The sequence below is a fragment of the Henckelia pumila genome, chromosome 2 (assembly GCF_033568475.1).
Source record: "Henckelia pumila isolate YLH828 chromosome 2, ASM3356847v2, whole genome shotgun sequence".
In the NCBI taxonomy this organism is placed as follows: Eukaryota; Viridiplantae; Streptophyta; class Magnoliopsida; order Lamiales; family Gesneriaceae; genus Henckelia; species Henckelia pumila.
Genome location: NC_133121.1, coordinates 178,163,498 through 178,232,189, shown reverse-complemented (window position 1 = coordinate 178,232,189; position 68,692 = coordinate 178,163,498). Strand labels below are relative to the sequence as shown.

The 68,692-nt window shown below is 35.2% G+C and overlaps 3 protein-coding genes and 1 long non-coding RNA gene across 6 annotated transcripts; 2 read left to right on the top strand and 2 right to left on the bottom strand.

Annotated features, from left to right (window-relative positions):
• Positions 1 to 10,074: 10,074 nt before the first annotated feature.
• On the bottom strand, positions 10,075 to 14,258 carry LOC140883492 (uncharacterized). Of its 3 annotated transcripts, none has more exons than XM_073289986.1 (15): positions 14,119 to 14,258; positions 13,020 to 13,112; positions 12,818 to 12,926; positions 12,563 to 12,715; positions 12,357 to 12,461; positions 12,127 to 12,210; positions 11,936 to 12,051; positions 11,735 to 11,836; positions 11,532 to 11,645; positions 11,377 to 11,433; positions 11,172 to 11,238; positions 10,887 to 10,940; positions 10,707 to 10,781; positions 10,550 to 10,585; positions 10,075 to 10,263 (listed from the first exon to the last, which is right to left on the bottom strand). In XM_073289986.1, exons 2-15 carry the CDS (start codon positions 13,070 to 13,072, stop codon positions 10,147 to 10,149), a joined length of 1,242 nt encoding a protein of 413 aa, XP_073146087.1. In that variant the 5' UTR covers positions 13,073 to 13,112; positions 14,119 to 14,258; the 3' UTR covers positions 10,075 to 10,146. The 3 variants fall into 3 exon arrangements, with proteins under 3 accessions (XP_073146087.1, XP_073146088.1, XP_073146086.1); XM_073289987.1 differs by lacking the exon at positions 14,119 to 14,258 and adding an exon at positions 13,976 to 14,094; XM_073289985.1 differs by lacking the exon at positions 14,119 to 14,258 and adding an exon at positions 13,402 to 13,550.
• Positions 14,259 to 19,499: 5,241 nt separating this feature from the next.
• Positions 19,500 to 22,369, top strand: LOC140882942 (probable protein phosphatase 2C 14). Its single transcript, XM_073289205.1, has 5 exons — positions 19,500 to 20,057; positions 20,245 to 20,415; positions 21,205 to 21,375; positions 21,470 to 21,649; positions 21,734 to 22,369. The coding sequence occupies exons 1-5, from the start codon at positions 19,692 to 19,694 to the stop codon at positions 22,181 to 22,183; spliced, it is 1,338 nt and encodes a 445-aa protein (XP_073145306.1). The 5' UTR covers positions 19,500 to 19,691; the 3' UTR covers positions 22,184 to 22,369.
• Positions 22,370 to 22,542: 173 nt separating this feature from the next.
• Positions 22,543 to 25,889, bottom strand: LOC140880783 (eukaryotic translation initiation factor 4B2-like). Its single transcript, XM_073285548.1, has 3 exons — positions 24,718 to 25,889; positions 23,404 to 24,117; positions 22,543 to 22,876 (listed from the first exon to the last, which is right to left on the bottom strand). Exons 1-3 carry the CDS (start codon positions 25,851 to 25,853, stop codon positions 22,858 to 22,860), a joined length of 1,869 nt encoding a protein of 622 aa, XP_073141649.1. The 5' UTR covers positions 25,854 to 25,889; the 3' UTR covers positions 22,543 to 22,857.
• A 26,231-nt stretch (positions 25,890 to 52,120) lies between these two features.
• LOC140879678 (uncharacterized) lies at positions 52,121 to 52,669 on the top strand. Its single transcript, XR_012149485.1, has 3 exons — positions 52,121 to 52,219; positions 52,299 to 52,386; positions 52,475 to 52,669. It is a non-coding gene; the product is annotated as an uncharacterized lncRNA (long non-coding RNA).
• The last annotated feature ends 16,023 nt before the right edge of the window (positions 52,670 to 68,692 follow it).

Below are 68,692 nucleotides of genomic sequence, written 5' to 3'. Positions count from 1 at the left end.
AAATATTTAATAATGAAGCAAGTCAAATGTAAACTACAAGTCCGAGGAAACAAATGCATTGTAAGGAGTGATTGATTCCATGTCATTAATTATTAATAATTTTATATTTATATGATGTTAATAGACATTAATGAGGATACTGGTATATATAGTTGGTCGCTTGACTTTGTGGAATAGAATATTTATTGTGTAAGTAAATTCATGAAGTTCCGAAAAAATTATTCACTCCGTCTAGTTATATAAGGGCAACTTGTAGATAACTCCCTAAATCAAACATAACTTTCAATTTACTCCCTATATTTGTCTTTTCGAAAATGCCCTTGTCGTTTTTTTAATCATTATTATTTCTTGAATTATCAAATGTGGAATCGGATTCAAAATCTGATTCACTTGATTCATCAAGATAATAAATATTTTCATCGTCGGATGAAAATTCAATTGTTTCTACGGGATAGAATCCAATAGTATATATTTCTTCAAGAAGTTTAATTTTATTTTTCTTTTCGTTTCGTTTTGGACATTCATTCGCATAATGTCCTTCTTCGTTGCACAACCAACATGTGCAATTCTTTCTTTTACCCTTTGGGTAAGGTGGTTTTTTGTTATCAAACTTTTTATAAAATTTTCTTTTATAAGGTTTTCTGAAGAAATTCTTTTTAAATTTCTTCTTCTTATAGGGAATAAATTTTTTATTAAAAGATTTATAAGGTTTATTAAATTTATTCTGTTTCTGTCGTTTTAAATATTTGTGTGACATGTTTGTTTTGCAACCGTATTCTTTTACTGTGAATTCCATTTTGTCACAACAAAGTTTATTGTTTTGTTTGTAGGATTTAGAGATTCTTTTATTTAGTGTTACTTCATGACATTTCTTTGTTATTATGTCTTTGATGAATTTAATAGCTCCTCCTAAAGTTTTAGCATAAAGACTAGTTAAGAATTCATCTTTACTGTGTATAGGTATATTAGGTATCTTATTAAAGATACTTAGTTTATAATGTTTTTTTTTATCAGCATCTATTAATTGATAATAGTTTGTTTCATAATCACAAATAAATTCTTCTAAGTAACATAAATTGCATAATTTAATATTATCTAATATAAAAATTGCTCTATTTTGTTCTATATTCTTAGCTACCAAATTAGCATCATTATTAGAAACTCTTAAAAATTCTTGGTACAAGGCATCAACAAATAATTCGAAATATCGATGTCCTGTCATTCCTTGTGGTAGATTAGTAATTACTAGGTTTTCAGCCCAAGTTCTTACTGCTCCTACCAGTGTCATTTTTATCATCCCATGAGTTAAAACTTGAATATTCTCACTTTTGTCTAATAATGGTGTTAATTGAATTTGTACTGATAGTTCATTTGCCCAATGATCTATCTTTGATTTTCTTTCTTTGGCTGTTGAACAACCTAAATCTAAGATATTCTGTTTCACAAATCCTGATGTTTTTTATTCTCTAAGAATATCTCTAACATCTTTATAAGATCCAGAGTATTGGTCTCTGTTATATTTAAATTCTTCATCATCTCTTCCACCACTACCTTCTACATTCGTTCGTAGATTTAATCGTGGTCTAGAATCATCTTCAGATTCTGATTCTGAAATATCCATATCTCTGTATTGTTCTGAGTCCTGATGTGAATGATATAATTCTTCTGTATTTACTCCTATTTGTTCAAAATCAGATGAGTCGGTTTTACTAAACATCTCCATACTTATGTTTGCCATAACTAAGGGGATTTCTATACCATGATTCAATTTTGAATGGTGGTTCTTCCTCCATTTTTCTTTTTCCTTTATCTATTGGAAGAACTTCCTTAAGATAGTTTAATATTTCATTACTATGTCTTTCTTGTTCAATTATTAATCTAGTCGTTGCTAAATCAATATATTCTTTGAAATTCTTCTCTAATTCTTGTATTGATAGATTGATCTTATTAATATTATTTTCTAAATCTCCTAGATCTTTTTCTAATTTTATTAAGGACGTCATTGCGATGAGGTTGACTCATTAACAATAGCTTGTTTAATTTTAAGAATATTTTGATTCATGGTTCCAATCTTATCAAGAATATCTTCATCATTTCTAGCAAATGATAATGATCTTCTTGGTACAGACTGTTTTGTGATTTGGAGGTCATCTGAACTCCATCTTTTATAGGGATTTATTTCTTCAATAAATTCTTTTCGAGGGTGTTCAATTCTTGTAATATTTTCAAACATTCTTTCAACAGAAATAGTTCGTTTTGTTGAAATTATTCCTGTTTGAGAATTATTACTTATTGCTAAACCGACAACATAGTTTATATTGATCGGATGGTTTTCTGTTAACATAAGATTATTTCTATAAAAGTAATAATCTAATGTTAAAACGTCATTTATGTTTTTATCAAAAAGAGATATATTGTATTGTGGATAAATACAAAATTTCATCTTTTTGTAACATAAATTTCCTTCAATTTTTTCAATGATAGAATCCTCGAAATTACGTATTCTTTTGTCACGAACTGTTATTTCAATTGGTGTATCTATTCCTTCTCGGTAGTGAGCTGATATTATTATTTCAATTCCTCCGATATGAACATATTTCAGTTCAGATCGTTCTTTTTCACTTGCTTTTGCCATGATGATATTAATATCTTGAGTTGTTAATAACTTCAGAGTATTAGACCTTGATTTGTTATTTATTTTACAAAATCGTTCTTTTGTACGAATCGAATAATAAATTAAATTTTTTCTGAGATTAATAAAATTTGAAATCTTACTTAGTATTCCCGGTTGGTCTATTAGATTTGTTTTTAAATTAGAAAACCCTGTTTTTTGTATTTCAGCAAACTTACTTTGATTGAATATAATATTCAAATTATACTCTTGGTTTTCTTCAGATTCTTCTGATTCATCGACCAGGTTGTTTTGATTTGAAATTGTTACTTCTGTCATTTTAACAGATGATAGAACTTCTTAATTTTCTTAAGGCTATTAAAAGCCTTTTTGTTGAATCTATCTGTTCTAATAAATTCTGAAAATCTTCGAAACTATCAATTGAAGATTGACAATTTTTAAGATGTTTCAAATTGTTTTCACAATTTTCTATATCAAAATTTATATTTTGAGAATATAAATTAAAGATATTCATTTTTGTATTTTCATACATTTTCCATTTATTAAAAATTGTTACTTTATTATTTTGTTTTTGTTGATCGGATTTCGATAACAAAGTTTGTTCTTATTCATAACATATTGTTATGTCTTCAATTTCATCGTTTTCAGAAATTTGAATTATCATTTTTCAGTTGCTTGAAAAATGTTTTTTTTTTATGATTTTTGAAATAAAAGGTTTGGAGATTTTTTATTTTATTCCATAATTAATCTATTTGACGTAAATCTTTTAGTAAGATTATTTTATCAAATAAATTTTTAATCTCAATATCTAAAGTTAATCTAGGCATTAATAATCTGCTTAATTTAAGCTCTGATACCAGGTTGCGGAATTCTTCAAATTCTTATGAATTTTTTTATTCATGGATTTACAGATCTGATTCATGGATTTACAGATCTGATTCATTTATAACAGATAAATGTTTTCATATTAGTTTGGTTCCATTCATGGATTATTAATACAAATTTTAGTTGATAAATTGATTCAAATATGGTTAAATCAGAAGTATTTAAATGATATTCACGAAATGTATCATATTCATGATCATCTTCTATTTCGAACCAGTTTTTTATTATTAATCTTCCATTTCTTATAAAGGATGATGACATGATTAATGTATTTTGACTATTTCTTTTAATTAAGGGCTGCAGGAGGTTTAGGAAGGTTACCTTGTTTGAATGAATCTTGGTTTTGAGCCAAATCCTTGCTTTCCCTTAACGATCACTTGATCAACTGGTACTTGCTCTATGGATCTCCAGGTTTACTCTTAACCATGAATATTCAATGATTGGTTTCCAACCTTATCCTCCTTACGCCCTGCTTGTTTAGTTATTAGCCATAAGGCTTATTTTGTTTCTGATTTTATGTTTCTTAGTTTTTGATAGTTTTCATACGTCTTGTATGAACCAGATTGTAAGAAACTTTAAGAAGAGAGAGATACTCAAACTTCACTTCTTCTTTTACAGCACAAAACATCTCCTTTTATAGGCATGGAGAAACGCATACATAATTAAAAATAAAAGAAAAGAGGGGGACCACCCGACACTACATAATGAAAACAGCTTATTTTACATCTGAGTGGATGCCTTTAACATGTGGTGTGGTCCACGATTTTATTTGTTTTTACATTGTGTCACTCTCTGAATCACTGGTGCATTCAGACCATTTCTTTATTGGTTTGTCTTCTTTGACAGCTGGTTTGTCCTCTTTGACATCTGCTTTTTCTGTCTGAATGGGTTGGCAATGTCCACATTTGTGAGTGGAAATCATTGTTCTTAGTCTTTGACATAACATTTGTTGGGTTTCTCGGGTCATGTCAACTCTTGCTTCATAGATTGGAGCTTCGAATTGAGCTAACATGGCTTGTTCTTTCTTTTGGATTGTCTCCTTGTGTCCAGTGATTAATAAAATTTTACTGGTTGTAAAATTTATTTTAACCTTTGAGTTTCCATCAATCTTTCCTGTCTTTGAGATCATATCAATCAATGTCTTTATTCTTATCTCAGGAAGTGTTGAGATATCCATTACTGGTTTCTCTTCATTTGATCCTTCGAATAAGAACTTGTCTTTTTGTTTTCGACATTAAATATATACCATTGGTTGATAGAATTTGTTATCATCCCAATCTGGAAGGGTTGAGTGAATACTCAATGTTAATACTGGATCGTCCTTAAAGACTGCTTTCTTGAACTGGATGATACTATTTCTCAACTGATATGAAAATAGTTCTATTTCTTGATTGTTGGGACTGGCTTCCAATCCACTTAATAATCCATTTGAAAAGAATCTTGCGACTTCATGCGCTGGAGCACCTTGCAGTGTTCTTGCTCTTGATATGCTCTGTGTGTCACAAGTTTGTAGCCAAGATTCTGCAGATGGTTTGGCTATTCTCAAATAGTTTAGTGTTTCAAAGAATTCAGTCTTGAGTTTTTCTGAAAAATTTGTTTTTTCAAAAATTGGTTTTTGTGGTCGCAGATTGACCATTTTTTTTTCTTTCTTTCTTTTCAAGGGCACTTTTAAACGTCCTTTTTTCTTTTTTATTTTTCTCGGTGCAGGTTGTGTCCACCGGTTCTTTTTTATTTTCTTTTTCTTTGTCAGTGTTGGCTGTGACCACTGACTGTTTCTCTTTTATCTCCATTATTTTGTCAAATGGAGTTGCCATTTTGATTGGTGTTCTTGGTGAGGATGATGATGATGAAGTTATCATCTTTTATTCTGTCCTTTGAATTTTTCTACTCAAATTCCTTTCTTTTAGTTGAAGAATTTGAATTTCTTCCTGCAATTCAATCAATTGTTCTTTTAATTGACTTAGTTGTTCCATCTTGATTATACTCTGCACAATAAAACATATTTATATATATAATGGTTAGTAAAATAACTCTTTTCGTGAGTAATTCGGATAGTTTTATTATGCGTATCATTGCATTTATAAATTCTTTTGCAAGAATTGAATCAATCTTAAATTGATTATTTTACTCAAAGAGTAATTTATGTTTCTGAATATAAATCTCATTTCATTAATTTATATTTCCCATGCTTTCTGAGGCATGTTCGGATGACTGAAAGTCATAAAATAATTCATGTTTCTGAATATAAATCTCATTTCATCAATTTATATTTCCCATGCTTTCTGAGGCATGTTCGGATGACTCACAGTCATTTTCTGGATCACTTAGGATCTCCTTTGTTATTTCGTTACTACGGATAGTATAGTTTGGATGAAGTTCTCTGGTTAATGCGTCGGGTAATGAATTATCCGTTCCTTTGACATGTTGGATCTCGAACTGATAATGGTTCAATTTCAATTGCCATCTAATTAGCCTTGCTGCATTTCTCCCTGCATTTCTTGATATTTTCCTTGTCTTGAAATATGTTAAATTCATATTATCTGTTTTTACTAAAAATGGTTTAGAAATAAGATAAATTTCATAAGTTCTAATTGTGAATATTAAAGCTAATAATTCTTTTTCATTCGAATGATAATTTAATTGTGCACCTTGAAAAGTTCCTGATGTATAGTTGCATAATTCTTCATTATTTCTAGTAGCTGTTTTAGTAAGTTCTTCTAAATTTCTTTCTCCAGTATAAGCTTTTAAACATGCTCCCCAGTATTCATCTGAAGCGTCTGTTTCAATTATTATTATATCTTTATTTGAAGAAAAATATAATTCAGGAAGATTACTAATTATTTTTTTTAATAGTGTCTATGTAATTAGTATCTTCTTTCGACCATTTCCACTTATAGTCCTGTTTAAGTTTTACCTGAAGAGGTTTTCTGATTTCTGCAAGTTTCTTAATGTAATTTCCAGAATAAGTTAATAATCCTAAAAATATTCTTAATTGATCTTTATCCTTGATTTCACTAAAAAAATCATGAATTTTCTTAAGTATATGCGGTTGTAAACAATGTTTTCCATCTTCTATTTGTAATCCTAAATAATTTATTTTTGTTTTGAATAATTGTGCTTTCTTTTCAGAAAGTATAATTCCATCTTTATGACAAATATCTAAAACTGTCATGAGATCTTTATAATGTTGATCTAGTGTTTTTGAATAAATTAATATGTCATCTATATAAACACAAAAAAAATCTATATATGATTTAAAAGATTCATCCATATATCTTTGAAAGATATCTGGTGCTTGTTTAAGTCCGAAAGATAATACAGTCCATTGATACTGTCCTTTTGGACAACTGAATGCTGTAAGTAATTGTGTTTGTGGTTCTAGTTGAATTTGCCAGAATCCTGATTTACAATCTAAACTGGAAAAATATTTCATTTCTCCTATATAAGATAGTAAATCATTCTTATTTGGGATATAATATCCATCCATAATTGTTGCTTTATTCATCTTTCGATAATCAATTACCATTTTTTTCTTATCAGTATCTTTCTTACTGGCATAAAAGGCTGGTGAAGAGTGTGGACTTTTACTAGGGATGATTATCTTAAGTTTTAATAATTCTTGAACTTCTTTTTCAAATATTTTTACATCATCCATGTTACATCTTCTTGGTGCTTCACGGATTGTGATATTAGGGTCTTTGAGTTTTATTGAAGCAATGAATTGTTTTCTTTTCTTAATTTTGTCCTGAGGATTTTTAGAACATATATCATGAAATTTTCTCATGATTTCTTTTTCAGGATTAATCGTTAAAATATTTTCTATTTTTAGTTCTATTGGATTTGTATTTCGTTTATGAAAATTCTTTGTAAATCCTTCATTTCCTACGCGAAATGCTGTTCGTATTTTGGGAATGTAAATCATTGATGATCCTTTGTTTAAAGTTATGTGATCTTCAAATTGTGTAAAGGGAAGATATTCTCTTAAAAAGTTATTTCCTATTATAATGTCCATTCCTGATTCTATTTGATATATAATGGGTATTACAAATTTTGTTTCTTCTATTTCTATTTTTAATTTTTCTGCTACTGTATTAAGCATGATTATTGATCCATCTCCTATTCGAACTTTTAATCATTTATCATATTTCTTCCAATAATGATTTGGAAGTATATGCTTGCTTCCTAAACACATACTTGCTCCTGTATCAACATAAGCATGTATATGATATGGTTTATGTTCTTTGATTTTAATTTGAATTTATATATATATATACTATTTGGATTAGTTTTGTTTTTATTATCCATTCTCTCATTTTTTTTTAAGAGATAAGGGTAAAATTGGTATTTAGAAACAAAAGTTTCTCTCTCCAGGGAGTTGAAAATAAGTTTTATTTATGTAGGGATTTATAAATAAGTTATAAAGTGTTTTAGGGAGTGATTGGCAATTAACCCATTATATAATTCGCCTTTTTTTTTCCAAATATATAGTTATATATCATATTTAGTAATATTATTTTACACTTCTTTACTAACATACCCTTATTAACTACACCTTGAAAATTGTGCAATTATTTTTTAATATATTAAATAGAGATAAAATAGAAAGTTTGTATAAAATTTGTTTTCCCAATAATATTTTCTTAATTTGTTTGAAAAAAAAATAGAACTATATAATCGGGACGGCGAGAGTTGAAATGGTTGGTCTTATATTGGTTTTCTCATAAATTTAAATCAAATTGTCATGCACAGTTCGATCAGGAAGTTGTTTTTTTAAAAAAAAAAATTTGTTTTTTTAAAGTAAAATTGATATGTGGTTCCTCAATTTACATATCTAGTCTATAAAATTAATCATTGATTTCTATGGATAAAGATATTATATAGAAATATATTATAGATAATGGGACCCAATTTATTCTTTAAATATTTTTATATTATAATTATTATAAACCAAAGAAATTTTTTAAAAAAATTAAAAGATAAAGGAACAACACACATTCCGCCGCGAGAATTGAAATTCAAATTCAATTATAATTAAGATAAACCAAATAAAGAAATAAATATTATATTTTATAATTTACATTGAAAATAGATGTTTTCCTATGGTCGTGGTTGCGTATCAAATTTTATTGATTATTCATGTGATTGTAGAGTTGGAAGAGACAAGCTTTTTCCTAATTAAAATTATAGAAATTTTATTTGAAAACCATAAAAGTCCAGAAATAATATTATCGGAGAACCCTCAAGGCCTCATTTCTCTTAAGACCGTCTTTGTATCCAAAACACGTAAATGTATAGAAAAAAATTCTTTCGACCATACCATGTCTAGAGGGGCAAAATTTAGAAGGTCACATAGTGTAAGATTTAAAATATGTGCAATTGTATCTAGAGGTGTCAAAATAGGTTAAACCCGTCGGTTTGGCCACCCCGCCCCGCTCCGTCTAATGGTGGGTTGGGGTGGGTTCAATGGCGGAGCTAGGATTTCAACTTCGAATTTTTTAGCGAGAAATCTAAAAATCATGTAAGCTAAGAATACCGATTTTTGTAGAAAAAACAGTAAAATTTTTTATTAAACAAATAAGAAAAAATCGCCTCAAAATTAATTCCAAAATATTAAATATTTCTCAGTGTATATACAAATTTCCTCATTCTTTGGTCGATATATACTTTATAAATTGGGAGCATAATAATGTCAGAGAACTTTAGAAGATTGAGAGCGAAGAATATGACACTAAGACAATTATAGAAATGAAGAAAAACCCATTTTTTGTTTTGTTTTATTTTTCTGGACCAATTTTGAGAACTAAAAGGTGGGCTACTTTATTTTTTTAATTGGGCTATGTGGGCTAGTATAACATTAACCCAAAAAATAACACTTAAAATTCATTTTGAAAAACTTGGGCCATATAAAAAAATTTTAAAAATTTTGGGCCACCCGGGATGAAGCCCGGGTGGCCTTGTACCTGCCTCCACCCTTGGGTGGGTTGTGGGTTGGCCCGCCAAAACCCGTCAAATTATACGTAGATCCGTTGGGTTGACCCGTCCCATCACCTAAATAGGTGGGTTGGGTTAGTGTTTTCTCAACCCGCCTAAAAAATATGTCGGCTCGTCTCAACTAATGGTGGGTTACAACAAGTTATGGGTCTCACTCCAAAATGATCTCGGCAAATCTGTTTCTGAAAGCAAACATCTCACCCTTACAACTATCGTTTTGTACTTTTGTTCATCTTTGACAATACACAATTACAACAAAGCTAGAAAGATCATATATATATATATATATATGGTTAGAAATGATATGGTGAGCAACCACCGTGAGCACTCATGTAAGCACCTGCTGACGTGTCACTTACCTATTGGATGTACATGATGTCACGTCAGCAGGTGCTCACGATTGTTGTTCACCATATCATTTCTATATATATGATCGGATAAATATTTATGGTAAAGGTTAAAATAACAAAATATGACAAAATAAACATATTTTGTGATAAATAAAAAAAAAAGAAAAGAAAAAAGGTTGCAATTAAAATTTCAATGATAATGTAATCTATTTGCAGGTCACAAAAAAAAATGGTTTTGAATTGTGTACAATAATCCCAATATCTCATACATTATACATATGCTATTTTCTATGTTTGAGTTGTGAAGTTGGAAGAGCCCATTTTGATGGAGTTGTAATAAGCTTTCTCTGCATTCTCCATCCTTGATCTGAACATCGCCCACTCACTTCTACATCTCTCCCTCACCTAAATCAAAACAAACAAAGAAATTAAGCTCAATTATTCATAAAAAAAATTTTAAAAATTTCATTGATAAACCAAGATAGAAGATGGTTCATTATATCTGTATCATTTATTTATCATAACGTTTTTTGTTACCCCAGCCTGTAGTTTTCTATGCATTCAATGAAATATTTCACGATCGAACGTTGATAATCATGTGCATTCATACATAAATATATAGAAAGAAGGCAAATATTATCAAATAAATTAAGATAGATTAACTATTAAGATGTGGGATAGCCGTACATACCCCTTGCCATGGAGGCTTTCCATTCTCTGATTGCCCCTATTGTATGAACACAAAAGGAGACTCATTAGTATATGATACAAGAACGATAAATCAAGCCCGAAAACACGATTTTACGAGATATATGGCAAAGATTGCCATGGTTGGCGTTTTCGCTTACCTGGTTTCCCAGACTAGGAACACCTTGATGAACAATCCATTGAGCATCAACTACCCCAATTTTTTCATTAGCAGGCTACAATAAAGGAATTGAATATTATTTTTGAATATTTTTTTGATATTATTTGACCAACCAAATTAAATAAGATCCCAAGACTAAGATGAAAACTTCACAACTAACCTCAACACATTTTTGGAGAGCCAGGTCCAGACCCCAACCATGGACCAAATCATTCTACAAAAGTTGCATATAAATTATGAAAGGCATTTACAACAAAACGAGGGGCTAAATAGGAAATAGAGTCGACGAGCGATTGCGCTATTCGAACCCTTTAGACCGGGGCGGATCCAGAAAGTCGAAGATCGGATTGCGAGGAAGTAATAAAACATGAATTTTTTTTTAAAAAAAAGTTATTTTTCGCTGGATTCGCTCCTGACTGTAATCTCATTCGGCATAGCACGATACCTGGATCATATGCCACACGCAACGCCAGGCATCTCGAGAGAAGACAGGCGCCATGATCTCGACAAACCTGTGTTGAAACAATGTGTGCTGTTTCTTTTAGAAAAAAGATTGATTCTTGAACCAATTCAAATACAGATTTACTAGAAGAGTAAGAAGAAAGGAAGAAAAAATTGATGAAAATGTGAAGAAAATTCGAAGTTCATACGCTGCACATGGAGGCAAATGAGGATCAGAACACCAGCCAGGTCTCTCCTCTGTTTCTCTACATGTATCAAAGGGAAAGTTATAGTAAAGAAAAAAAAATAAATCGCTTAATCGATCAAGAAGGATGGATTACTGAAGAAAATTGATATTCCTTACAAGTGAGCCTCAACACCTGGTCTTCTTTTCGTCATCTGCCACGTTATTCCCCTTGAAGGATCCAAACCAGGCTGTGAAATTTCTAAGCCATGCTTCTTTGCAATTTTAATGTACCTGAATTAGTCAAATGCAGTAATGAAATCTAACATTATGTTAATTTGTCAAAATAGTAATCGAATTTTTATTTCATTTACTAAACTTACTCTTCAGCATCAAAATTGTCGACTCCAAGATCTTCATCCCATATGAATATGTAATCATATGGGGCAACAATGTCTGGATGCAGAAACCGTTTCGCATACCACCTTATAAAAAATATCCTATGTTTAGTATTACAGCGCGAGTAATATAACGCGAATGAAAAAGGGATCAGACATGTTCTGAGGGATATGTGAAGTCTTTACCATTTTGTCTGTTTTTTAACACTAACGTGAACAGCTCGTTTGGACCACTCAAACTCGTCCCATTCGTTTGTTCGGCCATCATAATGAAACAAAACGATTGTAAAATTATCTGAAAACTGTAATAACAACAATATCTCAGCATATAAGAAAGGGAGGTCTGAAAAGCGAGGGAAGCATTCATTTTCGCTTACCTTTTTTACTGCTGCATCGATGTTAGTCCTTTGATTGTAGCCAACAGTAAATGTCACTAGATATTTTGGTTTGCTGGTCAAGTCCTGAGCAGTTTCAAAATCGATAATAACGGCAGGATTCACGTTAACGTTATTGTCCAAAACATAGAACAAAACAGCATAAGGCAGTTCAATTTTTACAAGATTTTGTCTTATGGATGGGCGAAAATTGTATTACACAAAATGCTAACCTCACTTGGTTTTCCCCACAATCTTCGAGGATAAAAATCTGATTCAGATGCAACAATGTCCGGAGGCAACCTTTCTGCACCCTTCGGGTTTGTTGGCATCCAAATCTAAACCAGAAACATTGAAGGATAAAATCCAACATATAATAATGAACTGAAGCGAGTTAAAGCAGAATAATCGTTTAGTCAACATCTGAATAAGAATGTACCTTCGGTAAGCCATCAGAAGTCTGGTTTCCATTAGAGCTGTTATTGCTATTCACAGGTAAAGAATGACTAGCATTCATTTTCTGTTCATTGTCGACGAAAGTTTCATTTCTGAGAATAGGGATATCACACCCTAAATTGGGCAGTACATTTAACTGTCCAAGAAAAAACACAAGAATCAGTTCACGATTGGACACGAAAGGCATCTCTCGAATGGCACCACATTCCAATGTAGGGCATACATAATGTTTCTGTACCTTTGTTGGAAGTGATGGAAATGATACTCCTATGAAGAAACCTAAAATTATTCCAACACTAATAGTAACAACTATCCTCATACTTTCATTTGCCTTTTTGACAAAAGAGCTGAAAAAAATTAGAAACACAAAAGATAAGTAGTTGTTTTCTAATGTTCAATTCTACACTCCAAAATCATGTGTATAACCAAAACGCACGAACCTGCGCACGGCCATATTCGCCTTTTTAAACACCTGTTCTGCTTCTGTTTTCATGTGTTTAGCCACTTTCAAATTTATAACATGAAAGCAAGAGCTGAAACTTCAAAGAGATCACGTTAACCAAAGCCTTCTATAACAGCCGAAAAACGACGGAAACAATTAAGGAAACATGAGAACAGGGAGGCAGGAATACACTACAATCTGCACAATACTACTCGCGAGACTTTCTACTACTAGGTTCTACTTCAAAACCATTACAAAATCACTACCCTTTTATTAATTTCCAAAGAAACAAATGGCATAAATGAAAAGAGTACTGTCAAATACTCAGCAATCTGTTCTAAAAGAGAAAACCACTCAACTGTTCATCTATAATCACTAACCAGGAGACAGGGAAATACCCAACAGAGCACGTCCCCTCTAGACCAAATCCCCGATCCGCTCCATAACGAAACATGCTTATTCTACGTCTACTACTATTTAGTTGCACTGGGAGGAGCTGACAGGAGAATCCTCCTCCACTCTCCTAATATTATCCCATCAAATTATGTATTCTTATACATTACACAAAAACAAATATATGTAGTTTTAAAGTGTCACTTCTTTTGCCCTACAAAAAAACTTTTGCCTCGGCCGCTGCTACTATACAAAGAATGTATCTTTTTTCACCACCCGATAAGGTGCCTATGAATACAAAGCACCGGATTAAAAAAAAAGTTCTCTTTTTTCACCGGCCACCCCACATTCCAGAATTTCAAGCCAAACACAAACTAACAAACAACTAAAATTCAGTCCATAAAAACTTTCAAACCACATCAATCTTTTCGTAGAGGAAACCTAAAAAACAAACAAAAAAGTTTCTGACGTCAATTTTTCCCATGATTTGCCTAGAGAAACCAAGTTTTGATCAGTCTTACAACCCACGAACACATTAAAAATCCCATTAAAAACACATACCAGGATTTTAATGAAAAATCCCAGAATCATACAGTACCGTTATCCGGTAAAAATCCAAGAATCACGAAAAATCAACAACAAAAAACTGATGTTCTGAATTGAATTCTACAGAGTAAAGAAACGTGGGGGTGGCAGCTTCTTACTTCTCAGTCCTTCAATAAATGCATGAAGAACTAACGAAAATCGAAACGGAAGCGCACGAAGAATCGTTTTTGTAGTGAATGAAAATCGTGAAGTTTGAGCAAAAAAATTGTGACTCTTTAATAAGAGATTGAGAAGGAGAGGGAAAAGAATGAGACGAAGTTGAGATGTTTGAGTTTCACTTTTCTCGGAATTCTTTTATTTCTTGAAATTATTATTATTTTTTTTTTGCTAATAATAAGGTATTTATATTTATATGACTAATTCCTTATTCCAAATTGTTTCCATTTATTATCGGATTTTAATTGCTGGAATCTTATGAGATTTTCATAATGCAGACCTAAAACGAGGAAGGAACGATTTGAGTAAAGCAAATTATATCAAAATCGTTGTAAAAAATTGTATTAACATCGAGCTGCGTTTGAAAAACCGTTTTTATCGTTATTATCGTTCCCTCGTTGTTGTTATTTTTATTATTAAGAACTATATTTTTGGTGTTATAATTAGTCTCTTTGCAATCTTGGTTCTTTATGTTGTTAAATTAAATTTTAGTGTGTTATCTTTTTTATTTTTTATTTTATTTTTTAGTGATTTTAGTCAATTTTCAACGTGACGTTGAAAGTTGAAAATTGAAAATTATAAATAAAAAAAATTTAAAAATACTGATTAAAATTGAAATTTGATAAAATATATTATAAAAACATAAAGAAGTCAATGTACCTTACCCAAAATACGTATATACAATCAGAAATAGGTGATATGAATTTAAATAAATTATGTGAACTGATTATCATGTGATTGACTTTTTAGATAATGGAACAATCTGCTGTATAAAAATTTTATAGTTTTTTTTACATAAAAAGTTATACTTTTTAATAGGTCGGATCGAAAAAGAGATATGTCTTGTAAAATTGATCGTGAAATCGCTTCATAGATGTTTTGGTTAAAAATGAAAGTTTAGTTATTAATATATTTATTAAGCAGAAATTTTTGAGCTTTTGCTCTAATTTATCTTTAAATAATAAAAATATATTCTTCTTCTTTACATTATATCCAACGCGAAACTTATTCTTCTTTTCAAAAATGTTTTTTTCTTAAAAAAATAATAAGCTAAATACTTTAATAAATTCTGCTTAATATACTATTTTAGACAATTTGGATATTTTCGTCAATTTTATCTATTCACACACCAAATGGCAACCGGAGCTACTTTTTAATGAAGATGCTTTGAAATTTAATGTGTGGTGGATTGTTGTAATACGTTCGGTAAATTATTCTCATAATCTTGAAACTAAATTACAGTAATACGTTCGGTAAATTATTCTCATAAAATTATACAGCTAATATACATCTAGAATTTTCAATCCCTCGAAATTTAAAAAATTATATTTCAGACTTGAGTTTAGGGCCTTAGGCTGATAACTTTCTGAACTCGAATTCGATCGCCTCATCAAGTAATTTTTTTCCTCAATGTAATTGAAGATCAAGTATAAACTAGCTTCCCTTGCATGCGATGCGTGCATACATATAAATTTTTTATATTAATTAATTTTTATGTTATTTCTAGAGTTCACATGATGAATTAGATATTCAAAAGTTTTTGGAAAGATAAATATATAATCTAAAAATTTTAAAATACAAACAAAGATAGCGATTATTATTTTGATAAATAAAATAAAATCTAATGGCTTAAAAAAGGGAGATGTCAATGCTACCCACGGGGTAGCGTTGCGGGTTTTGATTGGTTCAAATCAATGGGCTCCACGTGGGACCCATTGATTTGGACCAATTTTGTTGAGAATTAAGTTGGGATATAATCGTAATTTCATCTCAAGCTTCACCGAATAATTGAAAGTTGGTTAATTAAATATTCTCTACTATAATAAGATAGTAAGTATAATAAGATATGTATATGATAAAGAGTAGTTGAGACAGTCTCACGGATTTAATGAGATTCAATATTACACGGCTGAGGTGACATTTATCTATTGAATGTGATGATTCAAAATTGTACCTCCAATATATGGATGTCATCTCAGCGATACTTACATAAGTGTCCATAGTGGACATTCAACACACCAAAACTCTATAATAACTAGTGTATGGACTCATGTATTGCGTGTTTGTATAATTATTCTCTAATTAATTGATTTATATTCAAATAGTAGCAATATCATAGTTGTAAAGATTATCGAGGACTAAACTGCAATTTGAAATATCGAAAAAACGAAAAACAAAACAAAAACAAAAATAAAGAAAGAAAGAACAAAAGTGTAATATATATCATATAATGGTAATTTTGTCAAAAAAAAATGTTGTTCTCTTTACTCTAATATATATATTCTTTATACATAGTATAGATATATTGTTATCATATACAAACAAATTTGGGGTCATGATATAATTTTGGGTAATGCTACGTGTAAAACCAAATTTAGTACGAAAAAATCAATACAAAAATTTTATTTATCAAAATCTAATGATACATTGAATACCAAATCTCACGATATAATAACAAAATCTCGTGATATAATAGTTGTATATATATCGCTATACACGGTATTTATACATTTGGAATTACCAAAATGACATTCGTCTTCCAAAATTGAAAAAAAAATGTTACATATAGATTGAATATAAACATTGGTTTACACATTGCATTTGAAATTATAAAATTATCTTAAATGCATTTTTTTTTTAAAAAAAAAAGTTCAAACAAAGTACAAGAATAATCTTGTAATTTCAAATTCAGTGTTTAAATCAATAATGTACGCGTGACATTTTCCAATTAAAATGGTTTTAATATGTTATATTTTACTGAAAAATCTCTTTCTATTATCTTCCGACTTCTATTTCAATTTCAAAAATTGATGTTATCATTTCAACTTAAAAATTGATAAATTTCAATAAAATTTAAAGACATCTCTTTTTTACATATCACACGCATTACGTGTGCCACGACTCGCTATTATGTGTATCTATATGGAGCTGAAATAACAATTGAAATCGGAAATCAACGCCAAGTACCCCTCAAACTTATCTCGAACAATATCTTATCAGTTAAATAAAATTTATTTGTAAATCTTAAATTTCGTTGATATTTTAAAATTCAATATTTATTTATATTTTAAAATGTTTATATATTTGCACACATCTTTGTTGATAATATGTCCCAAACATATCCCCAATCTTAAGTTTGTTTTACATTCAAAATATAATGTTACCAAAACCATTAAAATTTCAGCACAGAAAACTCTACTTCTTTTGGCGCATTTTCAACAATTTGGAGACGAATCTAGCGACAAATGACTCATAATATGAACACACATTTATTTATTATAGTTCTATTTAAGAGTTATTTTTTTCCTTCGTAATTTCTATTTCAAGTGTTATGTGTATACACGAGGCAAATACGTTTATCAAATGTTTTATGGTTTTTAAAAATATTTTCCCCTTGATCCGTGCTACGATTGACTTGATATCAATTATATATAAGATCAAACGAGTCTCGGTTTTACCAAAATTTATATATAGTTTGTGGTAGTGATATAATTCAAATCTATTAAATCATAACAATTCAAACGTCACATGTCGATCACTCATATAATAGATACATGCAATTGTTTTATACCCACAAATAAAAAGTAAGTTTTATAGAATTTAATATTTCTAAACAAATAAAAAATAATCTTTATACAAGTGTTAATATTTCTGAAACAGATTTTGCTTCCATGTACCAATAAAAGGTAAAATAGGAGTGAACCCAACATATTTGGTTGCAGAATAAAAGTTGGTTCAGTCAAATTTCAAAGTCCCATCCGTGTAAATTAAAATTACCTTTATATTATTCTAAAAAAATGCCTTTATATTGTCCTATTCTATTCTAAAATATAAAATAAAATATTTTACATAAAATTATTTTATAATAATTACATTTTAAAAGTTAACCTTAGGAAATATTATATTTGTGGTCACAACTTATTCATGAAGGGGTGGATGAGATAACTGAGGGAACTAAAGGTATTTTGGTCATGACATAAAATATATATTAATCAATCCCACTAATATATCACACACCAAACATAATATTAACTATCAAATACAAATATAATTTTATTTTATCAACCACATATCAATCAATTAGTTATCTCATCATCATACCAAACGAAACCTTATTATTTAGTTATAGTATTTTTATATATATCCGTCTCGTATTTCAAGTGGAGCTTTGATTTAAGCACATAGTAGTGTTTAAAAGAGCTTCTAGGAATCATTTTTTAGTTTTTCTTTAACAAAATTTCACAAAATTTCAAAATTTTGTTAAGAAAAAGTTTAAATGGTTGAACTAACATGAGTTAATAATTTGATTTATTTATTTCTCGTAAATTGGTTTTTAATTTAAAATTATTGTAAATTTAGTTTTGACTATCTAATTTTTTTTATATATAAAACCTGAAGAATCTAAATGAATCAAATTTTTACGAAAATTTTTTTTCTATAATTTTTAGTTTTACTTATTTCGATAACCTGAATTTAGCTTCTTTGCATTAACCAATCAGTTCTGCAAATTTAAGAATAATTCGATTATATACACATATTGAAGATGAGAGATACAATATTTGATATCCTAAATTTATAGTTTTAACTGTATCATTTAAGGTTTCAAAAAAAAAAAGAAAAACTGTATCATTTAATAAGTATTAGCAAAAATTTTGAATTTATTATTCTTTATTAAATTGATTTTTTTGTTTACCTTTGATACTTTCAAATATATTTTTATAATTATATTATGGTAATAATTGAAAGATTAACATTTTTTTCGGTGAAAGTTAAAAGTGTTTCAATTGTAATCTATATCTAAAATACTATTTATCTTAAAAAAAACTTACAACAAAGTATAATAAGGTCATTGCGATGAATCAGTTGGAAATACACGTAATGTTGTTAGAATAGGTCTATTTTAAAACGAGTCGATCAAATTTATAATTGAATTGAAAAGTAATATTTTTTTGCTAGAAAAAGTAATATGTTTTTATTGATTCGCCATCTTACAAAAATTGACCTATAAAATCGTCTCATAAAAAAATTTATATGCTGCTAATGTTATTTGAAATGCGAATGCGAAAATTCCTTTCAAAAGATTAACTAAATATGTCGACGATTATAACTCATTTAATACAATAGTCTGAAATTTAGAACGAAGTTTCGGGTAAATTTGATCTTCTGAAAAGCAAGTTTTTCTTTGTTTGGCTACAAAATCAAGAATTAAATGAGTATGATTTTGACTAAAGTCAATAATTTTTTTGATTCGTTCCAAATATGTCTAGATTTTCTTTTTTCCCCGTTCAAACGGAACATAAAAGCTGCAGCCCCTAATATTTTCCATAAACCCTAACGGCTCTGAACAAAGTATTCAAAGTTTGAAACTTTAATCTTTGACCCCATTAAAACAAACCTTAACTACCATGAATTCGGGACATTGACCCACTCCCACTTTTGCCGTTAAAGGGGCCATCTTTGGCTCAAAACTCCAAGTTCTCTTCTGTTTCCTTCCATTTTCTTGATTTCATCTTTAATGGCAAATGATGATCCGATCTTAATGGCGAACGTTTCACATTCAAGGTGGGTTGAAATGCCCACCAGTGCTTTGAATCCTTCATCTTCTTGTATGTTGTCTATTTCTGATGATGGAGGGATTTTTGGGTTGCCAAAAGGGGGTGGCGGTTCTTGTTCTTTGAAGAGAAAGAGACCCCCCAAGATTGAGATCCCTAACGTTTCTCGGGAGATTTCTGCAGATATTTCCGAGTGTAGCGGTGCTCGAGGGGGAGGAGATGGTGCTGTGTGCTTTAGTGATTCCGGGGTTGCTGTTTTCTCAGTTAAGGGCAAGAAAAAGTTCATGGAAGATGCCCACAAGATTGTTTCTTCGTTAAATGATAAGAAGGTAGTGAAAAGTTTCGATCTTGTTTGATATATTTGTATTCTTGAATTAATTATGTGATATTAGATTGATATAAATGTGAAATAGTAGGAAAAGGGGGTTGAAAGGATGAATCTTGCTTGTGTTTCTTGTTTTCTTGAATTGTTTGATGGATTTGGAGTGTAAACAAATTTCTCGGGTTGAATTGCAGGGCTTTTTCGGTGTGTATGATGGGCATGGCGGAAGCAGAGCTGCTGAATTTGTTGCTGAAAATTTGCATTTGAAGATTTTTGAAATGTTGGAAAATTCTTCTGGCAAAAATGCAAAGTTTGAAGCTATTAAGGCAGGCTATTTGAGCACAGATGAAGAATTCTTGAAACAGGTCCATTGCTAATCTTAAGTTGGTTTTTGTTATCTGGATTCATGGTTTCTTTAATCTTGATTTTGATTGTATATTGTCCGGGAAATAGTGTTTGTTTTTAATATATGGGACTAAGCTCGTCTTCGATGTGCATGTTTTTGAACTAGAGTCTTCATCAATGTTCTTGAATGGTTTGTTGGTAGTAGGTATTTGGTATGACCAAGAATTATAAAAAATATTGTTATTCTTGAGTAATTAATTCTGTTAGGTGCATGATTCGTGTTGGCTAAACTAAATGCAGTCTTTTGAATAAGAAAAACTTGGACTGTGTAAACAAGAAATTTTATATGGATTGTTGGCCGACTAACAAGACCCTTTCAATCATTCTAAGGGAATAACATTGAAACGTTGCGGTGTGAACTTCTATCATCAATATTTTAAAAAACGTTGGTAAAAAATTCCTCATAAAAGAGTTCTGTCGACACAAAATAGTGGTACAAAATTCTCAGATTTGAATCAGTAAAACTTCATGCGGTGGTTTGGAATTTCGAGTAGCAAGTAAGATGTACACGTTTTGGTTAGATCACACTTCTATTTATGCAGCTAAGTTGTTTTCATGAAAGTTGAGAGTTGAGAGGATATTTTTCGTTCGTGGTTGTTGACTTTATGTCATCCGTTGCTTCGAGGCAGAAAAAAGATGAAAAAAATATGAACTATGAGAGACCAAAATGTTTCTACTTTGCTAAATTTCTTCATGGACCACAAATATATTTTTTCCATAATTTTTTGCTGATTAAGTGAGAATAGCAGGACTTGAGCAGTGGTGCCTGTTGTGTCACTGCGCTGATTGATGGAGAGGAGATGGTAATCTCAAACTTGGGTGACTGCAGAGCGGTTCTTTGTAGGGGCGGAATAGCAGAAGTTCTTACAACAGATCATACACCAGCACGAGAGGATGAACGTCGAAGAATAGAGGACAAGGTACCACTGACTTAAGCAATCTCCAAGCTTTTTCTCTGTGCAGAACGATTGAAGCTGATATTGACTTGAGCTTCGGTGCTTATTTGTTATTCAGGGTGGATATGTGACATTCCATCGGGGGAGTTGGAGAGTCCATGGAATGCTTGCTGTTTCGAGAAGTATTGGGGACGCGCATTTGAAAAATTGGGTGGTGGCGGAGCCCGACACAAAGGTTGCATCTTTGAGTCCAGACATGGAATATCTTATTTTAGCATCTGATGGACTATGGGAAGAGGTAAAATAATCAGACATGAAACAAGATTTTGTCCCTCAATGTTTCGACATCTTTCAAAGTTAACAGATTTCGATTTCATAACAGGTTGGTAGCCAAGAAGCAGTGGATGTAGTGCTGCAGGCTTGTTCTGTAAATAAACAAGTAACGAAATCTCCTAAAGAAACAGTACATTGCTGCTGCGTAAATGACATCTCCATCTCAAGATCGCCTCGAGTTTCGTTTGTCAAATCGAGGAGGAGATGTCATCAGGCAAGCCATGAAAACATGTCTGCCTACCTGAAACTAGGAGAAGACGATTTCGGTTGTGAGAACACGTGTCTTCAATCCAAGTGCCCACAAGTTTCGACAGCGAAACAAATGAAGGCGAAGACGAGCCCGTTGTCGAGCAATGGGGAAGATGGCTTGACGGAGAAGCCAGTCTCTGGGGAGCTTGTGAGGGCCTGTAAGGAGCTTGTTCATCTGGCTGTGACTAGGGGCAGTTTGGATGATATTACAGTGATGATAGTTGATTTAAGACATTATTTTAAAGTTTGACTTTTTTTAGCATTAGTGTATATGTTAAATTGTTAATCATCCAGATTTAGTTATAAAACAAAAAATTAATTAGAAATGCTGATTCATGTACTACAACAAGAATCATACGAGTAGTGTCGCATATGAAACATCGACCCCACCCAGTTCTACGGGCTGAGACGTACCGCCGGCAACTCAACATAAAGTGTTCCGGCTTGTAATTTGGATGGGTTGGAAAATTTCCAATCAAATTCAACCCATTTATTTTATACGGCGTTCATTTTGATACCCTTTACGATAACCGCATGGCATCGTTGATCTTTTATCTAACATAATACTCGAAATAGCAATATAAGGTGTTAAATAATCAACGCAAAACATAACCAACATTGTATATATAATAAATATAACCAAAACAAAGAAATGGGTCAACCGGGCATTTCAAATTTTCAACAGTAGCCAACAACATAAAAACAAGGAGATAAAAAAGTACTTTCCTGCATCATCGGAAGTTCGCGATGCAACAATTGAAGATAATAACATTTTTAAAGCTAGCATCCAATAATTCTAGCTCCATTTTTTCACAACAAAATTCGGAGAACAAAATAGAAGGCGCCAAAATGCATATATCAGAGTTCCAACAGGTCAGATGTTAAAGCAGAAGACAACTTGGAAGAATTCACAGCAAAAGAAAATCACCACCTTGATCCCGACCTGCCAGAAAACAAAATGGCCAGCATCAATCACATATGTATAATGTATAGGCCGATTATATGAAGCGAGAGATCATGAAGAATACATGAAGAATACCACCAGCCACTGACCAAGAAAAATACATATCAAGAGCAAATATAACATATACGATTGATTATATGTATAATGTATGCAAGTAATTCACCCCAACCTCCAAAACTAAGCACATACATAGATAGCTCATTCACAACTTCTCATGGATCATACCACACAATCATCTACAAAATGATCAAGGATTCTATTGCCCAACAATTCAATTTGACCTCTAAAACTCTTGTGTCATCACTTAACAGACTATTAACAGAGTTTAATAATTTAAATTCAACAGCAGATAACCTTTCAGAATATTGATGGCATCATTCCCTGATCTAAGTCGGAGAGAGCTTAGAAGGGAAAAAAATTCAACTTATGCTATATACAATCTGATCCTTATCTATCATGAAAACTAAAAAACAGTCTGAAAGATAAAAGATGGTATATTCAAGTACCTCTCCACATCTCTGTTGCCCAAAAATCCTCTTCCACCACCACCTTGTGTAGCCCTTCTGTCATCCCTCGGCCTACCCCATGAATTCGTCGTGCCACGTGAACGAGGCCTCTCGCCATAGTCAACACCTCTTTGCTCTTGATACGGTCCAGAAGTGAAAGAAGATCTCTCGGGAATGCCAGCTCTAGGTTCTTCATAGACTCCAGGCCTGGAATGGGGTCTTTCAGAATAGCCAGAATGAGGATCTTCATATGCTCCAGGTCGGGAAGGAGGTCTCTCAGAAAATCCAACTCTGGGGTCTTCATATGCTCCTGCCGGCGGCGGAGCTCTATCCATATAGCTAGCTCTAGGATCCTCGTACAAGCCAGACCGAGAATGAGGTCTCTGAGGGTAGCCAGTTCTATGTTCCTCGTATGTTTCACGCATTGTAGGAGGCCGATCATGGAAACCAGCTCCTGCATCAGGCGCTCCTGGCCGAGAAGGAGGCCGATCATGAAATCCAGCACCTCTACCAGCTCCAGAACCATGCCTCTCAAATGCTTTCTGACTATAACGAACTTTGTCATCCAATTGACGAACCAGAAGGTCCAATTCCTGCTGCTTTTGAAGTATGATTTCGTTCACACTGGTTTGATCTTTCTCAGACTTCCGTTGCAACTCATTAGTCAACTGCTCAATTTCTTCCTTCAAATTCTTTTCTTCTTCAGTTTCAGGCCTGAAATTTATCATACCTCCAACTATCAATAACGTTTCCTTTCACTCATACCTTTAATCCTTGTGAAATCAGCACAACATAACTATAACAATAAAGGATGACAACTATCTTTTTGCCCAACGCACTTCAAATGTACAAATTATAACAGGAAAAAAATAATCTTTGTACTGTTTTTCATACTAATATCCACTACACAACCAAACAAACAAAACTCTATGTGGTAGAGTGGTGCATTCAAACAAAACATGCAACCAAATTTAAAAGAACGGCAAAGCCCTCTGGGGTAGCTCTATAGCTCAAACAAAATTCTTAGGAATAAACAATTATGGCAACTTTAAAATAACTTTAGCATGGATTGCAAAGAAACTAAAGGCATGCTGACAGGCATAACGCTACGAGCCATCACAGCCAAGTACAATTTGGGCCAAACTAAACTTATTATTAGCAGGGCCTTTCCTTGATAGCAAACTAGCAAGTGAATTATAGTCCATAATCTGGGAAAATGGTAAGACATTAATTGCAAAAATCGTGTGCAAAGCATGAAAGGAACATACTACACCAGTAACAAAATTCACAATGGAAGAAGCATTGGGCAATAACCTATCAACTCGTCGATGCTCCAAGTCAAGGTCAATCTTCTTCCAATCCAAGCCCTTCTCCTCAAGCAAAACTTCTCTGGGCTTCGCATCCCCAAATGGGTTCACCTTTGGCTTCTGCTTCACCGCCCCTTCAGCCACTCCCGGCATCTGCGACGCCGGCACTTCAGACCTGCTTGAATGCGAGCTTTGAGGCCTACTCGAATGAGAACTAGTTGGCCTGCTTCCACCAGCGGATTGCGGCTGCTTCTTCACTTCCAAACCCATGTCCACTTTCTTCCAGTCCAATCCTTTCTCCGCCAATACCTCTTCCCTAGGTCTCGCCGTGCCAAACGGGTTTGGTTTATTCGCTTTGGACACCACCTCAGCCTCATCTTTTGGAGATTCCAAGACCAACCTTTGCGTTTCATTCCTCGTCCAACGTTCGGTCTCAGGCCTCGAGAAGCCTGATCCGAAAGTCGAAGATCTAGATGGATGTTGTTGAGATACTGAAATGGGCTTCTTCATAGACGCCCAGCTGTCCACCTCATCGGCGCGTGATCCGCCAGCACCGGTATTTCCGCCCAGAGAACTATACTTACCTCCGGAATGAGTCGCACCCGAATTGTAATCTGGAAGGGATTTTTTCGTCGAAGCCCAATTGTCAACTCCATCAGCTCGCGACGGCTGTTGCAGTGGATTGAAATCCGAAACCCTAGCTTGATTCCGTCCCCTCGGATTGTCGTCCTCAAATCCATAAGATCTCCTACCGCCCTCATATTCCCGTCCACGATCTGCTCCCGGCCCAGATCCCACAGACCCAGACCGGTTCCCGTAGTTTGAAAACCCACCGCCCAATCTTCCGTATTGCATTTCCTCCGCGGACCGCTCCTTCGGCCCCGTCGGAAGCCGTAGCATTTCCTCATGAGTCAATCCACGGCTAGGACCGGAGCCGGCGCCGTAGCTAGACTGCATCGTGAACTCCTGCAAGGTCATCTTCGTCTTCTTCTTCTGCTTGGTGCTGACAGCATCCTTCAGGCTCGGGAAGCTGGCCCCGCCCGGCTGCGCGGCCGCCTTCGCCGCGGCCTCGCGCTCCTCCGCCTCCTCCCGCTCCGCCTCCGCGGCCCAGGCTCCGATGTTCCCCCATGGCGATTTCGACATCCTCGAAAAAAGATCTGCGTATAAATGGAAATTTTGTTTCCTTTTTTCAAACCGGAGATTTTAAATATGGAAAAAACAAAAAAAAAATTAAATAAATATTAATACTATTAATTAATTAATTAAATAACAATTTTGTTGGTGAAACGGGGCTCCGATAATGCATCCGGAGCCCCGACAGTAAGAAAGAACGTGAATGGGCAGAAAAAATGGGTCCCACGATAGTTGGATATTTTGCGGACACCACGTGGAATGATTTGATTGGGTGGAAAGTGGGGTTGGGGCTAGGTGGGGTAACGTGGAAATATAATACCATTGCTTTTGTTGCCGACCACGATTTTAATTAATATATATTTTTATTATGAAATTATGTTTATATTTATCAATGGTTGCTTATTTAAAGAACATGTTGTGCACATGTCTTTTAAATTATTTTTTTATTGCATTCAATTTTTATATTTATAGTTTTATCTTTTTTAGAACATGTTTTATAATTGGTAATATCAGATATATGTTGATTCGAAATATGTGATTTCTGATGATATATTGTTTCCATGCTTTGTAGGTTCTTATTTTTGGAAACATATTGAAGATCTATTTATAGGAGTGCTTGGACCGATCTAAAAAAACGACAATCAAGAGAGAAGAGAGTGAAACATAGAGAGCAAAATACATAGAGAAAGTACTGCAGAAATTCTAGAGTGTTGAAGATCGATCATTGAAGAATTTCTGAAGAGATACTACTACTACGTTGTGTTGCCGAGTAGTGTTGGAAACACTGAAGAACACACGAGTGAAGTGTTGTTCAGAAAGTGTTTCTTTGGTTTTCGTCTTTCGATTTAGAACTTTTTATTGATGTTTTATTCTAGTTTTTACTAGTTTTTAGGAAGTTTTTTATTTTCTCAATCTGTTGAGAAAAATAGTTTTTCATAAAACAATCGTTAGTTGTTTTTTGTAAACTGATTTAATTTTCTAGTGATTATTTCGCCATGAGGCATAGTACAAGTACTTAGTACTTGTGCATAAATATCTGTGTGTTATTTACTTTTACTGTTAGTTAATTATTCTGCTGCATAGTGTTATCGTGAAGTGTTGACAACACTGAAAGATAACACACACTCGAAAAGTTTTCTGGTATTTCTGTGATTTCATACTGTCCAAACCTTTCAATTGGCGTCAGAGACATTCACTTGACGATACTAAGTGTGATTCTGTTTTTGTGTTTGACAGGACATCACAATGGAGATACCTTATTCAGGAACTGCTCAACGCCCTCCAATCTTGGATGGATCCAACTATTCTATCTGGAAAGTTAGGATGCGTGTCTACATCAAATCGATTGATGAAAAGGCATGGCAGCGTGTGCTACAAGGATGGAATCCACCAAGGAGAACTGATGGAGAAGGAGATTTTCTCCTCAAACCAGAAACGAAATGGAATGCCGATGAAACTGCTGCTTCGAATATGAACAACAAAGCTCTTAATGCTATATTTACTTCTCTTGATTCTAATATGTTTTCACTGGTCACTAACTGTGTATGTGCTAAATAGACTTGGGAAAAACTTCAAATGCACTGTGAAGGATCAGATAGTGTGCGTCGAACCAAAAGAAGGATTCTCACTACTCAGTTTGAAAATCTGAGAATGGAAGAGAGTGAGACAATTGATGATTATGAACGCCGCTTGAGGAAGATCGAGAATGAGGCAATTGATCTTGGTGATGCTATTTCAAATGAACGCTTGGTGAGCAAAGTGTTGAGATCACTGCCGGAAAGATTTCAAATGAAGATTTGTGCCATTGATGAATCAAAAGACACATCAATTTTGGGATTGGATGAATTGATGAGTTCACTTCGAACATATGAGTTAGAGATGAATTTTGGAAAAAAAGGACAAAGGTAAGTCTATTGCACTTCAAGTTTCTAATGACTCGTACAATGATTTTGTTGATCTGACACAGGGAGTCAACGAGTCTGACTTAGGAGATGATTCAATCGCCTTTCTTACCAAACAATTTGGTAACTACTTAAAGAGAATGAGAGATTTTAAGAAACCTGGTCAGAAACCTAAAGTTTTGAATGCTCCTGCTGTTGGAAAACCATTGAGGATATGCGGACCAGAACAGAATATCATCCCTTCAAAGAGTCAAAATCACTTTCAAAAAAAAGGAAAAACACTGAATATATCGAAGAAGTTTGAATCTGTGAAGTGTCATGAGTGCACAGGCTTCGGTCACTATACTAATGAGTGCCCAACCAGACTTCGCAAAGGAATGTGTGCTTCCCTAAGTGATGATGAAGATGAGGAAGAAACAAAACAAGGAGAAGAAGAGACTCAAAATGCCCTTTCAGTTTTGGTGCTGCAGAAGAAACACAATGTTATCATAGGTGTCACAACACTTGGTCACAACACTGACCAAAAGGTACTGTGTCTAAATGCATCTGTTTCTAGAGACTCAAATCAGGAAGCTGGTGAAGTAGAACTTTCTTGGGATAATACTCAGAAGATGTATGAAGAATTGTATAATGACTGGATATTAAGGAACAAGACAAATTCTGCTTTAACAAAGGAGAACAGTGAACTGAAATCTTTAGTGGCTAGACTTGAAGTTGTTCTGAGCAAGAAGGATTTAGAACTAGGCAAGGTCAAAGAAGAGCTTGGAAGAGCCAATGCAACTCTTGCAAAGTATAATTCAAGCAAGACCAAGTTGGATTCAATTTTGATGATGGGAAAAGATGATAGAGCTGGTCTAGGGTTTCATAATAGCAAGTTTGAAGTTGGGGAGTCGTCACAAACTGTTTTTGTCAAAGAGAACAGTAACTCTGCTAGTGTTCCAATTGTAATTCCAAAGGAAAAACCAAATCCATTGAAGACACAAGCTCCTGTTTAGAGGACAAAACAAAGGAAGCGTAGGTTTGTTTGTCATTACTGTCATAAGCAAGGTCGCATTAAGTCTTATTGTTATAAGCTTAGGTATGACTATATGTACTAGAATTTCAGGCAAAAACTGTCATCAGTGTTGCCAACATTGAACCAGAACACTGCCAGGAGGAAAAATACTGAGAAAAAGGTTTGGGTACCAAAATCTAAATCCAGTTGTAATGTTGTTTATACTTCCTTAAAAACTAATGTTGCAGGTCATTGGTACTTTGACAGTGGCAGTTCACGCCACATGACAGGATTGAAGAAGTATCTTTCTGACTATGTTGAACAGGATAAAGGAAAAGTGACATATGGAGGAGGAGCCAATGAAAAGATTGTTGGAAAAGGAACTTTGAATGTAGAAGGACTGCCTAAGCTTCACAATGTTCTACATGTTGAAGGATTAAATGCAAATCTTATTAGCATTAGTCAACTTTGTGATGATGATCTTTATGTTAAATTTGATAACAATTTATGTCAAGTATTTGATAAAAGTAATTCGTGTGTTTTGACAGGGTCTAGATCATCGGACAACTGTTATCAACTTGGAGAGGAACTTGCTTGCAAATTTACCAAGGTTGATGATTTGAATTATGGCATCAAAAGTTGGGTCATGCCAACTTCAAAGCATTGAAAAAACTGAGCCAGTATGATGCTGTACGTGGGATGCCAAATTTAACTTATGGAGTTCCATATGTGTGTTGAGACTGTCAAAAAGGTAAGCAAACTCGTGTGTCACATCAAGTGTTACAACACTGTGGGACAACACGATGTCTTGAACTCCTACACATGGACTTAATGGGACCTATGGAGGTTGAAAGCTATGGAGGTAAGAGGTATTCATTTGTGTGTGTTGATGATTTTTCAAGGTACTCATGGGTAAGTTTTTTAAAAGAAAAGTCTAAAAATTTCGATGTTTTCAAAAAATTGATAAAGCAGATCACTAATCTGTTTGCTTTGAAGGTTATCAGGATTCGAACTGACCATGGTAAGGAATTTGAAAACTCATTGTTTGATCAATTCTGTGAAAAGGAAGGTATATCACATGAATATTCAGCACCTAAGACACCTCAGCAGAATGGCATTGCCGAAAGAAAAAACAGAACCCTCCAAGAGATGGCAAGGGTTATGTTAAGCTCCAAAAATATTGCAAAAAGATTTTGGGCTGAGGCTTTAAATACTGCATGTCACATATCCAATAGGGTATATTTAAGGAAAGGTTCTACTATGACATCCTATGAAATTCTCATGGGAAAGAGGCCTAACCTTAAATATTTTCATATTTTTGGATGCATATGTTATGTTTTGAATGACATGATGCAGTTGGCTAAGTTTGATTCAAAAAGTGATAAGTTTCTATTTCTTGGATATGCTTTGAATAGTCGAGCTTATTGTGTGTTTAACTTGAGAACTAGAACTATCATTGAATCTATTAATGTGGTATTTGATGATTATGCTGATCTGAAGGGGAAAACAATTGAAGACAATATTGATGATCTGCTAGATACTGTCTATTCACAGACTGATTCCAGTATTGTCAATAGTATTGTCCCTCCTGAAAAATCACCCAGCACAACACTGAGTCCAACACTGAATAGGAATGAACAGAGTACAGAAGAACATGATGATTTTGAAGATGAAAGACGAGATGCTGGACATGATGTACCTAGCAAAATTCAAAAAAACCATCCTACTTCACAAATCATTGGAGATGCACAAGGAAGGATGCAGACCCGAAGAAAGGAAAAAGTTGATTATCGAAAGATGAGTGGGTTAGTGTGTATGACTTTCGCATACTCTCAGGTAAGACATTCTTGCTTTGTGTCTAGTATTGAACCAAAAAATGTTGGTGAGGCTTTAAAAGACGAGTTTTGGGTCAATGCTATGCATGATGAACTTGAACAATTTGTTAGGAATGATGTGTGGATCTTAGTTCCTCCACCTGATCATAGTAATATCATTGGAACAAAGTGGATTTTTAAAAACAAAACTGATGAATCAAGAAATATTGTGAGGAATAAGGTGAGGTTGGTAGCTCAAGGGTATATACAAGTTGAGGGGATGGACTTTGATGAAACTTTCGCTCCTGTAGCTCGAATAGATTCTGTTAGATTATTGTTGGCTATTGCATGCCACGTGAAAATGAAACTTTTTCAAATGGATGTAAAAAGAGCATTTTTTTAATGGAATTTTGAGTGAAGAAGTTTATGTAAGACAGCCTAAGGGATTCAAAGATCCACATCATCTTGATCATGTTTATAAGTTGAAAAAAGCCTTATATGGATTGAAACAAGCACGGTGTGGAAGGCTCATGGAGTATTTGCTTGACATTGGATTCAAAAGAGGTAAGGTAGATAAAACACTTTTTGTTCAAAAAGTACAAGGTAACATTCTTATCTGTCAAATCTATGTTGATGACATAATTTTCTGTGCTTCATCTCAAAAACTTGTAAATAATTTTGTTGAAAGCATGACTGCTACCTTTGAAATGAGCATGGTAGGTGAGTTAAATTACTTTCTAGGATTACAAGTGAAACAAATGAGTGATGGAATCTTTTTGTGTCAAAGCAAATATGCTAAGAATTTGGTAAAAAGGTTTTGTACTGATCATGTTAGACATATGAAAACACCAATGGGAACTAATAAAAAACTGTGCAAAGACAGTGTTGCTGACAGTGTTGACAACACTTTGTACAGAAGCATAATTGGAAGTTTGCTATATTTGAGTGCAAGTCGACCTGATATTATGTTCAGTGTGTGTTTGTGTTCCCGATATCAATCTGATCCTAAAATCACACATATGAAAGCTGTAAAACGAATTTTGAAGTATGTTGCAGGCACTTTAGACTTAGGGTTATGGTACACTAAAGAAACCAATACTAATTTGGTAGGCTATAGTGATGCTGATTGGTCAGGAGATGTTGATGAGAGGAAAAGCACCACGGGTGATTTTTTTTATTTGGGTAACAACTTGGTTTCATGGTATAGTAGGAAGCAGAACTGTGTGTCACTTTCCACTGCTGAATTCGAATATGTGGCAGCGGCAAGTTGTTGTTCTCAATTAATTTGGATGAATCAAATGCTACAAGACTATGGTCTTAAAAGTGAAACACCAATTGTGTACTGTGATAACTCAAGTGCTATAGATATATCAAAAAACCCAGTACAACACTCTCGAACTAAACACATTGACATAAGACATGACTTCATTCGAGATTTAGTTGAGAAGGACATGATCCATATGGAGTTTGTTGGGACCAATAACCAACTGGCCGATATTTTTACAAAAGCATTAAATTTCGAGGGATTCTCTAGTCTTAGAAAATCTCTCAACATGTGTTCTTTATAAGCACTCACGGTTGCTGTCCTTAAGTGTTTCCAACACTGACGGACAACACCAAACATACATGTGCATTTTTAGGACTTTAGGCATACTGCATATTCATATTGTTCTATGTTTTGCACTGGTTGATAATACTGACTGACACTTTGTAGTACTTCTGTCAAAGGTATTTTTAGAACACACTTGCCATAAAAATATGCTTTAAACCACGAAGTAGTTGAGGGATGTTCGTGTATTCCATGATCTTGTCCCATGTGAAAAGTGGTTGTAAAAATTAAAAAGCATGATTTGATAAAATTTCAGTGACCAATGTCTTGAAAATCAAACTAAAATCGGAAGAAAATTGGAAAAAGCTACCTAAGAGAGTCCAAGGAAGACCGTTCTTTTAGTGTGCAGGCTACCACTTCTGAATCAAAATAAAAAGAACAAACACATGGCTCTGGAAGTGTGACAAATTCAAAAGTATTTTGAAGACTATAGTGTTGTTGGGAAGTGTTGCCAATACTGGTGCTTAACACATTCTGCACACACTTTGCATGCATCATTTTTGATCTAATCTCATTACATTCTGTTTTAGACATAAATTAGGTCATGCATTTTGCATTTATTGTGATCATATCGTGCTCAGGGTTAACAGTTCAAAGACGAACAAAAATTGGAAAAATTGTCCAACTTGCTGAAAATTGAATAGATTGAGATTGAATATGTTTCAGTGGAGTTAAAACTCGATGTGGAGTTATTTATTTTTGGGGAATATTGATATATTCTTAAGTAAGAGTTTCAGGATATCCTTAATTAATCAAATTTAATTTCCTTAATTAGAGAGATTTTTTTTATCCGTTGGAGAATTGTTACCGTTAGGGGGAGATTCTTAGTTTGATATGAGAGATAGGGGCTTTTGATTTTTTTTACCGTTTGAACCCCTTATCCCTATATATTTCTAAGCACTGTAAAAATTGATCTTATCATCTTCCACCTTTTCTAACTCTCTCTGCAAAAATTCTCTAAAATCCTTACTTCCTAAATTGTTTATAATGGCAGGCAAAGTTTTCGATTCGAATGATATACGATCGGAGATGGGTTATCAAGAGGAAGACATGCCTTCGGAGCTATCTTCTGATCTTATTCTCTCGATTGTACCTGTTGCCATTCAACCTACACCGTTGGCAGAAATTGCTCCAGGAAAACCCGGGAACGAAATCGACCTTGAGAATCCTCCTGATTTCTCAGTGTTGAATCGTGTGTTCCCAACACAGCCAATAGCGAGAAGGTCAAAGCGCCAAGAGGGATTCAACCCCGATTTTACTACCAATAAGAGATTTCATGGTAAGGGGGAGACTTCACGTCCTATTTTGGATGATCCAGATTTCTCATCTGGAGATGATTCTGCGGATCAAAATTTTGAGGTGGTTGCTAGGAAAAAACCTCTGTTGCTGAAAAGGCCCAATCAAAGAAAGGAGTTTCGTCTAGTGGTGATGATTCTTCAGATGAAATTTCTACTGATGTGGCTTCTACTGAGAAAGAGTCATCTAGTGCTGCTGTTGCTGATAATACCATAAAGACAACCACAGAGGCTCCAGTGTCTACTGATGAGGAAATTTCACTGGCCACTTTCATGAAGAATATTCGGAAAACCAAGGCTAAATCAGTTCCACCTTCACAAGTTCCATCTGATGGTGATGAACCAGATGCTGAAATGTTGCAAGAGTTTGAGAATAACCGGCCCCAGGAGTCTGATAGTTCATCTTCTCGAGTTCTGAGGAAGAAGACTATGAGGATGCTGCTTCTGATGGTTCTGGAAGTTCTGAGGAACAAGCTGCTGATGACATTGTTTCCAACACTGATGACAACACTGCTGCTGAATATGACTCTGATATTGATCCTGCAAAGGCATACAATCTTCAGTTCTATTCAAAGGAATCTGCTGATGAATGGGAAGCTCTGTCTGGTAAAGATTGTTGGGAAGAAAGAAATGTAGATGAAGTGTCCTTCGAAAAGCAGAACTTGGTGACTTTCTTAAAATAGCAGAATTTATTTTCTACTGTCACCACTGCCAGACCATTTTCAAGAAGAGCTGTGTTAGAATTTTACTGCAATATGAACATGAAGACTGGAGATGAAGAATCATTTAAGTTTGGAAGTGTGAGACCTCGTTTCTAAATAACTAATCTCCGACAAAACAACCGATAAGTAAACGAGAAACCAAGATTAGAAGCAACCAATTATTTATTTTTATTTTTTTGGAAGGCTCGCGCGCCCGCGCCGATGCTTCGCTAAAATTAGAGTGCCCGCGCTCTAAGGCAGCGCGCCCGCGCCCTTACCTCGCAAAGAGGCCGCGCGCCCACGCCGTCCTCTCGCCCAGAAATGTTAAGGAACCAAAATTAACTCAACAAAACCTAAACACTTGCATTAAAAGTATTTGACAAGCCAATATCAATACAAGAAAAGTTTAGGGAAGAGAAACATTCAATTCGATAGTACCTACATCGATTCTTGCTTACAAAACAAATACGAGAAGTTCGAATGACTAAACATGTTCGCAAAACATAACTAGATTGACATGCTGATTCGAATTCTAAACGAGTCTCACTCCTATCTCTTGCTCTTGACTCTAACCAGGTCTACGCTGACTTGATCATGCCCCTCCTGTTGCCAAGTACACATATAAAACAAAGCAACAGCCGGATAAACCGGTGAGAATGATAATCCCAGTAAAAGCAACATATCAAGTAATACAACAATAAACATGCTTTCAAGACAACAACAAAATCAATAAAAACGTAATGAAACGCATGTCTTTAAACCGGGATATCAAATCTGATAAACGAGGGATTGCTGCTGTGCTTTTGGGATCCCGAGGATGAGATCACGTAACGACTCACCGACTCTCCCAATCGAGGTGGTGCCACGTATCCCACTTCTCTAGACTTTGAGCAACTACAATGAGTATGCTAGCACTAGGCGAAACGACTACGGCCTAGGCCACTCAATCATAGTTCCCAAAGTCTAAACAAAAAGGGCTATTCTGCCCGCTGAAATCAAAGTTGGCTCAAGATGAATGCATAACAGAAACATAAAACATAAGTCCTATAACAAAAGCTTCAAGAAATCAACAAGACACAAGTTCCTCATGCTAGAACAAGTGTAGATGCAATATGTGATTTGAAAAGGGAAACTCGAGAACCAACTGTCCCGAGTATGCTATCCCGCTACGATGACTGCTTTTACCTTTCAATGTCGTAGATCCAACTCCGGACAAGCTACAACAAAAGATTGTATCAACAACTATACAACCTAAACAACAAACAACGGTTCAAGGAAATCTCTTTACCGTTCTTCGTCCAAAACTCGACGATCAAATGTTGCTAACACAAGACTCGACAACTCCAACGAATCTGTACGAAGATAAGAGATGATCAACTACAACGATCACTCACAAGCCAATGCTTCAACAATTCAAAAAAAACGATTCGAAAACCCAAAACTCAAACCAACGGCATAACGGCTATAAAATGAACAAACCGGAAACGCAGACAGCAGTTCAATACCGATATAACCTCATATCAATGCCCAAAACAACAATAACAAAGCAAACCCATCAATCTCAAAATCAAGTTTTCGAAAATGGCTTCCAAAAATCATAACAAATCCGAACTTCGCTCTAATTCAAAACCGACAGATAATAAACGATCAGAACTCTGTCAAGAACAACATACTCGAATCTCAAAAGATTCTAACAACATCCAAAAACTAGAATGTATCTGATCGTATAAAAACTTACGATAGAACAAAGCTCTCGCTGCAGTGATCAATAATCTGCCTTCAGAAATAAATTCCAACAGCCGGATCGAGCTCGAACTGAAATCCCAAAGCTTGAAACCCAAAAGGGGCGCTTCAATGGAGTCTTCTCGGTTGGGAGGAAGATGAGGGATGCTTGTAAAGTCAATACAAGTGTAGATAATATATAAAATCCAATATTTGTGTTTTAGTCCCTGAAATTTTCAAAATTTGCAAAATGGACCCTGATCAAAATCAAGTCGGCTCATGAACTCTGTAATCTCTGATTAAATCAAATAAACTCAATTAAGATAAAAACAGGGCGTTACAATTCTCCCCCACTAAGAAGAGATTTCGTCCTCGAAATCAACGAGAACCACAACTCAAAAGATAGAATAAAAAACTAAAGACAGTAAGAAGAACTCACGTCATCCGAATAACTCCGAAAATCGTTGTCTCATGTCAGATTCTGTCTCCCAAGTCGCTTCCTCGATGCCGTGACGGCTCCACTGCACTTTCACCAACGGAATCAACTTGGTTCTGAGTTGTTTCTCCTTCCGATCAAGGATCTGAATCGGTCGCTCAAAGTAGCTTAGAGTCTCGTCTAACTCGGCTTCGTCAGGCTGAAGGATATGAGAAGGATCTGGATGATACTTTTGCAGCATAGAGACGTGAAAAACGTCGTGTATACCAGATAAAGACGGAGGAAGTGCAAGTCTGTAGGCAAGATCGTCTATCTTCTCGAGAATCTCATACGGCCCGATGAATCTCGGAGATAAATTTCCTCTCTTCCCAAATCTAACAGTGCCTCTGAAAGGTGAAATCTTCAGAAAGACTCGGTCTCCCTGATCAAAACTCAGAGGTCTACGCCTGACATTCGCATACTTCGCCTATCTATCTTGAGCTGACTTCATCTGGTCTGAATGATCTTAACTTGCTCTGCCATATCTCTAAGCATATCCGGTCCCAAATCAGGTGACTCGGACAAATCATCCCAAAACAACGGAGATCGGCATTTCTTACCGTACAATGCCTCAAAAGGCGCCATACCGATACTCGCTTGGAAGCTTTTGTTGTAAGAAAACTCAACAAGAGGCAAAGAATCCTGCCAACTAGTGCCAAAGTCTAGCACTACCGCTCGCAGCATATCCTCTAAAGTCTGGATAGTCCGCTCTGACTGTCCATCTGTCTGAGGATGATAAGCTGTACTCAGATGCAATCGAGTACCCAGTGCCTCCTGAAGACTATGCCAAAAGTGAGAAGTGAATCTAGGATCTCTGTATGAAACGATCGAATTCGGCACACCATGCAATCTCACAACATTGCTAACATACAACTCAGCCATCTGATCATGACGATACGTCATCCTGTACGGAATGAAACAAGAAGACTTCGTCAATCGATCGATCACTACCCAAATAGCATCGCATCCTCTAACGGATCGTGGTAGCTTCGTGACAAAATCCATAGAAATGTGATCCCATTTCCATTCAGGAACAGATAGACTGTGCAATAGACCACCTGGTCGCTTCCGTTCTGCTTTCACTTGCTGACAATTCAAACACCGAGATACAAAACTCGCTACGTCGCTCTTCATTCTCTTCCACCAGAACTGGTTCTTCAGATCGTTGTACATCTTACGACCTCCAGGATGAATACTAAACCAACTGAAATGAGCCTCTCGGAGAATACGCTGTCTCAAATCCAAAATATCAGGCACAACAATACGGTTATTCACAAACAAAACATCATATCTAACCTGGAATTCAGACTGATGTCCCGATCTGACTTTTTCTACTGAAATCTGAATGCTCGGCTCAGACTTCTGTGCTTCTCTGATCGCAACAAACAACTTAGGCTCGGCTTGAATAGCAAACACTCTGATAGTCTCCCTATCTGTTTCAAAATCTAAACCAGAAGTGCAACAATCATCGATCAACTGAGAAACACCAATAGTATAAAGAGATAAAGAACAAAGCTTTCGGCTCAAGGCATCTGCAACTGCATTCGACTTTCCCGGATAATACTTGATTTCACAGTCGAAATCCTTCAACAGATCTAACCATCTTCTCTGTCTCATATTCAGCTCTGCCTGTGAAAACAAGTACTTAAGGCTCTTATGGTCAGAAAAGATCTCGAAAGACTCACCATATAGATAGTGACGCCAGATCTTCAGAACAAAGACGATCGCAGCTAGTTCAAGATCATGAACCGGATAACGAGTCTCGTGTGGTTTTAGCTACCTCGAAGCATATGCCACCACATGCTTATGCTGCATAAGAACACAACCCAAGCCTCGGTTAGAAGCATCACAATAGACTGTGAAAGCTCCAGTACCTTTCGGAATAGAAAGAATCATATCACTGGTCAGTCTCCTCTTCAAATCAACAAAACTAGCCTCACAATCTGAGGTCCAAACAAAAGGCACATTCTTCTGAGTCAGCTGGGTAATAGGCTTGGAAATAGACGAGAAACCCTCGATGAATCGGCGATAATAACCATCTAAACCCATGAAGCTTCGGATCTCAGGTACTGATATCGGTCTAGGCCAATTCATAACCACGCCAATCTTGCTGGGATCGACAGAAATCCCATCTCCTGAAATAATGTGACCGAGGAAGACAACTCGATCCAACCAGAATTCACACTTAGACAACTTGGCAAAAAACTGCTCAACTCGCAAAATCTGCAGTACGGTCCTCAAGTGCTCTGCATGGTCAGTACGGTTCTTCGAGTAGATAAGAATATCATCGATAAAGATAATGACGAACTCATCTAAATAACGCTGAAGGATACGGTTCATCAAACCCATTAAAACCTCGGGAGCATTAGTCAACCGAACGGCATGACTATAAACTCAAAATGGCCATACCTTGTTCTGAATGCGGTCTTAGGAACATCTTTCTCTCGCACTCTCAGCTGGTGATAACCTGACCTCAGATCAATTTTAGAATAGACAGAAGAACCCTGCAGCTGATCAAAAAGGTCATCTATTCTGGGTAAAGGATACCTGTTCTTAACTGTAGCCTGATTCAGTTGACGGTAGTCAATACAGAGCCGCATAGAACCATCCTTATTCCGCACAAATAAAACAGGAGCACCCCAAGGCGATACACTAGGTCTGATGTATCCCTTGGCAACCACATCCTCAAGCTGATCCTTCAACTCTCTCAGTTCAATAAGTGTCATACGATAAGGAGCTTTTGAAATAGGTTGAGTTCCTGGCACTAAGTCAATACTGAATTCGACTTCTTGAATAGGTGGAAATCCAGGAACATCTTCCGGGAACACATCAGCAAAATCTCTAACCACTGGTAAATCTACCAAATCTGGGCTAGATTTCAGTACATCAATTGCATAGACCAAAAATCCTTCTGCACCTCTCTGTAACAAATGAGTCATAGATAACACTGAAATCAAAAAAATTCTAGATCGAGAACCCTTACCAAAGAATTTTCACTCGTCTGCCATTTCAGGTCTGAACCTGACAACTTTCAGAAAACAATCGACTGTTGCCCTGTACTTGGTTAAAACATCGATACCGACAATACAATCAAAATTTGACAGCCCAAGTACAATACAGTCGAACTCTAAAATATTACCCTCAAAACACAGTTCACAGTTCCTGACTAATCTGACATAAACAATTCCTCCACCCAAAGGTGAAGTAACAGCTACTACAGTAGGCAATAACTCAGTAGGCAAAGCATGCAATAACACAAATTTCTCAGAGATAAAGAAATGGAAAGCACCTGTATCTATCAAGACATGAGCAGAATAACCGAAAATCAAATAGTTACCTGCTATAACATCGTCAGGTGCTGCTTGAGCCTGATCCTCTGTCAGAGCAAAGACTCGTGCCTGCTGTCTCGGAGGCTGGTTCGCACTAGAGTTACCTCCCTGTCTGTTCTGCTGCTGAGGCTGGAAAGAGTGCACTGCAGAAGACTGCTTCTCAGGCTGAGCTGCAGGTCGAGATGAACTCCGACTCTGAGCTCGATCTCTGTTACGCTGAGGGCATACCTTAGAGAAATGTCCCGGTTGCTGACAGGTGTTACAGTTCCCAAAGACTCCAACACACTGATCTGGTGAGTGTCTACCTCCACACTTGCTGCAATACAAGGAAGATGATCCGAAACTCTGTCCAGAACCAAACTGCTTGGAACCACTGGAACTAGAAGAACTGTTCCCCTGCCTCTTGAACTGTTTCCCTATTGCTTTATACTGATCCTTTCTGTTTCCCCCACTGCTTCCACCTTCATATCTCTGCTGCTGGTTCTGATGCTGAGGTGGCGGATTCTGATACTGAGATGGTTGATTCTGATACTGCCTCTGCTGCTGAGGTGCTACCTGATTACCTCTTTTCCTCCACAAGCCTGCTTCTGCTCCCTTTGCGCGATTCATGGCATCCGCAAAGTTGTTAGGCCTGTTGGTGTTTACCAACGTAAAGACATCGGGGTTCAAACCATTGATGAACTGATCGGCCTTTTCTTCCTCATCTCCGGCAATTAGCGGTGCAAAACGCAACAGACTATCAAACTTAGCCACGTATTCTTCAATGTTCATATTCCCTTGCCTCAGATTGGCAAACTCTGCTCCCTTATCTTTGCGATACGAGATAGGAAAAAATCGCTTATAAAATTCAGATTTAAAAAGAGACCAAGTAACTTCCGTACCTCTACTCTCCATTGCTTTCTTCGTCATGATCCACCAGCTTTTAGCAACCCCACGGAGCTGATGAATGACTAACCTGATTCGGCGGTCATCGGTGTAGTCAATGGAATCGAACAACTGATCGATATCATCCAACCAACTCTCGCAGTCAACTGGATTTTCTGTACCCATCAGCAACGGCGGATTAAACGACTGAAACCTCTTCAGCAAGGTTTCCATAGGCGTCGCTGTAGCATCCATCTCAACCGTTTCAGTACTAGCTTGCTCAGTTGTAGGAATAACTGGCGGTGTGTTTCTGTTTATCACTCGACGAGGACCCATCTGATAATCAAAGGTTAGGACACAAGATATCTCAATCGCTACAATCGGTGCTCTTTACAACCGCTCAGAAAACCGAATACCAGTCGGTAACAGAAGCAGTTATATCTCAAGTAGATCATGCTTTATAAATGTAAATCACATAACCATGTAATTCAAATAATTCTCAAACAATAAAGCATGCTCGCATGGAATTAATTATATATCTAAAATAATTCAAACACATGCGAGGAGCCAATACACACAGACTCGATCTACCCCGCTCACTCTAGTTCAACCAAGAATCTTAAAGCTCTGATACCACTTAATGTGAGACCTCGTTTCTAAACAACTAATATCGAACAAAACAACCGATAAGTAAACGAGAAACCAAGATTAGAAGCAACCAATTATTTATTTTTATTTTTTTGGAAGGCTCGTGCGCCCGCGCCGATGCTTCGCTAAAACCAGAGCGCCCGCGCTCTAAGGCAGCGCGCCCGTGCCGTCCTCTCGCCCAAAAATTTTAAGGCACCGAAATTAACTCAACAAAACCTAAACACTTGCATTAAAAGTATTTGACAAGCCAATATCAATACAAGAAAAGTTTAGGGAAGAGAAACATTCAATTCGGTAGTACCTACATCGATTCTTGCTTACAAAACAAATACGAGAAGTTCAAATGACTAAACATGTTCGCAAAACATAACTAGATTGACATGCTGATTCGACTTCTAAACGAGTCTCACTCCTATCTCTTGTTCTTGACGCTAACCAGGTCTACGCTGACTTGATCCTGCCCCTCCTGTTGCCAAGTACACATACAAAACAAAGAAACAGCCGGATAAACCGGTGAGAATGATAATCCCAATAAAAGCAACATATCAAGTAATACAACAATAATCATGCTTTCTAGACAACAAAAAAATCAATAACAACGTAATGAAATGCATGTCTTTAAACCAGGATATCAAATCTGATAAACGAGGGATTGCTGCTGTGCTTTTGGGATCCCGAGGATGAGATCACGTAACGACTCACCGACTCTCTCAATCGAGGTGGTGCCACGTATTCCACTCCTCTATACTTTGAGCAACTACAATGAGTATGTTAGCACTAGGCGAAACGACTACGACCTAGGCCACTCAATCATAGTCTCCAAACGTCTAAACAAAAAGGGTTATTCTGCCCGCTGAAATCAAAGTTGGCTCAAGATGAATGCATAACAAAAACATAAAATATAAGTCATATAACAAAAGCTTCAAGAAATCAACAAGACACAAGTTCCTCATGCTAGAACAAGTGTAGATGCAATATGTGATTTGAAAAGGGAAACTCGAGAACCAACTGTCCCGAGTATGCTATCCCGCTACGATGACTGCTTTTACCTTTCAATGTCGTAGATCCAACTCCGGACAAGTTACAACAAAAGATTGTATCAACAACTATACAACCTAAACAACAAACAACGGTTCAAGGAAATCTCTTTATTGTTTTTCGTCCAAAACTCGACGATCAAATGTTGCTAACACAAGACTCGACAACTCCAACGAATCTGTACGAAGATAAAAGATGATCAACTACAATGATCACTCACAAGCCAATGCTTCAACAATTAAAAAAAAAACAATTCAAAAACCCAAAACTCAAACCGACGGCATAACGGCTATAAACTGAACAAACCGGAAACGCAGACAACAGTTCAATACCGATATAACATCATATCAATGCCCAAAACAACAATAACAAAGCAAAACCATCAATCTCAAAATCAAGTTTTCGAAAATGGCTTCCAAAAATCATAACAAATCCGAACGTCGCTCTAATTCAAAATCGACATATAATAAATGATCAGAATTCTGTCAAGAACAACATACTCGAATCTCAAACGATTCTAACAACATCCAAAAACTAGAATGTATCTGATCGTAGAAAAACTTACGATAGAACGAAGCTCGCGCTGCAGTGATCGATAATCTTTCTTCAGAAATAAATTCCAACGGCCGGGTCGAGCTCGGACTGAAATCCCAAAGCTTGAAACCCAAAAAGGGCGCTTCAATGGAGTCTTCTCGGTTGGGAGGAAGATGAGGGATGCTTGTAAAGTCAATACAAGTGTAGATAATATATAAAATCTAATATTTGCGTTTTAGTCCCTGAAATTTCCAAAATTTTCAAAATGGACCCTGATCAAAATCAAGTCGGCTCGTGAACTTTGTAATCTCTGATTAACTCAAATAAACTCAATTAAGATAAAAATGGTGCGTTACAAGAAGAGTGTACATCCGAGGAAAGGTGTATGATTTTACTCCTGTTTTGATCAATGAGCACTACAATACTCCTGATATCGATGATGATGCAGTTACTGAGGATATTGATCAAGTCACTAAAGTGATCACTGGAGGGATGGTTCAAAAATTTCCACTGCACCCAGACAGGTTGTCAGCTGCAAAGCTTACTTCTTTCTTTTCTGTTCTTCACAAAATTGCGATCAGGAATTGGACGCCATCTACCAATACAACAGTGGTAACTAAGCCACAAGCCCTTGCGCTGTTTTCCATTGGTACTCAAGCTCCTTTGGACTTTGGTAATTTGGTGTTTGAAAATATTATGACCTTTCGAGAAGGTGGTTGGAAAGCAACTAAGTTTCCGTTTCCTTCATTGATCTATGGTATGCTGGAATCTTAAGGCTTCACGGAAGAGGATGATGAAGAATTGATTGGAGGAGATGAGCTTATCAAGATCGCACCTAGTTTGCTGAAAGGAAATAGGATGATTGATCTATCATGGACTGGTGCTGTACCCAGTCTCGCCAACACTGAGTCTGTTCCACCTATGTCTATTCATAACACTGCTGTGATTATGTTGAATTCTACTGCAATTCGTGCTCAAATGGCTCATGCTGAACTAAAAATTGCACTAGCCAAAGCTGATATCGAGTACTATGAAGCCTTAATGGCTGAGTACAGGACTAAACTTGGACTACCAGGGCCCTTTGGACAAAAAAGGGGAGTAGAATCAAGTGCTGAGCAAGCTGAAGAGGCAGATGATTAGTTGTGGTTGATCGTAATTGGTTTTAGGATTTTTTTTCTTATCCTTATCTTTTGTTATTTTGCTCTGAGTTAGTAATCTTTTTTCTGAGTTGATTAGGTTGTGCTCCTTATTACTCTCTGCTATGATATTAAACTATTTGCTACTTTGATCTAGTAAGTGTTGAGAGTTGGTGTTGCCAACACAATCACACAACACTGTGTTCTGAGATGATTAAATTCAGGGGGAGCTTTAGTTACATAAGATAGGGGGAGTTATTTGCACTTGTTTGTGTGTTTTGTCCAGAAAGACAAAAAGGGGGAGTTTGAAAGAACATGTTGTGCACATGTCTTTTAAATTATTTTCTTATTGCATTCAATTTCTATATTTATAGTTTTGCCTTTCTTAGAACATGTTTTAAAATTGGTAATATCAGATATATCTTGATTCGAAATATGTGATTTCTGATGATATATTGTTTTCATGCTTTGTAGGTTCTTATTTATGGAAACATATTGAAGATCTATTTATAGGAGTGCTTGGACCGATCTGAAAAAATGACAATCAAGAGAGAAGAGAGTGAAACGTAGAGAGCAAAATACATAGAAAAAGTACTGCAGAAATTCTAGAGTGTTGAAGATCGATCATTGAAGAATTTCTGAAGAGATACTACTGCTATGTTGTGTTGTCGAGTAGTGTTGGAAACACTGAAGAACACACGAGTGAAGTGTTGTTCAGAAAGTGTTTTTTTGGTTTTCATTTTTCGATTTAGAACTTCCTATTGATGTTTTATTCTAGTTTTTACTAGTTTTTAGGAAGTCTTTTATTTTCTCAATTTGTTGAGAAAAGTAGTTTTTAATAAAACAATCGCTAGTTGTTTTTTGTAAACTGATTTAATTTTCTAGTGATCATTTCGCCATGAGACATAGTACAAGTACTTAGTACTTGTGCATAAATATCTGTGTGTTATTTACTTTTACTGTTAGTTAATTATTCTGCTGCATAGTGTTATCGTGAAGTATTGACAACACTGAAAGATAACACACACTCGAAAAGTTTTCTGGTATTTCTGTGATTTCATACTGTCCAAACCTTTCACTTATCAGATCGAACAACTTGGAATCGTTTCGAATCCGGTCTGTTTAATAATTTAGAAGTCGGTTCTATCGATTTCGTATCGATTCAAATCCAGAACTAATGTTATATCGGGTTGAGCTGTTTGAAAATAAATCAAAAATTATTTTTATTCGATCCAGCTAAATCGTATTCAATAATTAATTTTATTCAAAAGTATTGTGCTTCATAGTTCATATATAACTTATTTTGTGTACATATGGGAAAAACAAACACTATCATGTTAATAAGGAATTGAGTATTGGTTCGATTCCATATCCTACATTCCGAAATTGGTTTAATCCGGTCCCAAGTCGGTCCAATTCGATTTAAAAAAACCTTAATATGTCAGATAATTATAATAATAATGAAAAAAATATATCAGAATGTAACTGAAATTTGATGATGTGAATGATTATAAAATTACATATATATACTCGTATATAACTCCAAATTTGTATATATTTGATTATATATAATACAAGGGCATCATATGACATATATTAACTATAAGAAGTCGTGATTTAATTTTGGTGTGCCTAAAACACCCTTCATATTAGCAAACTAACTACAAAATTTTGATATGATTAGGTTTTATGTAAAACGATTTCATAGATCTATATTCATGAGACCAATTGACCCGCCTCATATATACAATTAAAAAAAATACTTTTTCCATAAAAAATTATAATTTTAATGGGTCAATCAAATAAAAAATTAATATCACAAAATTGTTCTGTGAAATCATTTCAACGATTTCTTTATATTTTTTCCGGTTGTTTCAATTCAAAATTTAATAAATTTTATTTTAATTTGTTTAAAAATTACATTTTTTTATGGAACACATATATCATATATGTCTTTTTTTTTTTTGAAAGGAATATATCATATATGTCATTATAATCTGCTGGTATATATAAATGGGATAGGGTGTCCATTTCTTTGTTTACAAGTAGTCCATTTACATTATTTTATTCAATCTAATAACTAATAAACATAAACAAGGGGGAGGGGATTTATCCGTAATAATTTGTATTTAAATGTATTATCCTTTATTAATCTCTTACATGGCATCGAATTTTATGTTTGGCTATTATATTTTCCGTTACCTTAATTTCAATTATGTAAAGATTTACTTCTCAAACAATGAAAACTATGGGCACTTTAATTGTAATCATCACAAATACTTTTATGAGTTATGATACAATATCATGAGTCAATTTTGTGAGATAAATCTCCGAGATCCAACTTATAAAAAATATTAATAATTGAATAATTGAACCGTTTGTTTCACAAAAAGTATTAATCATTGAATAATTGAACCGTTTGTGAGATAAATCTTCGAGATCCAGCAATCTTACTATTAATTACAAATATTAATAATTGAACAGTTCTCTCTCACAAAAAATCTAATATTCTGCCACATACATGTTTGTAACTTTGTCTATTAGGAAATATATCGAAAATTGGAGCTAAAGGTATCTTACATGACGTGTACTCTGAAATATGATATTTAGTACTTCTATTCCAATGATATAGTCCTACTTTTTATTCACATAGATTAAAAAAAATCATTGGGAAAACAAATTTTATACGAGCTTCCTATTTTAATCTCTATTTAATGTATTAAAAAATGATTGCATAATTTTCAATGAGTAGTTAATAGAGCTATATTAGTAAATACATATAAAATATATTACTTAATATGATATATGAATATATATTTGAGACAAATAAAAAATAAACGTGAATTGTATAATTGAGACGGAAGATTAAATATCTTAATCAACGTGGTAATCAAATGTTAAAGTAAAGGAGATGAGTTGGCATGACGTAATCGTTTGTGATATTTATTGTCCATTGGTAAACCATTAATTGTGGTGGAATAATGGGCTTCTTACTTCAAACTTTAAACTTGTGGTGTTAGATATTTCAAACTTTTTATTATTGATAGTTCTTCTATGCACACGATGTATATTTATATTTTTCGAATCATCGTTACCATAAATTTCATTTACACAGAGATTTTGGTATTTTTGGTACATAAATTTTTCGTGTAATTTCACTTAATATTTTATATAACATACTATACTCCTATTTATATTTAGAAATCATATATTATATGTAGAAATTACAAATTCGAAAAAAAAATTACATGTCATACAAACAATAGTTAAAAACTACCAGGCAATAATTACTAATATTTTAAATATAATTATCCATAGTTTTACATAAAATCGACTTAATTACAAAAAACAATCATCTTCAAGAAATCAAATGCAAATATGATGTCTTTCGTATAACAACTCAAGTGATGTGAGTGGGCAATTATTGCATTCCAATAATTTCTCAATAATTAGGATCTTTGTAACCCGTGAAATCAATAGGAACATGATATCAATCATGACACCGATTGTAAAATTGAGTGTTAGTCATAGTACCAAAAAGTTATACTTGATGTCGACGTTGATACAACATCAATCTTTTTAAAAGATACAACAACTCGAATATCGGATGTTGATCACACTCCTAACAAATATAATTATTACGCCAAAACACCAATCATAAACTAACCAGATAAATATTTTGCGAACATTTTTTTGTTACTTGAGGTACACCTCATATAGATAATGATGTCCAACGTCTCTTTTGACCAAGAACACAACTCCATTATTGATTGCTTGTTTTAGTACTTCAAGCAAAATTGCTTGTGGACAGGAAGGATACAAGGGGAGAAAGCAAATTAAAGCACATTGTTATCCCAAATTTAAAATATTAAACACCATATATTATCTTTTTTTATAGAAAATAAAATAAAATACAAATTTATATGTAAGTGATTAATATTAAAATTATTATTTTCAACTAATTCTTCCTCCACTACTTTGTGGGCACCAAATAGTGTACACTTTATCCCTCGTGACCAGTCAATTACTTCTCCCTGGTGTTTTCCCATTTTGTTATTGTCATCCTAAAGTTTGTGCTGGGGAATATCTAGGCTATTGTCGATTTCATGGTCATTTGGAATTTGATTCCCACAAAAATAAAAGACTTAGGAAGAGAAATATATAGAAATACATATATACAGTCACGATCCACTGCACACCAGTGTGCAGAGATTTTGTGTGCACCGCGGGATGTTCGCGCGAACATCTAAAAAGAAAATCAGATGTTCGCGAGAACATCTTAGATGTTCACGCGAACATCACAAGGTGTGCACAAAATCCCCGCACACTGGTGTGCAGGGGAACAAGATTATATATATATATATCGTGAACACCCACTGTGAACATTTATGTGAGCATGAACTGATGGGACATTCACCTTATGAGTACTTATATGAGTACGAACCGATAATACATTCACTTATTAGTATAGGCGGATCCATACAGGGTCCAACCTTATGAGTACTTATGTGAGTACGAACTGATAATACATTCACTTATTAGCATGGGCGGACCCATTAGAGATGACAATTTTCTCCGAACCCGATGGAAAACCCGATATCCAACCCAAACGGAGGAGGGTATGGAGGCATTTTTTGGACCCGATTAAATAAATGGGTAAATGGGTATGGGGATCTCGTAAATGGGGATGGAGGAGGATGTAGTGGTATCCTACCCATATCCGACCCGATACCCGATATATATATATATATATATATTTACACATATTAATTTATATTAAATAAATGCTGATTTAATTTTTTTTTGTTGAATTATGTTAGTTGGATGAAATAATGAAAATTATTAATATAAAACTAATGATATTTTTTAGAAGTTTTATTTTTTATATAAGTCTTTGGTTGTAAATTTTCTTCGGTGTTTTATTTTTTTATTATCTTAAAAATTTTGATATAAAAATTTAGTAAATAAGTATAGTTTTATCAAATAATTAAAATTTTAAAAAATTTATTTTTATGGAGTATATACAATAAATGGGTATATGGGTAGGGTATGGATATCCGATCATCCGACGGGTATGAGGATGGAGATGAAATTAAATATCCGATGGGTATGGATATGGGTATGGGGATGGATTTAATAAATGGGTATGGTGATGGAGGCACGATATCCTACCCATACCCGATCCATTGCCATTCCTAGGACCCATACAGGGTCCAGGGGCACAGGCCCTCCCCTCAATTTTTCATACAAATTTTTTATTATATATTTATATTATTTATTTAATAAAAGAAAATATAGTACAAGTCATTTTTAATTCATATTGGTATTATATATTAAAAAATAAAATTATTTAGGGACTTATCAAATAATATAGAGTAACACTCGTGTGAGACGGTCTCATTCGTGATACGGGTCAATCCTACCCATATTTATAATAATAAATAATACTTTTGGCATAAATTGTAATATTTTTTAATGGATAACCCATATAAGATATCCGTCTCATAAAAATGACCCTTAGGACCGTCTCATATGAGTATTTGCCAATAATATAATAAATTATTGCGTATTTATGGAAATATTTTAAATTTTTTGTTTGTCTTTTAATTATATAAATTATGTATTCGTGATTTTTTTATGAATTGTACCATTTAACATAGTTAGATTTTTATTTTTACCTGAATTAAAATTTTATGATCTTTCAATTTTTTAATATGTTTAGCTTGTATCTTTTTATTTTTAAAATTTTTAACAGAGATATTGACAAAATCAACTAAATTTAATGTTTACAAAATAGAGAAAACAAAGTGGTCACTTAAGCTACAACCCGACGGAGTAACACGTGGCTCCACTCTTAATTGTGCCCTTGAAAAAAAATTTTGAGTTCGCCTCTACTTATTAGATAATCAAAATATTACATCAGTACTCTTTCTCTGATTCGCGTAGCGGGCGAATCCAAACACAACCACAATAGAAATATAATTATATAATTGTTATTTATAGTTGTTTATATGATAAAATTATCGAAATTACTAATCTCACAATTGGCAATTAATATTAATATATATTAAGTGTTTGTCCAACAGAGACAAAAAAAATAGTTTGAAGTTTGGTGGGTTTTTTTTATTTTTAGTGTAAATTAAATAATAAATTTCAAAAATAATGTAAAATTAAAAATTTTTTACAAATACCGTAAAACTCCAAATCTGACAGCGGATACTCAGTACACGTGGCACCATCCGCCAACATTTGGAGCGGATGCTGCGTGCGTGGCACAACCCCACGCCACGCAGCAGCCTCTCCATTATTATGCTCAATTATTCATTACGGAGAGCTTGATTTTTCTGCAGAAATCATCGGCTTTTCTCTCCTTCTTCTCTCCTTCAATTTTTTGTTTCTTTAACATTAGATTTCTCCAGAATCGTTCCTCCAATTACAAATCCGAGAGTAGTTTCGGAATCATTACAACGAGAGGTTTTTTTTTACACCAATTTTTTGAGTTTTCTTCGCCGTATTGAAAACATCGTCCGACCACAGGCGGAGCATTTTCACATCTTCCATCACCGCCTATCGTTGTTCAAACTAGCAAGAAGATATTTTGGTTGGTTGGAGCTCTATTTCAAAATTAAGGTAAATTCGAGATTATGATTTTTTAATTTGGGTGTTTTGGTTTAATTGAGTTACTATAATTGAAATATGTTTAATTGTTGGTCGTAGGTACTAAAAAAACCATTTGAAGGTATGAATTATTTTTCAGAATTTTTTTAAGCATTATTTTGATTTTTTGAGTTTATTTTAATAATCTGTTTTAGTATATATTTCAAATTTCTTATTTTTTTAATTAAATATATTATATTAATATAATAAAAATTAAATGTATTAATAATAAAAATAGTTATGTTACGTTAAGTGTTGTTATTATTATTATTTTAATCTTATAATATATATAAATATAGAATTATATATATATATATATTAAAATACTAAAAAATATATATATAAACTTTATTATTGTGGTTGTTATTATATTAGATATATATGCATGTGGTGATATTATTGTATTATTGATATACTATATAATATTACGTATGTATATATATATATATAATATATGTATATATATAATATATGTACGTATATATATATAATATATGTATGTATATATATATATATATATATATTATTTATATATATATATAATTTATTGTTATCGTTATTATATTAAAAATGTGCAATATATAGACATATATTGTTATATGCATATATTAAAATTTATTATATTTTATTTTATTTTATTTTTATGTTTTGTAAACCATGTAATTTTATAGTATGTGTTTATTGGTTTGCATTATATAATTGTTAGTATATTTGTCAGGATGACAACAAATCGAGGGCCAATAGATTCCAGTGTGCTATATTTACAAGCCACACATATGTCGTCAGAAGTTTCCACAATAACAATTGATGACATAGTTCGAGTCAAACGATCCGATAATTTGATTTGGCAGTTATTTAATGAGCATGGTCTGCACAGTCGTGTGATTGCATATTTAAATAATATGGGGTTTTATGGTGTTTTGTTGTGTGGATCTCGGCAATATGATAATCATTTAATTACTGCTTTGGTTGAACGATGGCGACGTGAAACACATACCTTTCATTTTAGATGTGGTGAAGCAACCATCACTTTACAGGATATTTCCATTATTTGGGGTCTACCTATTGATGGTGAGCCTGTAATTGGTATAGATGTTTCACGCAAAGTTGAAGAGTGGCAGCATATATGTTTGGATTTATTGGGAAACGCCACTGACGTCGCATTTCAAAGGTGGTCACTTATCGATGACCGCTTTATATGAGCATTGCATGGCTGCACATATCGATGATAATAGTCCAGAAATAGATGTCGTAAAATATACCCGTTGTGTAGCATTAATGATTATTGGAGGAATCATGATTCTAGATTATCAAGGAGGATCTGTTAAATTGATTTTTTTGCAACTACTTCGGGATATTGAACGCATCAGATCTTATAGTTGGGGAAGTGCAGTTCTAGCATTCCTATATCGTGAGTTATGCAATGCAACACGGATAAGAAAAACTATAATATCCGGGCCTCTATTTATCCTACAGGTATAAATTTTTAAGTGCATCTAATATCACATTATAATAATTTATAATTTAATTTATTACTGATGGCAGGTATGGGCATGGAGCAGGATTACATTTGTTAATCCTGATATAAATGGATTATCTCTGACTGTGCCTCAAAATGAATTCGAGGAAGATATTCCATATGCTCCTTATGGTGCACGGTAATATTTGAAAAATATTAGATTTTTATAAATTACAAATTCATTTTGTAATAATTTTAATAATCTTTTTTTATTGTAGGTGGTCAAATGTGTTTAGTTACACTCATTCACCAACGCACGCTGTTAGAATTATAAGGGATTGCTTCGATCGTATGACTAATGCCGAGGTGTGTTATTGGATTATTGAAATTTTTCAGCAATTATATTAATTTCTATTTATTAATTAAAAATGATTTTATTATTATTATTATGCAGTTTAATTGGATAGTTTACAACAAGAAAGATGTTGATGTTAAAGCGATCATTAGTACATACGATAATAGAATCTGGAGATGTGTTTGTCCTCTGATTTGTTTTGATATTGTGGAGATGCATCGTCCTGATCGGGTCTTGAGGCAGTTCAAAATGCGACAATCTATTCCTAGGCCTGCACTTGACAACGATAACCTACACAATGTTAATAGAACAGGTCATCGCAACACAGATTGGAGAGAGTATCATAAAGATGCAATTATTCTTTGGAATAGAAAATTGAGTAATGTTGCCCGAGGAGAACGTTACAGAAGATCTAGCGAAGTCGATGATGATTACTTTCCATGGTATGATCGCATTACTGTACGATTTATATCGCCTGCAGTAACTGGGCTTGGTTTTAGGCCATATCAACCGAATTTAGATATTGGCAGACACAGTAATATTCCACAAAATTTTAGTGTGTCATCCTCTGATTCGCAGCAGTCATCATCAGGGTTTGTTCCTCCTCGTCCATCTGGTGAGTTCTACAATGCGGGTCCATCTGGTGGGTTCTACAACGCGGGTCCATCTGGTGGGTTCGACAACGCAGGGCCATCTAGTGGGTTGTACAATACCGGACCATTCGGTGGATTTTACGGTGCAGGACCATCTGGTTCATATGTTGATGCCGGTTATCATACTCCATTTTGTGAAAATATCCAAAGTCTTACAGATCTGCTTAATACTGGTCAACGCAATATTCTGGCTCCTGAAAGAAACGTTCCATCACCTGTAATATTCCCTAGTTATTCAGATGAGCAACAAGAGAGGAGTGAAGAAATTGTTGATGCTACTGTTGTGCGTAGAGGACAACGTAGACGTAGACCACCTGCTTGTGGTACCGGTGGTTATTTGTATAACTGCAATTGTCATGAATAATAATAATATTTTTTTTTGTGTTATAGTAATTGATAATTAGTTATGCATGTGATTTTTTTTCCTTTCCGTATGATTTTTTTTTTATTACACCACAATTATTTTAAATACTTTATTAAGTTGATTAAAACAAATATGAAGAAAAATGCTATTAGTGTAATAGATCAATGCATTTAACCAATATCAAATACATATCTTATTCAATGCATACATTATATGACACAATTATAAAAATGTATATGCTACCAACAAACATTTATTTGTTATACATTTTTCGTCAAGCAATCAATTGTCCACGTTCATCTGATACTCCTGAAAAAAAAAAACATATACAAATTAAAATATATTACAAGACATATTTTTAGGAACAAATTAAATTTTCAAAGTTTATACCTGTTAGTTCTTCGTTGTTGTCTCTCTCTCGCTATCGGCATGTCCATCTCGTTTCTTAGTCGAGTCGTTGTATCCCTACCTGCTCTTCTTCTTTCACGTCTAACTGGGTTGTGTTGCAACTCAAAGGTAGGACGATCCCAATATCTTTCATCTGCAAGAGGTTCAAATCTTGGACACTTTGAATTTTTAGTTATGCCTTTTGGTTTGACTAATGCTCCTGCTATTTTCATGGACTTGATGAATCGTGTATTCAGAAAATATCTCGATAAGTTTGTCATTGTTTTCATCGACGATATTCTTATTTATTCTAAGTCCGAAGAAGAACACGCCAAGCACTTGAGGTTAATTCTTCGAATTCTTCAAAAGAAACAATTATATGCAAAGTTGTCCAAGTGTGAATTTTGGCTAGACAGAGTTGTCTTTCTAGGCCATGTTATCTCTGAACATGGTATTTCTGTTGATCCAAGTAAAGTAGAAGCAGTATTGAATTGGCCAAGACCGACGAATGTGCCAGAGATTCGGAGTTTTATGGGTTTAGCTGGTTATTATCGTAGATTCATTGAAGGATTCTCAAAGATTGCTAAACCTATCACTTTGTTGACTCAGAAAAATCAGAAATTCATTTGGTCTGATGAATGTGAGTCAAGTTTTGTTGAGTTGAAGAAGAGATTGACTTCTGCACCAGTACTTACAATTCCAAGTGGTTCTGGAGGATTTGTTGTTTGCACAGATGCTTCGTCTCGAGGATTAGGTTGTGTCTTGATGCAACATGGCAGAGTAGTGGCTTATGGTTCTCGTCAGTTGAAGACACATGAATCTAGATATCCTGTTCATGATTTGGAATTGGCTGCTATTGTCTTTGCTCTAAAAGTCTGGAGACATTATCTATTTGGAGAACAATTTGTAATTTATTCAGATCATAAGAGTCTCAAATATTTATTTTCTCAATCTGATTTGAATATGAGACAAAGACGTTGGATGGATCTGTTGAAAGATTATGATTGTGAGATCCAATATCAGCCGGGAAAAGTGAATGTCATTGCTGATGCTTTGAGTCGTAAAGTCGATAATGATGCTCAACTCTCCTCAATCTATATTTCTAAGTTGCACGAGGATATCTGCACTTCTGGTTTGAATTTTCAGATTCTAGGGAATGCTATCTGTGTTTCTCAGATTTCTGTTGAACCTGAGTTAATTCAGATTATTAAAGCTGCCCAAAAGTCAGATGATCAGATCCAGAAGTCTTATGATTTAGTGACTCAAGGACATCAATCTGGATTTTCAATTTATTTAGATGACTCTCTTCGATTGAATGGAAGATTAGTTGTCCCAGATATTCCTGACTTGCGCACAGCCATCCTTAATGAAGCTCATTGCACTCGTTATAGCATTCACCCAGGAGGCAAGAAAATGTATCATATTCTCAGACCTCAATTTTGGTGGAAGAACATGAAGAAGGATGTAGCTGAGTTTGTATCTCGTTGTATGGTCTGTCAACAAGTTAAGGCAGAACGTATGAGACCAGGAGGATTACTGCACAGTCTTGAAGTTCCTCAGTGGAACTGGGAACATGTGGCTATGGATTTTGTTACTCATTTGCCACGTACTTCTCGTCACTTCGATGCCATTTGGGTAGTGGTTGATAGATTGTCCAAGTCAGCTCACTTTATTCCGTATGAAAGGACTTACTCGTATAAGAAAATGGCTCGTTTGTTTATTGAGAATATTGTGAGACTGCATGGAGTTCCAGTTGCAATAGTCTCGGATCGTGACCCTAGATTTACTTCAAAGTTTTGGACTAGCTTCCAAAAAGAAATGGGTACACGACTTGCGATGAGTACTGCATACCATCCTCAGACCGATGGTCAAACTGAGCGTACAATCCAAACTCTTGAGGATTTGCTTAGAGCTGTAGTTATGGATTTTAAAGAGAGTTGGCAAGAAGCATTACCATTAGCGGAATTTTCTTACAATAACAGTTTCCAAGTGACTATAGGCATGGCTCCTTTTGAAGCTTTGTATGGTCGCAGATGTAGATCACCGCTCTGTTGGGATGAGTTCGGTGAAAAGCAATTGACTGGACCCGAGATTGTTCAGGAAATGCATGACAAAGTTCAGTTGATACGTCAAAGAATGAAAGCTGCCCAAGATCGACAAACAAGCTATGCGAATAAACGTCGTCGACCTTTGGAATTTCAAGTTGATGATTTTGTATTTCTAAAAATATCACCGTTTAGAGGCGTTGTTCGTTTTGGTATGAGAGGTAAGTTGTCACCTCGATACATTGGTCCTTATAGAATTGTTGAACGTATTGGGTCTTGTGCTTATCGGTTGGAGTTGCCACAATCTTTGGATGGCATCCACGATGTGTTTCATGTATCTATGTTGCGTAAGTATGAGCCTGATCCGTCTCATGTCATTCAGCCTGATGAGGTTGAACTGGATCCAGCATTGTCTTATACTGAGTATCCTATGTGTATCCTGGATCGCAAGGAGAAAGTTCTTCGCAACAAAGTTGTACCACTGGTTCGAGTTCAGTGGTCGAGGCATGGGGTAGAGGAATCTACTTGGGAGACAGAGGAGAAGATAAGAACTTCTTATCCATATTTGTTTGATTCCTAGCATGGAATTGTGGTGTATTGCGTTTCAGATGTATGTGTGTAAACTAAAATTTCGAGGACGAAATTTGTTTTTAGTGGTGGAGAAATGTAAGACCCAGAAGTTAATTATCTGGTAATTTGGCATAATTAGAATTATTATTGAGATGCTAAATTAAAATAATTATTTATGCCAAATAAATTAGTAAGTGTATTAAAAATATGTATTTTTGAATATCGAGATTTAAACGATATAAAATACATATTAGAGCTAAAATAATACACGAGCGTTAAAATATCTGGACTGTGTCAAGTTGCCCAAATAATAATTAAATAAAGGACACACACACCCTTACATATATACATATCCACGCTTCAGTCAAAAGCTAAGGAAAGAAAAAGAAAAGAGAAGTCATCCCCAAATCCCGTCACTCCCGTCACCCCTCTGCGCAGCTCCGGTAAATTGCCCATAACTTCTTCGTTCGGAGTCCAAAATTCGATTCGTTTGTTGGGTTTTCTTCCTTACATCCGTGGCTTCGATTCAAGCTAAGAATCGATGAATTTGATGCCCGTTTGAGCCCGAATCGAGCTACTTTCAGAAGCTAGACGTGCTGCTATTTTCTGCTGCGTTTCTTCAGGTAAGAAAGCTTCGATCTCAGAGTCTTTTAGACAATAATTCTGCTGTATTTCGAAGCTTATAGATAGCTGAACCTTCCCTTGTTCATTCAGTTCATTTCCAGCCTTTTTCCGGTGAGTTTTCCGGCGAGCTCGAAGGCTGTCCCGGTCCAGCTAGTTTAGCTTCGAGTTGTGATGTTTTAATCCCTTCTTCCAGCCTTGAGCGTGAGTTTTCAACTGGTTTAGTTGAGGTATAGTGGGCTGCTCGATATTGGGATTTTACCCGCTTGGATTTAATTTGATTTCGTTGGTTATATCGCATCGTTTTGATATATATTGGAATATTAATTGTGTTGTAGGCCGAAACTTTGGGAATTAGAGTTGAGGACCTTCGTTTGAATTGGTATAGGTATGTTACGGTTGGTAACATACAACGGTAAAAATATAAATATTGTTTTGCCGATATTATATTGATTACGTGAACTATATGGATTATGTGAATTTAAATGCCTCGTTGTTTATATGTTAAATTATTTGATATATTTTGTGGCATTTAGAATAGGGCATGATATTCACTACATCACACGTTGAGCCCTATCATTCTTGTTACCCGTTATCATGTTGTATTGTACTCTGGGCACACATATTGTTATTTCGGGAATCAGCTGGTGGCTTTTTATGCCTAGTATCCCTGAGACCGAAATTATGATTGTCTATTCCTTGATGCATTTTCTGTGTGATATGCACATGGAATCTTGACATCGTATGTTGTTCGTTATTGTGCCTATCTGTTGTATCGATATCAGCTGTATGGAGGCCGAGTCGTGGGTGTTTAATTTCACCCAGCACGACATACCTCGCATACTTGGCAGGGCGGTTTAGTTACATGACGATGTAGCTCCCCTGTGTTCTAGCTCGAGCATTGTTCCAGTTGTTATCGTACTGTTTGTTGGCTCCTGTTATCCCGTTTACTTTGAGCCCAGTTCATGCATTGCATACTACATTTTATAATGTGTTTATGCATAGTTTATATGTTTTGTTGTTGTTGCCTAACTGTTTCATACCAGAATCCTAACCTCAGTTTATTCTGGGGGGGCTACTGTGGCTGCTGTTTGGCACCATGGTAGGCTACCCAAGTGACTTTTCAGCACCAGGCGGAGGTTCCGCTGGCGGAGCTCGTTGAGGAGGTTGGATCATGTCTTGTCTCCCAGTTATATTATATATTATCGGAGTTATATTATGTATTATGTTAGAGTCATTTTCATATTCTCCGGGGAGATGCCCCGATGTATTTGTGTTGTATTTGAGAGTTCCTGCTATGTTTTAAATTATTATCAAGCCTTGTCGGCTCAGGTATGTGTTAACTGTTTTAATTTGTTTTCGTGCCTGGCCGGCACATGGTTGTGTGATGTTTAAGTTTGTTGAGTTCCTAGTTTTAGTTATTTTAAATAAACTGCTGTCTGTGTATTTTGGGATGTCCTACTTACGGGGAGGTCATGCCGAAATTTTTATAGGCCCAAAATTTATTTTAAATCGTTTTTCCGCTGCTTTGACTTCTAATTATTTGTTTGTATGATAATTAAATGTAATTAGAGTAACCGGGCCTCACAACATGGTATCAGAGCATAAACTGGGATATGCTCAAACTAGAGTCTAGGACACTCGAGTCTAGACACTAAAGTTGATTTTGCGCTTGTTGTTGCTACTTTTCAGCATGTTTACGTGCCTATGTGATATGTTTATTTTCATTCTAATTTTGTTGTGATTTATATTTTATAGAATGGCTGAAAGTGGTAATAATGCTAGTCGTGGTCGTGGGCGTGGTCGTGGGAGACCTCGCATTGATGTTAATACCGAGGTTAATCAAGCTACTGGACGATTGGAACAACTTAGTATGGATGAGTTAGTTGCCCGTTTCCATACCATGCGTCCACCTCGTTATTTTGGTAATGAGGGACCTGAAAAAGCTGAAATCTGGATTACCGAGATTGAAGATCTCTTTGATTTGATTGAATATCCGTCGGCGCAACGTTTGAAGCTAGCACTCCATCAGTTGAAGGATCGTGCTAAGATGTGGTGGGCTACTACCTTGATGACTTTGGAATCTCAGAAAGTAACACCGTCTTGGGATGTATTCAAGCTGAAGTTCAGGGAAAGTTATTGTCCTCCATCATTCTATAGTGCCAAATCAACTGAATTCCATAACTTGAAACAAGGAAATATGTCGGTGCAAGACTATGCTGATACTTTTTACGAACTGTTGAAGTATGCTCCTCATGTTGCTGCTAGTCAGGGAGCTATTGTTGAAAGCTTCACTGAAGGATTAGATGATCGCTTGCATCCATTTGTCTCGACTGGAAAGCCAATGAATTATCCCGAAGCTGTGGAATTGGCAAAAAGGGCTGAGGCAAGTTTTCGAAGGAGAAGTGGAAACAAGACTCCTATCCAGCACCAATCTGGCAAGCAATCTTCAAGTCATTTTAGTACTTCATCTTTACGTCCAAAAGGGAAACAATTCAAGAAATCTGGCTCTAGTTCTACTAGTTCTGAAGGTTCTGGAAAGCAGAGTGGACAACGCTAAACTGGTCCTTATTGTGATAACTGCGGTGGGAAACATTTCAGCAATCAAGAGGTCAAGGTGGTCAGCAAAATCAGCCACCAGTTCGTGTATTTGCCTTGACAGAGGACGAGGCACAGGCAGCTCCAGGTACTGTAATTACTGGTAACTGCACTCTATGTGATTTTACAGCACGAGTACTCTTTGATACTGGAGCATCGCATTCGTTTATATCTCGTGCATTTGTCGCTTCCAATGATCTTTGCACCACTAGTATGAATGGTAATTTATCAGTTGCTACTCCAATGGGAAGAATGATCATAACTGATAATGCTGTGTTTAATGCGGTGTTGCTCTATGCTGATAATGTGTTGTACCTGAATCTTATAGTCCTACCTATGCATGATTTCGATTGTATTGTGGGTATGGATGTTCTAACTTCTAATAAAGCCACTGTCGATTGTTATAGAGGAATAGTTCGATTTAGACCTAGTTTTGCTCCTAAATGGAATTTCTATGGTCGAGGTTCACGAGCTAAGATTCCTTTAGTCTCTTCTATCGAAATGACTCGTCTGTTGGACTCAGGAAATGAAGGTTTTCTTGTTTATGCTGTCGATCTGTCTCAAGGTGAGCGGTCAATATCTGACATTCCTGTTGTCTGTGAATTTTCTGATGTATTTCCTGAGGAAATTCCTGGATTTCCACCAGAACGAGAAGTTGAGTTCAGTATAGAACTTATGCCAGGAACTGAACCTATATCTCGAGCACCGTATCGATTAGCTCCTGTTGAGTTAAAAGAATTGAAAGAACAGTTACAGGAATTGTTGAGTAAAGGTTATATTCGTCCAAGTTCTTCACCTTGGGGTGCTCCTGTTCTTTTTGTTAAAAAGAAAGATGGCACGATGAGAATGTGTATTGATTACAGACAATTGAATAAGTCAACCATCAAGAATAAATATCCACTTCCAAGAATTGATGACTTGTTTGATCAGTTACAAGGTACGGCGGTGTATTCCAAGATTGATCTTCGCTCTGGATATCACCAAGTACGAGTTAGACAACAAGATGTTACAAAAACAGCATTTCGCACTAGATATGGACACTTTGAATTTTTAGTTATGCCTTTTGGTTTGACTAATGCTCCTGCTATTTTCATGGACTTGATGAATCGTGTATTCAGAAAATATCTCGATAAGTTTGTCATTGTTTTCATCGACGATATTCTTATTTATTCTAAGTCCGAAGAAGAACACGCCAAGCACTTGAGGTTAATTCTTCGAATTCTTCAAAAGAAACAATTATATGCAAAGTTGTCCAAGTGTGAATTTTGGCTAGACAGAGTTGTCTTTCTAGGCCATGTTATCTCTGAACATGGTATTTCTGTTGATCCAAGTAAAGTAGAAGCAGTATTGAATTGGCCAAGACCGACGAATGTGCCAGAGATTCGGAGTTTTATGGGTTTAGCTGGTTATTATCGTAGATTCATTGAAGGATTCTCAAAGATTGCTAAACCTATCACTTTGTTGACTCAGAAAAATCAGAAATTCATTTGGTCTGATGAATGTGAGTCAAGTTTTGTTGAGTTGAAGAAGAGATTGACTTCTGCACCAGTACTTACAATTCCAAGTGGTTCTGGAGGATTTGTTGTTTGCACAGATGCTTCGTCTCGAGGATTAGGTTGTGTCTTGATGCAACATGGCAGAGTAGTGGCTTATGGTTCTCGTCAGTTGAAGACACATGAATCTAGATATCCTGTTCATGATTTGGAATTGGCTGCTATTGTCTTTGCTCTAAAAGTCTGGAGACATTATCTATTTGGAGAACAATTTGTAATTTATTCAGATCATAAGAGTCTCAAATATTTATTTTCTCAATCTGATTTGAATATGAGACAAAGACGTTGGATGGATCTGTTGAAAGATTATGATTGTGAGATCCAATATCAGCCGGGAAAAGTGAATGTCATTGCTGATGCTTTGAGTCGTAAAGTCGATAATGATGCTCAACTCTCCTCAATCTATATTTCTAAGTTGCACGAGGATATCTGCACTTCTGGTTTGAATTTTCAGATTCTAGGGAATGCTATCTGTGTTTCTCAGATTTCTGTTGAACCTGAGTTAATTCAGATTATTAAAGCTGCCCAAAAGTCAGATGATCAGATCCAGAAGTCTTATGATTTAGTGACTCAAGGACATCAATCTGGATTTTCAATTTATTTAGATGACTCTCTTCGATTGAATGGAAGATTAGTTGTCCCAGATATTCCTGACTTGCGCACAGCCATCCTTAATGAAGCTCATTGCACTCGTTATAGCATTCACCCAGGAGGCAAGAAAATGTATCATATTCTCAGACCTCAATTTTGGTGGAAGAACATGAAGAAGGATGTAGCTGAGTTTGTATCTCGTTGTATGGTCTGTCAACAAGTTAAGGCAGAACGTATGAGACCAGGAGGATTACTGCACAGTCTTGAAGTTCCTCAGTGGAACTGGGAACATGTGGCTATGGATTTTGTTACTCATTTGCCACGTACTTCTCGTCACTTCGATGCCATTTGGGTAGTGGTTGATAGATTGTCCAAGTCAGCTCACTTTATTCCGTATGAAAGGACTTACTCGTATAAGAAAATGGCTCGTTTGTTTATTGAGAATATTGTGAGACTGCATGGAGTTCCAGTTGCAATAGTCTCGGATCGTGACCCTAGATTTACTTCAAAGTTTTGGACTAGCTTCCAAAAAGAAATGGGTACACGACTTGCGATGAGTACTGCATACCATCCTCAGACCGATGGTCAAACTGAGCGTACAATCCAAACTCTTGAGGATTTGCTTAGAGCTGTAGTTATGGATTTTAAAGAGAGTTGGCAAGAAGCATTACCATTAGCGGAATTTTCTTACAATAACAGTTTCCAAGTGACTATAGGCATGGCTCCTTTTGAAGCTTTGTATGGTCGCAGATGTAGATCACCGCTCTGTTGGGATGAGTTCGGTGAAAAGCAATTGACTGGACCCGAGATTGTTCAGGAAATGCATGACAAAGTTCAGTTGATACGTCAAAGAATGAAAGCTGCCCAAGATCGACAAACAAGCTATGCGAATAAACGTCGTCGACCTTTGGAATTTCAAGTTGATGATTTTGTATTTCTAAAAATATCACCGTTTAGAGGCGTTGTTCGTTTTGGTATGAGAGGTAAGTTGTCACCTCGATACATTGGTCCTTATAGAATTGTTGAACGTATTGGGTCTTGTGCTTATCGGTTGGAGTTGCCACAATCTTTGGATGGCATCCACGATGTGTTTCATGTATCTATGTTGCGTAAGTATGAGCCTGATCCGTCTCATGTCATTCAGCCTGATGAGGTTGAACTGGATCCAGCATTGTCTTATACTGAGTATCCTATGTGTATCCTGGATCGCAAGGAGAAAGTTCTTCGCAACAAAGTTGTACCACTGGTTCGAGTTCAGTGGTCGAGGCATGGGGTAGAGGAATCTACTTGGGAGACAGAGGAGAAGATAAGAACTTCTTATCCATATTTGTTTGATTCCTAGCATGGAATTGTGGTGTATTGCGTTTCAGATGTATGTGTGTAAACTAAAATTTCGAGGACGAAATTTGTTTTTAGTGGTGGAGAAATGTAAGACCCAGAAGTTAATTATCTGGTAATTTGGCATAATTAGAATTATTATTGAGATGCTAAATTAAAATAATTATTTATGCCAAATAAATTAGTAAGTGTATTAAAAATATGTATTTTTGAATATCGAGATTTAAACGATATAAAATACATATTAGAGCTAAAATAATACACGAGCGTTAAAATATCTGGACTGTGTCAAGTTGCCCAAATAATAATTAAATAAAGGACACACACACCCTTACATATATACATATCCACGCTTCAGTCAAAAGCTAAGGAAAGAAAAAGAAAAGAGAAGTCATCCCCAAATCCCGTCACTCCCGTCACCCCTCTGCGCAGCTCCGGTAAATTGCCCATAACTTCTTCGTTCGGAGTCCAAAATTCGATTCGTTTGTTGGGTTTTCTTCCTTACATCCGTGGCTTCGATTCAAGCTAAGAATCGATGAATTTGATGCCCGTTTGAGCCCGAATCGAGCTACTTTCAGAAGCTAGACGTGCTGCTATTTTCTGCTACGTTTCTTCAGGTAAGAAAGCTTCGATCTCAGAGTCTTTTAGACAATAATTCTGCTGTATTTCGAAGCTTATAGATAGCTGAACCTTCCCTTGTTCATTCAGTTCATTTCCAGCCTTTTTCCGGTGAGTTTTCCGGCGAGCTCGAAGGCTGTCCCGGTCCAGCTAGTTTAGCTTCGAGTTGTGATGTTTTAATCCCTTCTTCCAGCCTTGAGCGTGAGTTTTCAACTGGTTTAGTTGAGGTATAGTGGGCTGCTCGATATTGGGATTTTACCCGCTTGGATTTAATTTGATTTCGTTGGTTATATCGCATCGTTTTGATATATATTGGAATATTAATTGTGTTGTAGGCCGAAACTTTGGGAATTAGAGTTGAGGACCTTCGTTTGAATTGGTATAGGTATGTTACGGTTGGTAACATACAACGGTAAAAATATAAATATTGTTTTGCCGATATTATATTGATTACGTGAACTATATGGATTATGTGAATTTAAATGCCTCGTTGTTTATATGTTAAATTATTTGATATATTTTGTGGCATTTAGAATAGGGCATGATATTCACTACATCACACGTTGAGCCCTATCATTCTTGTTACCCGTTATCATGTTGTATTGTACTCTGGGCACACATATTGTTATTTCGGGAATCAGCTGGTGGCTTTTTATGCCTAGTATCCCTGAGACCGAAATTATGATTGTCTATTCCTTGATGCATTTTCTGTGTGATATGCACATGGAATCTTGACATCGTATGTTGTTCGTTATTGTGCCTATCTGTTGTATCGATATCAGCTGTATGGAGGCCGAGTCGTGGGTGTTTAATTTCACCCAGCACGACATACCTCGCATACTTGGCAGGGCGGTTTAGTTACATGACGATGTAGCTCCCCTGTGTTCTAGCTCGAGCATTGTTCCAGTTGTTATCGTACTGTTTGTTGGCTCCTGTTATCCCGTTTACTTTGAGCCCAGTTCATGCATTGCATACTACATTTTATAATGTGTTTATGCATAGTTTATATGTTTTGTTGTTGTTGCCTAACTGTTTCATACCAGAATCCTAACCTCAGTTTATTCTGGGGGGGCTACTGTGGCTGCTGTTTGGCACCATGGTAGGCTACCCAAGTGACTTTTCAGCACCAGGCGGAGGTTCCGCTGGCGGAGCTCGTTGAGGAGGTTGGATCATGTCTTGTCTCCCAGTTATATTATATATTATCGGAGTTATATTATGTATTATGTTAGAGTCATTTTCATATTCTCCGGGGAGATGCCCCGATGTATTTGTGTTGTATTTGAGAGTTCCTGCTATGTTTTAAATTATTATCAAGCCTTGTCGGCTCAGGTATGTGTTAACTGTTTTAATTTGTTTTCGTGCCTGGCCGGCACATGGTTGTGTGATGTTTAAGTTTGTTGAGTTCCTAGTTTTAGTTATTTTAAATAAACTGCTGTCTGTGTATTTTGGGATGTCCTACTTACGGGGAGGTCATGCCGAAATTTTTATAGGCCCAAAATTTATTTTAAATCGTTTTTCCGCTGCTTTGACTTCTAATTATTTGTTTGTATGATAATTAAATGTAATTAGAGTAACCGGGCCTCACAATATGACCACCAAAATATAAAAATATATCAATGTTTTTCATTCTCGATATATTTTTTTGAAATAAAAATGAAAAACGGATAAAAGGAAAGAGAAAATTTTAAAGAGTTTAATATTTGTATGAGTGATATCCGAATAACATTTGTGAACATATATATATAGTAATACAATTACGCGTAGAATTATTCTTTACGCGTTAAATTAATTCTTTACGCGTTATAATTAATATTTAAAAATTTATTACGCTTTGAATACGCGTTATATAATATATTTAAAAATTTATTACGCGTTAAATACGCATTTTATTTAATTAACAGGCCAACTAGGCAGCGTCCGCGCCCTGTGGCGGAGGACGCTGCCAACAAGGCAGCGTCCTCTGCCACGGGGCGCGGACGATGCTGCCAACTAGGCAGCGTCCGCGCCCTGTGGCGGAAGGCAGCGTCCTCTGCCACGGGGCGCGGACGATGCCTATTTGGCAGCGTCCGTGCCTCGTGGCGGAGGACGATGCCTACGTGGGAATGAAAGTCCGCTGTCAGATTTGGAGTTTTACGGTATTTGTAAAATTTTTTTAATTTTACATTATTTTTGAAATTTATTATTTAATTTACACTAAAAATAAAAAAAACCCAAGTTTGGTATGAGTATGACTAAGTTCAGAAACTGCATTATGATTTCTTATTAATTTTTGTTATCATATTGCTCATTTTTTTAAAAATAAATCAATTAATTAAATAAAATTGTGTAAGAATACAACGCATGGGTCGGAAATCGGAATAATAGTTGTAATTAATAATCTTGGTCACGTTTTTCGTTTCCTTTTTCTTTTCTTTTTTTTCTTTTCTTTCCTTTTTATTTATATTCCCTTGGCCACGTTTTTGGTTGCCTGGCAATTGGCATAAGATTTTCTTGGTACAAGTGGCTCCACGAGTCATATTTTTCAAGGACCCAACCAAATACCACAAAAAACTATCTGCTTAGCTAGCTTGCAATCACTTGCGCCAAAAGTCCCAACAATCCTAGTTTCACGCTCATGCCTAGATTCTACACGCAAGTTGACAATTGGACAATACAATGGCGTTTATTTTTAAAAAAAATAACGTGGAACCTACTATATATTGTTATCTTTTTATTTGCATTAGGCAATCTTTCGAGCTAACGCCATAATTTATCAATTAAGATAATTAGGTAAACTGCACTAAATAAATGATGTCGGACAGATTCGCCCGAAAATGTATTGGTTTGCACTGGTGGAGCCAGCCTTGGTGCCCACACGGGGCCCAAAAATTTTAAAAATAACCACACACGTATACACATATAATTTTTTTATCCAAAATTTTAAATTTGTAATATTATTACATGTTCAGCTGTTTACACTGGACCTAAAAAAACAACAATTTTTTATCATTTTATAATTTTTAGAGCCAAATTTTACTCTCAAATGTTTATCATTATTGCTACCATTAATTAAAGTCTATAAACTATGTATAAATTTTTTTTCTCACGAGTCATAAATGTCATACACTGATTATCATTCATTTCAATTCAAATTGGTTACTATTTCATTTTTCATATTCTATATAAAATCCAAAATTTGACCAAAATTTAGATTATTTATATTTTTCTTCAATGTTCATAAATCATTCAATTGCTTAAAAAATTTGTGTAAATCGTGAATAAACTCATACTTATTTTTCAATCAATGTAGAGTTTATATTGTTATTAGATTTTTTTATTGTGGATTACACATTGTTCTTCGTCATTTTTCCAGCGTTTTTTTATCAATTAAACACAGTTGATGAAACATAACGATAATCGAAAAAAAACACGCGGTAAAACATAACGATAAAGATAAAGTTATTTGAAATATAAAAAGAAAAAAAAAGGACCCCGCACCTAGAGGTGCAAACAAACCGAACCTGTTCGTGAGCTTTACGAGTTCGCTCGATAAATATTTTATTCGTATTCGAGCTTATCGAACTCGAGCCGAATTCGAGCATGTTCGAACTTTTTTTCGAGCCGAGCTCGAGTCGAAATTACTCTGTTCGATAGTTCGCGAGCCTTAATATTTAATTAATATAATATAATTATATAATAATATATATACATTTCGAGCTTTCGAACCATAATATCCGAATAGTTCACGAATAGGTTCGAATATTTCGAACCGAACTCGAACTCGAACTTCATTTGAGTCGAACTCGAGCCAAAATATTTGAAATTATCGAACTTCGAATCGAGCTCGAACTCGAATATACTCTTATCAAGCCGAATTCGAACCTTAAAATTTTATCATTATTCGGCTCGATTCGGTTCGTTTGCACCCCTACGCACCCTTTGCAATTCTTTTGATCACATCAAATCTTCCTTTCGCAACATGTTGGTGTGTTTAGTTTGTCCCACATCGGTTGGATTAATTGCCTGGGATTTTAATATATAGGCTTGGACAAACCTCCCATCTTGAGCTAGCTTTTGAGGTGAGTTAGGTCCAAGTCTCATTTCTAACATGGTATCAAAGCCCAGACCCTCCGTGTGTGTTGGACCGCCCATAATTGGGCTGCCTATAATTAGACCACCCGTTAATATCTCCACGCTCCAGATGTTCATTCCTGGGCATGTGGGGGTGTGTTAGAATATTGTCCCACATCGGTAGGATACAATTCCTGGGAGCCCTTAATATAGACAAGGACAACTCTCACCTCTTGAGTTAGCTTTTGAGGTGAGATGTTAGAATATTGTCCCACATCAGTATGATACAATTTCTGGGAGCCTTAATATAGACAAGGACAACCCTCACCTCTTGAACTAGCTTTTGAGGTGAGTTAGGTCCAAGTCTCATTTCTAACATGGTATCAAAGCCCAGACCCTCCGTGTGTGTTGGACCGCCCATAATTGGGCTGCCTATAATTAGGCCACCCGTTAATATCTCCACGCTTCAGATGTTCATTCATGGGCGTGTGGAGGGTGTGTTAGAATATTGTCTCACATCGGTAGGATACAATTCCTGGGAGCCCTTAATATAGACAAGGACAACCCTCACCTCTTGAGCTAGCTTTTGAGGTGAGTTAGGTCCAAGTCTCATTTCTAACATGGTATCTGTAGTGACCCTTACCCAGATCACCTACTAAACAGAACTTAGGCATGCAATTTAACTTAATAAAACAGATATCAGAATAAACTTGCGGAAACCATAATTAAATACAATCCCAAGGAAAGGAATCTGTAATTTATCCAAATATTATACAACCAAATCGAATAGCTGTATCAACCCAAAATAACAGAAATAAAACCTAGACGAAGCTCCAGCTGGCCAACCACTGCCTAGCCCCTCTTGGATCCACCCGCCTCATCCAATCGCAAACCTGCCCCATGGAATAGGGTGTCCAGAAACACAGAGT

Bases quoted from the DNA above. Each gene is read 5' to 3' on its own strand.
- LOC140883492 (XM_073289985.1), bottom strand. From the start codon at position 13,475: ATGTTTCGTTATGGAGCGGATCGGGGATTTGGTCTAGAGGGGACGTGC. The intron at 12,462-12,562 runs GTACATTCTTAT...TTTCTGGTTTAG, and splicing joins CTTCTGATGGCTTACCGAAG to ATTTGGATGCCAACAAACCC. The intron at 10,586-10,706 runs GTAAGCGAAAAC...TTCATACAATAG, and splicing joins TTCCTAGTCTGGGAAACCAG to GGGCAATCAGAGAATGGAAA.
- LOC140880783 (XM_073285548.1), bottom strand. From the start codon at position 25,853: ATGTCGAAATCGCCATGGGGGAACATCGGAGCCTGGGCCGCGGAGGCG. The intron at 24,118-24,717 runs GTTATTGCCCAA...GATAAATTTCAG, and splicing joins GAGCATCGACGAGTTGATAG to GCCTGAAACTGAAGAAGAAA.
- LOC140882942 (XM_073289205.1), top strand. From the start codon at position 19,692: ATGGCAAATGATGATCCGATCTTAATGGCGAACGTTTCACATTCAAGG. The intron at 20,058-20,244 runs GTAGTGAAAAGT...GTTGAATTGCAG, and splicing joins CTTCGTTAAATGATAAGAAG to GGCTTTTTCGGTGTGTATGA. The intron at 21,650-21,733 runs GTAAAATAATCA...ATTTCATAACAG, and splicing joins CTGATGGACTATGGGAAGAG to GTTGGTAGCCAAGAAGCAGT.